The 69,460-nt window shown below is 39.2% G+C and overlaps 1 long non-coding RNA gene across 1 annotated transcript; it reads right to left on the bottom strand.

The window, feature by feature from the left end:
* Positions 1-13,883: 13,883 nt before the first annotated feature.
* Positions 13,884-60,734, bottom strand: LOC130541444 (uncharacterized). Its single transcript, XR_008955500.1, has 8 exons — positions 60,078-60,734; positions 59,361-59,421; positions 58,134-58,165; positions 56,841-56,965; positions 31,606-31,741; positions 21,083-21,224; positions 14,835-14,965; positions 13,884-14,165 (listed from the first exon to the last, which is right to left on the bottom strand). It is a non-coding gene; the product is annotated as an uncharacterized LOC130541444 (long non-coding RNA).
* Between the last annotated feature and the right edge of the window lie 8,726 nt (positions 60,735-69,460).

Below are 69,460 nucleotides of genomic sequence, written 5' to 3' on the forward strand. Positions count from 1 at the left end.
ATAAGAGCTATCTATGACAAACCCACAGCCAATATCATCCTGAATGGGCAAAAACTGGAAGCATTCCCTTTGAAAACTGGCACAAGACAGGGATGCCCTCTCTCACCACTCCTATTCAACATAGTGTTGGAAGTTCTGGCCAGGGCAATTAGGCAGGAGAAGGAAATAAAGGGTATTCAAGTAGGAAAAGAGGAAATCAAATTGTCCCTGTTTGCAGATGACATGATTGTATATCTAGAAAACCCCATTGTCTCAGCCCAAAATCTCCTTAAGCTGATAAGCAACTTTAGCAAAGTCTCAGGATACAAAATCAATGTACAAAAATCACAAGCATTCTTATACACCAATAACAGACAAACAGAGCGCCAAATCATGAGTGAATTCCCATTCACAATTGCTTCAAAGAGAATAAAATACCTAGGAATCCAATTTACAAGGGATGTGAAGGACCTCTTCAAGGAGAACTACAAACCACCGCTCAATGAAATAAAAGAGGATACAAACAAATGGAGGAACATTCCATGCTCATAGGTAGGAAGAATCAATATCGTGAAAATGGCCATACTGCCCAAGGTAATTTATAGATTCAATGCCATCCCCATCAAGCTACCAATGACTTTCTTCACAGAATTGGAAAAAACTACTTTAAAGTTCATATGGAACCAAAAAAGAGCCCGCATCGCCAAGTCAATCCTAAGCCAAAAGAGCAAAGCTGGAGGCATCACGCTACCTGACTTCAAACTATACTACAAGGCTACAGTAACCAAAACAGCATGGTACTGGTACCAAAACAGAGATATAGATCAATGGAACAGAACAGAGCCCTCAGAAATAACACCACATATCTACAACCATCTGATCTTTGACAAACCTGAGAAAAACAAGCAATGGGGAAATGATTCCCTATTCAATAAATGGTGCTGGGAAAACTGGCTAGCCATATGTAGAAAGTTGAAACTGGATCCCTTCCTTACACCTTATACAAAAATTAATTCAAGATGGATTAAAGACTTAAATGTTAGACCTAAAACCATAAAAACCCTAGAAGAAAACCTAGGCATTACCATTCAGGACATAGGCATGGGCAAGGACTTCATGTCTAAAACACCGAAAGCAATGGCAACAAAAGCCAAAATTGACAAATGGAATCTCATTAAACTAAAGAGCTTCTGCACAGCAAAAGTAACTACTATCAGAATGAACAGACAACCTACAAAATGGGAGAAAATTTTCGCAACCTACTCATCTGACAAACGGCTAATATCCAGAATCTACAACGAACCCAAACAAATTTACAAGAAAAAAACAAACAACCCCATCAAAAAGTGGGTGAAGGACATGAACAGACACTTCTCAAAAGAAGACATTTATGCAGCCAAAAAACACATGAAAAAATGCTCACCATCACTGGCCATCAGAGAAATGCAAATCAAAACCACAATGAGATACCATGTCACACCAGTTAGAATGGCAATCATTAAAAAGTCAGGAAACACAGGTGCTGGAAAGGATGTGGAGAAATAGGAACACTTTTACACTGTTGGTGGGACTGTAAACTAGTTCAACCATTGTGGAAGTCAGTGTGGCATTTCCTCAGGGATCTAGAACTAGAAATACCATTTGACCCAGCCATCCCCTTACTGGGTATATACCCAAAGGATTATAAATCATGCTGCTATAAAGACACATGCACACGTATGTTTATTGCGGCACTATTCACAATAGCAAAGACTTGGAACCAACCCAAATGTCCAACAATGATAGACTGGATTAAGAAAATGTGGCACATATACACCATGGAATACTATGCAGCCATAAAAAACGATGAGTTCATGTCCTTTGTAGGGACATGGATGAAATTGGAAATCATCATTCTCAGTAAACTATCGCAAGAACAAAAAACCAAACACCGCATATTCTCAATCATAGGTGGGAATTGAACAATGAGAACACATGGACACAGGAAGGGGAATATCACACTCTGGGGAGTGTTGTGGGGTGGGGGGAGGGGGAGGGATAGCATTAGAAGATATACCTAATGCTAAATGATGAGTTAATGGGTGCAGCACACCAACATGGCACATGTATACATATGTAACTAACCTGCACAATGTGCCCATGTACCCTAAAACTTAAAGTATAATAATAATAAAATAAAACTTAAAAAAAAGTGGGAGAAACACTATACAGTCTTGTAAAATAAACTATAGAGTTTATTTCAAAATGATTCAATTTTATGTCCATTCTTACTAATGGGATTTTAAAGATACCATCTATTACCCATCCAGAAGGAAAGAAATGAATCTCTAGGAAGGAGAACCCAAACCCCCATATAGTGCTATAATTAGGAAAAGGAAAAAAATGTCTATTTTAATTATATGGAAAGGTAATTGCATCATCTCAATTAAGTTGTATGGCCTGCTAGTGAGAGGAAGAATATATTGCTACTCTTTAGCTCCTACACATGAAAGGTGGCAGTGAATGCTTATGATAAAGGTAGATAAGATCAAAAGAGATCTCTTTCAGTTTTCTTAATAATAAGATATATATTAAGGTTTTCAAACTGAAAATATTGAGATTTAATAAGCTTAAGGATAAATATGTGAGATACATGTAGGTATTTGTTTGGTAATATCACATACCCTCTGTACCTAGATGACTAGTACTCCATAGCAGTTTGTCACTTAAAGGACTTGCCCCTTGCCAATGGCCATATCACAACATGCAAAGGTTCCTGTAGTTTCTAAAATCTCCTCTCAAGGGAAACTAGGATTCTGTTTCCAGGCTGGCATAAACTGCTAATGATTTATGAGATACTTTTCCTATGCAAGGGCAATGGAAACAACTAGCTTTGCCACAAGACTACTGTCTCATTTTTCTGAGAATTATAACATCTGGAGAAAGAACAGTAAACCTAATATAAGACTTATTGTTTTTATCAGAATTTTTTTTGAAGGAAGCAGCTGGCTAGGATAGCCAGCAATGTCATAGCAAATGAAAAACTTGTTCCTGCTTTATTTTTTTAAGTCAATAACAAAATCATCAAGTAACTATTATTGAAATAAAACCAAAATTCCAGAAATTTTGGCACATCCTTTTTGTTGTTTACTTAAGTCTTCCATGCAGGAAGAAATGAGAGGGATTGACTACCAAGTAGAAGTTGGTAACTATGGCACTTAGCTTTAACACAGCAGTTTCACGGGTTTTCTTTTATACTGAGTACAACCCTAGATCCCCCACATATAGATTTCCAAGAATTGTTTGTTTTGTAACCCACAGGAGAGAAAGGCTCTTGTACTCACATGTAAACAAACTTCAGAAGATTGATAATACATGTTTGAAAACTGATGAAGTATATATTTTGAAAGCAAGAAGAGTCACAGTATATGAGGGAAAATACACATCTGAACATAGATTCAGATATACATATGAAAAAACATACAGGATTTGCAGTATTTATTTAGAAGATATTGAAAATATCTAAAGGATTCAAGAAATTTGTTCATGGAAGTATAATATATATTATAGATTCCTTTGGTTATTAAAATCTACTTTTTAAGAATACCTCTAGTAATTTCCTATGGTTGCTGTAACAAAGTACCACAGACTGAGTGGTTTAAAACCAAAGAAGTTCATTCTCCCACTGTTCTGGAGGCTTGATCAAAATCAGCATGTTGGCAGAACCAAGCTTCTTCTAAATGCTCTAAGGAAGGAGTCTTCCCTGACTCTCATCTTCTGATAGCTTCAGGTATTTCTTTCCTTGCAGCAGCAGAGCCCCACTCTCAGCCTCCATCTTCACATGGCCATCTTCCCTCTGTGTCTCTGTCCTCACATGGTGTTCTTCTCCTTCCAGTGTGTCTGTAATCTCTTTTGGTTTTTGTTTTGTTTTGTTTTGTTTTGTTTTTTGAAACAGGGTCTTGCTCTGTCACCCAGGCTGGAGTTCAGTGGCATGATCTCAGCTCACTGCAACCTCCACCTCCCGGTTCAAGCTATTCTTCTGCCTCAGCCTCCCACCAAGTAGCTGGGATTACAGGTGCCTACTACCACACCCAGCTACATTTTGTATTCTTAGTAGAGACGGGGTTTCACTGTGCCGGCCAGGCTGGTCTCAAACTCCTGACCTCAAGTGATTCACCTGTCTCAACCTCCCAAAGTACTGGGATTACAGGAGTGAGCCAGGGTGCCCAGCCTGTTTTCTTTTTGTAATAAGCACCCCAGTTATACTGGATTAGGGCCCACCCTAATTGAGGATGGCCTCATCTTAACTCACTTACATCTCAAAGATGCTATTTCCAAACAAAGTCACGGTCACAGAGAAAACATGTTAGGACATCAACATGTCTTTTTAGAGGACAAAATCCAACCCTCAACAATACTTGACATAATTCTTTTGATTATGAAGAGGTTATTTTTTTCTTCATTATTGCATATCAGCATTCAATGCAGTGCATTCCCTGAGTTACTGTGCCCATAGTTTTATTTTCTTCATAAGCAGATAGTCAAGAACAAACTTGATTGGAAAAATTGAGGGACGATTCAATGGAATCAGCATTAATATTTCAGATACAAATCTATAACACAATGATAAATGATCCCACTGGATTTGGCCTCCATTTTTTAAAATTTATAAGGAAAACACAAATGTCCCATTGGAGTAAATGAGGAATGTGAATATTTGGATAACCTTCTAAGAAATAAATTATAACCACTAAGGCAGCGGGCATTAAGGCAGTCTGGAAGGCAATTCCTAGAGTTGCAGGAAGGGCACTGATGACTGAAAATGGTCACTACATGTATATAAAACACAGGCCAAAAGTGAACAAAACAAATCAAGGCGACTGGCTGAAATAATTAAAGCCAGAAGTTACCTGTTGAAAAAAGCTCCCTCTCCATTCCTTAGTCCAGTGCATAGGTATCACAGCTAGATGAAGAGAAAGAATTCTGGGACAGAATCCAAGGCTTTATTCCTGACCTTCTTTGAAACTGACTCAGAGAGTAAGGACCAGACAACCCAGCAACCAGGGATATCCTGACCCATTCACATCTCTGAAACACTCTATTACCACCTTTGTAAAGGCTGAGCCACCCAGAGGGAAGAAAGGGAATCCTACCTCTAAAACAGGAGGAAATATTCACCTGTCAGAAGAGGAGAAGGAATTAATGTGGGTGACTCAGATGTTAAAAGTTCCCTTTATTCATGCTCTGATCACATGTGTCTGGAGTTCTAGGTACTAAGTGCAGGTACAGGAACCGTGAAGCCTCAGAAGAGATGGTAAATCATATGTGGGAGTCACTGCCCTTTGACAAAGTATCACGGCACACACATGCCCTGTTACCCCGCCATGCAGCCCCAAACTCTGAAGATGAATTCTTTGACTATAATGGACACTTCTGCAGGAGTCCACAAAAATTCAAATAGAAAAGTAGGAGGTGCACAATGGACCTTTTACCAGATTAACTGACACCGGGGATTATTAGTTAAAATAGTGCTTTTCAACCTCCATCCCCAAAACCTACTTAAATCAATTGATGTGTCTAGGAGGTTATTTCATTTTTGGTTGTTGTTGTTGTTGTTGTTGTTGTTGTTAATAGAAACACAGAGTTTGATATTGGAGCAGAGCCCAGGGAACAGATGAGGAGACAAAAAGGAAGGGGTGAGTCTGTCTCCTACTGAGACTCAAAGGCTAGGTGTTTTTGCCCTTTGTAGAGAGAGCTTCCAGAAAGAAATTATCAAAATTTGCTTTAAAAGATTTAGAATACAATGAAAGCTACTTTAAGGCAAAAAGAAATATATTCTATCTGACTCTTTTTCCAACAGAAGGACAGTTTTTAACAATTGTAACAGTAAGTGTTCACAGGAATGTAAGGAAACAAACTCTCTCATGCAATGTTGGGAAGATGGTAAATGAATGTTTTTGGGAAGACCATTCAGCAGAATATTCTAAAACATTTAAGGTACTTACCATCTGACCGAACAATTCCTCTTAGGAGCCTCTATCTGAAGACTGTCATACCCACACACAAAGATGTATACATAAGTATTTTCATTGTGTTAATGCCTAAAGTAGCAAAAACTGAGAAAGTCACTGTTATAGATTAATGTATGTCCCCCAAAAAAGATGTGTCAAAACCCTAACCCATAGTACTTCAAAATAGGTCCTTGGTTGGAAATAGGCTCATTGCAGAGTAGTTCAGATAAGGTCATACTAGAGTAGGATGGGTCCTTAATCCAATATGGCTGGTATCCTTATAAAACAGAATACCTTGTAAACACAGGCATGCACAGAGGGATAACAATGTGAAGATACACACTGAGAAGATGGTCATGTGACTAGAGTGATGCATCTACAACCCAAGGAAAACAAAGGATTACTGGCAAACACCAGAAGCTAGAAGAGACAGGAAGAATTCTCCCCTAGACCTGTCAGAGAGAGCATGATCCATTGGGCACCAGGATTTCAGGCTTCTAGCAGCCAGAGTATGTGACAAATTTCTTTGTTTGAAGTGACTCAGTGTATGGTATTTTGTTACAACAACCCTAGAAAATGAATACAGTCACTTACTGTGTAAGGAAACAAGTAAATACACAATGGTACAATTATACCAAAAAATAACACCCTTAAATGTAGACCAACATGCAGGCACAGCAATCATAGCAATGAATTATTTTCAAAAAAGGCAAGCCACTGAAAAACGCATATAAATAAGACAAATATATATACACTACTTGCATATATCTGTGTGTGCATGTGTGTGTATATATATACCTATTCATATATATGGATTATACACAAACATGCACACACATGCATACACACACACATACACACACATATATATATTTGTAAGTGGATTAGAAGGATCTAAACCAAATTTTTAACTGTGTTTCATGCTATCATCTACATTGTTTCAAATTTTAACAATAATAATGTAGTTGAGCTGGGTGCGGTGGCTCACACCTGTAATCCCAGCAGTTTGGGAGACCAAGGTGGGCAGATTACTGAGAGTCAGGATTTTGAGACATGTACAATTTTTTTTATAAATCTAAAAGTATTCTAAAAGTTTTATTTGTAAAATAATTTATTATTTATAAAATATTTTATTATTTGTTAAATAATTTATTATTAATGCTTTTTCTGTCAACAAATAGATATTGCTATTTCTTTTAACAACTACAAAATGCACTATTGTATGTATGCACTATTTACACAATTTTTTATTGATGGATATTGGGTGTTTGCCAATGTTGTGCTCTTTAAACTGCTTCAGTGAACATCCTTGTACATACACCTTTTCTAACAAGTGTAATTATCTTTTCAGAAGTCAGTGCTTGAAGTAGGATTACTAAATCAAAGGATATGCTCATTTTAAATGTTGATTTATACTACCAAACTGCAGTATAAATTACTATTATCAGTTTATATCCCACCAACAGTTCATAAGAGAGATTGCCCTTCTCTCCATGTAAGTTTCATCTTTTTCATCCTTGCTAATTTGATAGGCTAAAATTTGATATCTCTTTCTTGCTTTAACCTTCTTCATTTAAAATCAACTAAAACCTTAAAGTTGAGCATTACATCCTCAGATCATCATATGAACTTAAAGCTTTAACTTTTTCCATTTTCTCCAGTAGAAATGTTTCCAGAGACTAGCTCTTGATCTAGCATAAAGTTATAATTTTATAGAAATCACAATGAGGTTTCTTTGCTACATGCCTTAGAAAGCAACTGTGATTAACTTTAGCAGAAGATAACATATTGAAAGCATATCATAAGGGTCACAGAAGTGACAGACAGCTGGAGAATTAGTTTTCTTAAAATGAGGGGCAAGGACTCCTAAGAGTAAAGCCACAAGAACCCTTAAGCAAGGAGAATGTGACCAGCATATTGCCACAGATGTAATGAATAAACTTCTGCAATCCTTTGTATCTTTCACTCAATTTTCAAAAGTCCTGAGAGAAAGTCTGTAATTGGTCAGGTTTAAATCACATGGCTATCCCTTGACTGCACCAAAGAGAGGGAAAACTGACCCCTTCAGTTTCCACGGTGTCATTGGTGTAAGTACATTATTAAACTAACTTATTTGATGGGCAAAATAAATAACCAACAAATCTATTTAAATATACTAATAGGCTGGGCACGGTGGCTCATGCCTGTAATCCCAGCACTTTGGGAGGCCGAAGTGGGCGGATCACCTGAGCTCAGGAGTTTGAGACAAGCCTGGCCAACATGGTGAAACCCTGTCTCTACTAAAAATACAAAAATTAGCCAGGCGTGGTGGCACATGCCTGTGATCCCAGCTACTCGAGAGGCTGAGACAGGAGAATTGCTTGAACTCGGGAAGCAGAGGTTGCAGTGAGCCAAGATCACCCCACCGCACTCCAGCCTGGGTGACAGAGCAAGACTCTGTCTCAAAAAAAAAAAAAAAAAACCTAATAAAAAATTAATTATATTTGACTTTATCAATAATCATGAAATATAAATTAAAATATTTCTAATTGGCAAAGTATATTTTAACTCTGAATAAGTAATTCAAAATAGGTGAATATGTGCCTGTTATATATAACTCAAAAAGAATAAATTCAATGTGAATCTCTCCAAATCATTTATGTAGTATTATTATCAAAAATAATTAACCTGAATTTAATTATGAGATAATCAGAAAAAATCCAGATTGTGTAACTTTACATAAGACAATTGACTGGACTCTTCATAAACACAAAGATCATGATAAAACAATAAATAGTGGGAGCAGGAATATTCTAGACTAGAGGAGACCAAGTAGTGTCCTTTAATCTAACTATATACAATGCACTATCCTTGATTGGACCTTGGATAGGAAGGAAGGAAGGAAAGAAGGAAGGGAGGAAGGGAGGGAGGCAAGGAGGGGAAGGAAGGAAGGAAGGAAAGGACGGAGAAAGGGAGGGGAGAGGAAAAAGGGAGAAGGAAAGGAGGAAAGAAAGGATGGAAAAGAGGGAAGGGGGGGAAGAAAGAAAAAGGGAAGAAAGGAAGTTATAGCTACATAAAGGGCATTTGGGGGACAACTGAAGAAATTTGAATATGGACTATATATCTATAAACTATTATTATGTTACTGTTGAATTCTTTTAAAAATAGTATTAAGATTTTGTAGAAGAGTTTCTTTGCTTTTAGGAGACACGGGCCAAAATAGTTAAGAATGAAATATCATGATATCTGCAACTTACTTTCAAAAGATTCAGCAGCAAAAGCAACCACATGAGATTCCAATATAAGGCATTAATCACATTAATACTTATAATACAAAAATAATGGTTATAGTCCAAATGTCCTTAGTGGAAATGTCTACACAATGAGATTATAGACATTAAAATAGTTTTATGATTTTGGTTATTTTGCCTCCAAAGAAAATGTATTATTTAAGGGGTTCTTTTACAAAATGTTGCTTTTTTAAAAGGAAATATTTTTAAAGTGATTTCTTTGAAATACAATAAGCACAAAAGAATCACCAAGCCTAATGCAAAGAACAATACATTTTGGAAGTAGCATTCCAATATTTTATTTATCAATTCTTTCAGATTTAAGGATTGCATACAAACAAATCCATTGGCAAGAATGTGATTTTCAAAACTTATATGGTTTCTTCTAACTTTGGTTTCTGTAGTGCAAACAAGAACTAAGTAGGAAAGACAGAAATAAGAGAGTGAACAGCCAGTTATGTACTATGCAGGTTATGATGGCTGAAATCATAGATGTAAACACCCTTTAAGATATTTTGGAATAGGTCAGACACTAACCATTTATCAGCTAACATTTTACTTCTAAAAGGCAAGAAATATTCAAGAAGGGAAAACATATGGAAGGAAAAAATTAAGTCCTGAGGCATAAAAAGTCATAAAGATAAACTTTACCTACCACACTTTTTTCCTAGGTTCAGTCCTGGCATTTACATAAAACCCTCCCAAAACTCCTTTCCACTGTACACTTAACAATGATCTCATGTCATCTTTGGTATATGTACATAGGTTACTGATTTGTTCTATCTCCCTGTTGCCAGACAATAGGAAGAGCAGAGAGAGTTGAGTTGCTATGTCTTAGGTCTACAAATGGGACCATTTGGAAAGGCATTTTTCCTGTGGAACCTGTCTTCTCTGACTGAAACCTATTCAGTAAGACTGTTCATTCCTGACCTCCTGGCCCCTTGACACTGATCGGTCCTAAAGAGGATGGCAATATATTGCCTGTCAAATTTATATTAGAAAGCCATAGCATAAGGTTGTTATTTTCATATTGCACACAATGCTTTATGTCAAAGTTTGATAAACATGAAATCACATTTTCAAAGGCTAAAAAACAAGTGTCAGTCTGTCAAAAATAGTTGACCACTGTGAGTGTCTCACTGGTTGACCTTGAACTCCTCCATGACTCGGAGGTCAATAATATGCCATTAAAGAAGAAATCTCTTATAGGTTTGTGATAAGCTCATTTCTTAGACTAAGATCTTGACATTAGAAACAATTTTAAGTTGTCCATCTTTAAACACCTACCTAGTAAATTAAAACATAAACCTATAAAGGGATCAAACTTCCTTTCAATTGTGTAATGAACTAACAATTTTCATGCAATGAAATTGATGTTAGTAGGAGTTAAACATGCATATCTACTACACAAAGAACACTAAGATTTCAATAGAAGTTCAGACCCAATAAGAGAGGCAATAAAGTAGAAGAAAAATAAAGAATGTCCGACATTTCACTTCTATTTTATTTATGCATGATAGAAGAAAATTAGCAGGTAGTATTATGCAAGCATCTTCAAAAGTCTGAAAGAATTGTGAAGTTTACCATTTATTATGTCTATTATATACCATTTAAATATTGTTCTTAGGTTTATAATATATCACACAAATAATTAATGCTATTCAAAGATTTTCAGTGTCAGTTTTTAATATCAGATATTACAGAATTAAATGTAACCCAAGACAGGCTTACTCTATTTAGATAGTAGAAAACATCATGTACAATCCTTAATTACTTTCAAAATGCACTTCTTTCCTAGAAATAATGAGTTTTGTTTGCTAGTTTTTTGTTTATTTGCTTGTTTGGTTTTGCCTTTCTGAAAAAAAAAAAAAAACAGAGCGACAAAAGGAATTAATTTGTATTTCCCTTTCTTCAGTTTCTCCAAATATCAAAGTCATGAGCAGAGAGATTTTAAATGAATAACACAGATCTGTTACAGACATTTACAGATTATTATAATGACCATCCTTTTGTGTTTTTCATCCTCTGAAGGCTAAAAGTTAGCTTACCATCCTCCCAGGTATGTTCAATGGACACAAAATATATCTTATAATTTCTCAACTATGATTTTTTAAAAAGTTATATCCACCTGAATATTCTGCAGAAGGACAAGGGCATGGATATAGGTTACTGTCCCTAAATATTTGTCGAGTATGTTTTGCAAATGTTTTCAGCCATGTGATAATCTGTACTGTGTCTTCCATATCAGATGAACTGTGACTGAAAATGCTGGGCAGCTTTATGATTATTTAGCAATCAGAATTCTTTATCCCACTTGAGTTTCCAATTCAGATAATCAAGTTCACTACACTTTAGTGTCTATGTACGTTTCCTTACTCCCATTTGTTCAGACTTAAGTAAAGACAGTCACTGAGGGGAAAACAGCCCTTAAACCTTATACTCAGTAACTTTAGACTCACATCCACTTGCAGGAGAAATACATGACAGATCTATTGTTCTGTATTAGCAGGACATTGTCCCAGTATATGAACACATGCAAACTACTCAGGAAGGCCTTTGAATATTTAAGGCAAGACACTAGTGGCTCATCCCAGTGGGAACCACAGAAAAGGGGAACCTGATTAAATTTAATGTCATTGTCACTTTTTTTTCATTGGGAAGAATTATATAGGTAGCCATAGCTACCACACTGTTCAGACAGCATGACCACAATATTCCCCCTCAGAGGTTGGCGTCAAGGACTGAATTATTCACTCAAAGAATGTGATTCATTGCTGGATCTGGTTCTTACAAGATTAAAAGAGTCATCAGTACATAAAATGCATATACATCCTCTAGGAGCAGAAGTAAAACAAACCATCGCAACCTTTTGATCACTGATTAGGCTTTTAAAGAATAATATGTTAAAAATTATAAATAGTTATTTGTATAATTTAGACTGTGAGCTCAAGTATTTCCTTTCTCCCATTAAAAATCAATTTAAAGTTAAAAAGTTTTCATACAAACTATTGGAGGAGTTTAGAATGAGATCCTCTTCTTATTCTAGTCCTTCTAAAAGGAAAGTTATTGACTCGATATTTAATTATGCTCTTCTATGGTACCCAGTATCTCTGGGTAAAACCTAATTCACAAAATTGTTCAGCAACACCAAGAAGCATTATAATAATAGTGTTTATCATATACATTATCCTTTATTGAAATGTAATTTCTCTTATGTCCCTAAATTTACAATTTTCCTTTGCTTGGATATGTATTTCTAAATGTGCAGTCATTTCTAAACATTAACATTTCACCTGGATAAACCAAATAAATAAGTTTTTTAAAGTAAAACTGTTAAAAATTAAAACTTCAGAGAGTTTTTACTTATTCATCGTATCTAATCAAATAGTATTATCTCTTACAGAAGAAAACATGCTATTATTTAGCCGTCTATGTTAAATTTCTTAGGTGTCATGCCAAATTTCATATTATTTTTTATAAACATCAGGCCCTGCTCTTTAAAAGGTAATATAAAAGTGAATGCTAGCTGCTGCATAAGGTAGTCCACCAAGGAAGTAATTGATGGCTTTTGATAAATTCAAGGGACTAATAAGAAGCCTTCTCTTGCAGAATGTCAGTTCATCAGTTTAAACCCAGTCCATGTGGGCCTGAGTGAAAGCTACACCACCTGAGTGTCACTCGCTGGAGTTTATAATGTGAACTGGAGGCAGACCCAGTCTGATTAATCACGGACACAAGTCTACGACCCAGCACCCACCATCATAATTGGCTCCCTCGTTTGAAGTCTCAGGAGACTGAATGTGCTATGGAATTTGAACTACCAACTCATTCTGGTCTCACTAGGGATAGACGAAGGCTCCCTGGTGGGAATACTTGGAGAAGCTAGTAATGCTGCTATTGTGCCTTAAACCTGTCCTATAGATAGAGAGCTTCCTCTGTACAAGTACACACTTAAGCACCTTTAAAATACCAAATAATTCACTCTGCATACATAGGCTTAAAGCAATATTATTTTATGGTTGCCTAAATAAAAATGTATGTGAGCTCCTTTATTTTTTTTAATCTGCTTGGTAACAATTTTTTAAGATATTAATTATATAATGAAGACCTTAATTTGTACTCTAAAACATAATCACAGTATCATCCAGTAAAATTTTATTTCCTGAGATTGACCTCACATCTAGAATTTTTTAATACAATCTTATTCCACAGTATAAAAATATGCTAATGTCAAATTCAGAGACTATAATTATTATTTAAATTAGATGCCTATAGAGAAATCACCTTATGGAGAGTAGGTTGTTTACAATGGAATTTATGAGAAGACAACTGTAAACAGAGAAAGCTTTGGAGATGCAACTTTGCCCCTGAAATACCAAATGATATTTTCCTCGGTGAAATGTTAAACAATGTGCCTTCAACAATAAACTGACAATGCCTTTCCTGAGGCTTGTGGTGTGGTCACGGTGTTGATCTTGCCTTTTCTTCTTAATGTGCTCCCATACCAGAGACATTACAATGGTCATTCACAAAAACTACAGTACGGAGAAGTTTAAGATGCTTTTTCTGTAATGTTTTTTTCTTCCAACTGCAGCTGGGGGTTTACAGCTGGTGTCTTTTTTTTTTTTTTTTTTTTTTTTTTTTGGTTACCTGAATGGATTTCCGCTTAACTGTACCAGCTTGCCATTCATTGCAGCAATAGGTCCAATCAGAATATTTTAGTATCTTCTGGCTTCTGAGTTACCTTTTACTCTTCAAACAGTTTTAAGGCTAGTTTTGCTAATGTGAATATTTTGTTCTTTAATGTCTTAGTAATATTCCTTTATAATTATCTGAAACCCATATAATAACTAATACTTGCAAACAAAAATGATTGAGTAAATTTTAACTAGGGTCTATTTGTAGGAAATTTTTCTTTTCAAATTGGCTATAAACAGAAAAGAGATCATTAAAAATAGAATTAACCACAGATAGCTTCCTAATATTGCAGCTGTAAATGTTTATGATAGTTACAGAAATTGGGGAAAAAAATGAGGCATAAAATAACTAAAATTAGGCTCTCTGCTTCTTAGTCTATATTCTATCTGGGACTAGTGATGCAAATGACAGTCCAAGGCCACTACTAGGATTGTCCAAAACCAAATACTAAAACAGCATAAACAAGTGTTTTAATGACTCTGTAACATGCATTTTTATAAAAACAATTGCTACCATTTATGAAGTTTTTCCTATGTGCCAGGCATTATATATAATACTTTATATTGTATTAAATTGTATTAAATTAATTCACACATTATAAAGCCTATTGGTGTATATATAAATAGGCCCATTTCACACTGAGGAAACTAGTGATTAGGCAGGCTGGGTAAATTATCTAAGATCTGAAATGATCAAGTAGAATTTGAATTCACATCTTCCTAACTTCAAAACCCTTGCTTTTGTATGCTGTATTATACAGCTTCTCCATATGTACATAATTGGATAGTCATCACCTGTGGATTTTTTATATACTACTATCCAAATATTTTCCCTTGGAAGATTTCTCCTGGCATTTGTTAACATTGGCTTTGATTTACTTGACAAACTTCATACTTACCTGATAAGTGACCTTGGGTATCATTTTATCTCTGAATTTCAACATCTCTCTGATCTCCAAAACAAGGTAAATGAACTGGATAGGTCTCTAAAAGTCTGTATCAGTTAGCTTCTACATCATAACAAACTATGCTAGAAAAAAAAAAAAACTTATGTATGTATTCACTCATGATTTGGGGGTAAGAAAACTGGGTTGAACTCAGACAATGGCTCTTGTGCTAGCCTTGGCTGGGCTCAATCATGTATCTGGGGTAATCGACCATCTCAGTTTTCCTGCCAAATGAAGATGAGTTGGACACCCTACATGTGTCTCTGATCAGCTGGTATTCAAAGTTTTACTCTCATGTAGGGAGACCAGTTGATTGTCTACTGAAGCAACATGGTAAGTGAGCCATGAACCTGATCATCCTGCCAGGCTTGCCAGGCTTATTGATATTGTAGTAGATATAGGATTGACAAGACCAGCAAGAGAGGCAAGCCCCCAAAAGCCAAGTCCCTATCTCTATTACATTTGCTACTCTCCTACAGTTCAAAGCAAGTCACATGGCCCAGATTCAAGTCATGAAGAAATAGATTCCACTCTTTGTGGGAGGAAATGCAACGTTACACTCTAAAAAAAGTGGGGAGGGAGAGTATAAAATAAAAGGGGGGGAGAGTATATAAATGGATGGAAAGAAATTGTAGCCATTTTTATAATCTACTACAAGATCATTTCCTGCCCTAAAATCAGAATTTCTATGTTCATCTACAAGCTCTATGTCAAAACACCCATGTGAGTAACGGAATTCAAATAACAGCAATTATAGTTTACTTCAGCCAGTTCCAGCTGCTATAATAGAATACCACAGATTGGCTAGTTCAGACAACAGAAATTAATTTATCACAGTTCTGGAGGCTGGAAAGTCCAAGATCATGGTGCCAGTATGGTCAGATTCTGGCGGAGGTCCCTTTTCTGATTTGCAAATGGCCTTCTTTTTGTTGTATTCTCACACAGTGGGGAACAGAGAGAGGGGGGAAGCTCTCCTGTTTCTTCTTGTGACAGCACTAATCCCATTCATAAGGCTTCCATCCTCGTGATGTACTCACCTTCCAAAGGCCCCACCTCCTAATTCCATCACATTGTGGGTGATTTCCACATATTTCAACATACGAGTTTAAGAGAAACACAAACATTCAGTCCATAACATAATCTGTCTGTGGCTATACTGCTCTAAATAATAAGTAAACAATGTAGCTAGTTTAACTTGTCCCAAAACTGGTTATTCCATTGGATGAGTTTGTTTGGACCCCTTATGTGGGAAGTGGACAAGGGTTAAGTTTGCAATTATGATCTTAACATCATCTTTCTTCTTTTAACTTCTGTTAAGATTAAGTATGAAAATACATTCAAAACCAGGATATCTACACTGAGTAGCATTTTTTATGTAGTTTACAGTGTGATCTAAAGGGGCCCCAAAAGGCTCAGGGACCCCAGGCTCATAACTGAGGGCAACCCAACAATAATTGCTTCCCCAATTAGAAAGTTCTTTGCAACATGAAAGGAAAAAAATGCTAAAAAGGGAGTTTTTCATAAAGTGAAATGGATTGGATTATATTTATAACTAATGTATAAGTATACAAGTACCATATATCTACACATACAAAAATTTATGTATATTGCATATATAACATATTTTTTATATAGTACTTATAATTTATCTCATTTGTTATACAGCAGTCAGGCAGATAATGCAAATGGGTGAAATGAGAGAAGTATCTTGGTGCAATTTTTAAAAACAGCCTAAGGGGATATAGCAAAATGGAAGCAGAAGTTTCATTTAAAGGAAGAAACTAAGTTCTTGGTCTAGGTAATTATTTCCAAATAGAATCAAGGCTCACTGTTCCTTTTTGTTTTTAAAGAGAAGCCAGAGCCAGGCGCAGTGACTCACACCTGTAATCCCAGCACTTTGGGAGGCCGAAGCGGGTGGATCACTTGTGTTGGGAGTTGGAGACCACCTGACCAACTTGGAGAAACCCCATCTCTACTAAAAATACAAAATTAGCTGGGTGTGGTGGTGCGCACCTGTAATCCCAGCTACTTGGGAGGCTGAGGCAGGAAAATCACTTGAACCTGGGAGGCAGAGGTTGCAATGAGATGAGATCCCGCCATCGCACTCCAGCCTGGGCAACAAGAGCGAAACTCCGTCTCAAAAAAAAAAAAAAGAAGAGAAACCAGACGTAGACATTTTTTGTGCCAGGAATAATTTCTCAATTTTAAGATACTGAAAACTGAATTTTTTAAACATGTTTTTAACAGTGCAAGCTAAACAGTATACATCTAGTGCTGAATTCAGGCCACGGGCACCAGTTTTCAACTTCTATAATAGTTGTTACTGTGGATTATTTCCTTACTTGTCAATGTAGAAAGTTGGGACAAATATTTTGAGGAGATTTATTGGTCTGTGTAGGTTTTCCAAGCACAGTATATTTGTTATCTCTTGCTGTGTTATGTATTACTACAAATTTAACAGCTTAAAACACCCATTTTTCTTACCTGAATCCGTAGTTTAGAAGTCCGGCATGGTACTGCTGGTTCTCTGTTCAGTGTCCTACAAGGCTAAAGTCAAGGCATTAATGGGACTGCAATCTTACCTAAGTTTCAGGCTCCTTTACTAAGCTCACTGGTTACTAGCAGAATTCAGTTCCTTGCAGTTGTAAGCCTGAAGTCCTCCTTTCTTGGAGGCTGCCAAGTGGTGGCCCTTCTCAGTTGTCACTCAGGCTGGAGTGCAGCAGCACGATCTTGGCTCACTGCAACCTCCGTCTCTGAGGTTCAAGTGATTCTCCTGCCTTAGCCTCCCAAATAGCTGGGATTACAGGTGCCTACCACCACACCTGGCTAATTTTTGTATTTCTAGTAGAGACGGGGTTTCACCATCTTGGCCAGGCTGGTCTTGAACTCCTGACCTCGTGATCCACCCGCCTCGGCCTCCCAAAGTGCTGGGATTACAGGCATCAGCCACCACGCCCGGCTCCTTCTCAGCTTTCAGAGGCATCCCACAGTTGCGTGTCACATGGCCCTCTCCACAACATGACAGCATGCTCCTGTAAGGCCAGGAGAAAAATCTCTCCACCTTATTTAAGCACTTAACTTGATTAGGTCAGGCCTACCCTCAATCAACTGAGTAGGGACCTTGATTACATCTGCAAAATCCCTTTTGCCAGGTAATGAAACATAATCAAGGAGTGACGTCCCATTATATCCACAAGTCCCAGCCTCATGCAAGCAGAAGGGATTATTCAGAACGTGTGCACCAGAGGATGGGAATCTTGAAGGACATCTTAGAATCCTGCCTACCACATATGGCAAACACTAGTTTATAATTCTCTTGTATAAGAATTTCTATTCTTCTGTTTTGTCATTAGCTTTTAGTGAAAAATGATCTAAGATACAGTCTAAAAAAGATACAGTCTTTTTTTTCCCCCTTGAGATGGAGTTTCACTCTTGTCGCCCAGGCTGGAGTGCAATGGCACAGTCTCTGCTAACTGCAACCTCCCTGGTTCAAGCAATTCTCCTGCCTCAGCCTCCCGAGTAGCTGGGATACAGGCACGTGCCACCACATCTGGCTAATTTTTGTATTTTTAATAGAGATGAGGTCTCACCATGTTGGTCAGGCTGGTCTCGAACTCCTGACCTCAGGTGATCCACCTACCTTGGCCTCCCAAAGTGCTGGGATTACAGGCATGAGCCACCATGCCTGGCCTAATCTAAGATACAGTCTTTTAAAAAACTGTTTCTTGGGACAGGCGCAGTGGCTTATGCCTGTAATCTCAGCACTTTGGGAGGCCGAAGCAGGCGGATCACGAGGTCAGGAGATCGAGACCATCCTGGCTAACATGGTTAAACCCCATCTCTACTAAAAATACAAAAAAATTAGCCAAGTGTGGTGGCACGTGCCTGTAGTCCCAGCTACTCGGGAGGCTGACGCAGGAAATTGTTTGAACCCGGGAGGCAAGGGTTGCAGTGAGCTGAGATGGTGCCACTGCACTCCAGCCTGGCAGAGTAAGACTCCATTTTAAATAAATAAATAAAATAAAACTGTTTCTTTATGTTTTGCTGCAATAAGAAAAAGATTGCCCAAACTATATTCTGTTGTCCCTTTATGGAGTTCTATGTGAGAAATTTCTTGTAAAGCTTACTAGGAGATGTCTTGCTTTTCCTGAAAAAATAAGATTTTTTTTCTCTTTTACACTAGAAATATATAATGGACTTTATCTCTTTTCCCTTTGGCTGCCTTGAAGCTCAAAGCCAATCTAAATGGACCTTTTTTGTCTGTATACAGTGGAGGAAAATTCCTCTCTATTCTTAAATTCTTATTCATATTTTTATAGTGCTGGCTTTAGTTCTTGATTTTATATATATGTTTTCTCTGTGCTCATCTCAAATAAAAAAGAAGAAACATGACAAATATATAGATTAGATAGATAAAAGAGGGATAGAAAAATAATAAATTAAAGATAAATGAAATAAGTAGTGATAAGAGAAAGAGACAAAGTAATGATCATGTATTCTTCCCATTTTATAGGCTACCTATTCAATTCCATAAATGTGTATACCTGTCCTTGTACCAATATCCCACCATTTTATTTTAATAGCACTATAAGACTTTATTGTCTAGCAGGGCCTTGTTTTCACATTGCAAAATTTCTTTCGCAAAAAAAAAAATCAGTGATAAAATCAACAATAATCGATGACTTTAAATATTAATTTTAGCATTTAATATTCACTAATAAATTCTCTTCACTTTGAGCTCTTAATCAATTTTGTACTCTTTTGGAATATATTGGGTCTGATGCCTTATAGATGTGACTTGGCCAAAATTTTGGAGGTATGATCCTTTCCTTGCTACATTCATATCTCTCTACATGCATTAGGCCAGTTTTAAATCCACAGAGCTTATATCTTTTTCAGACTATTTCTACCTTGCACTTATATAACCATATTCATTTGGCATTAGACTCCATCCTTTTATTATATGTGAACTGTTCACCTCATATAAGGTCTCAGAAGAATTTAAGCATTAGACCTGGGATGGAGAGAGACAGAAAGGACTTGAAGGAATTAATGGTGATCCCATAAGGAAAGTGGAACATTTCATACAAAATTTGGGTTCACCTATACACTTCTTGGAGAACCCGGTGAGAATGCCAACTCACAACAAGACATTGTTTGGGACAAATATGTTCTGGGAAACAACTAAGCTCAAACTTGTTTGCCATCAGTTTAGTGATGATCTTGGAAGGAAGAGTAATATTTCCTTTAGGGTAATTTTGAGGACCGGCCAAATCTTAAACCTAAGAGGTAACCTGCTAAAGATTTAACTTCTATTTTCTCACCATTTTTATAGATAGTTGGTTGAGTCTGCTGACTGTTGGGCAGGGTAGTGGCGAGGGACAATAGGCACAGAAGAGCAAATACAGATAATGATATTTACTGACCCAGGGAAACCAAGAAGGCAATTTGAGTGCCCAAGATCTAGGCCCTTCTTGTCTTCGAGAAAGATATAAAGAACTTTATGACTTTCTAAGTCCTCCTTTTGTACTCAAAGACCTGGAGGGAATGTGTATACATAGTAAGGAGGTAATGAATATTATTATTATAAAAAATATAATTATTCAAATCACTCTTCTATAATATACACATACCTATAGAAAAAGTATCAACACTAACTTACTGTACTCCAACTTGAGACCTTACTTAAATATCCTATTAATACTTCTGTATTGTTAGAAGAGTTGAACAGTGAAGTGTTCTACTATTAGGGTTTTCAATTTTTTTTTTTTTTTTTTTTTTTTTTTTTTTTTTTTTTTTTTTTTTTTGAGACGGAGTTTTGCTCTGTAGCCCAGGCTGGAGTGCAGTGGCGCCATCTCGGCTCACTGCAACCTCCACCTCCCGGGTTCAAGCAATTCTCTGCCTCAGCCTCCCGAGTAGCTGGGATTACAGGCACCCACCACCACGCCCAGCTGATCTTAAACTCCTGACCTCATGATCCATCCGCCTCGGCCTCCCAAAGTGCTGGGATTACAGGCGTGAGCCACCGCGCCCGGCTAGGGTTTTAAATTTTTAAGATATTACTGATTGCTTAAGGAGAGCATCCCCCCCACCCCAAGACATACACCAGGCTGCTGCCCTGCACCCTTGACCTAATTTTTTAGCAGGATCCAGATCTAAACACATTCTAACTTTCATCAACGTGCAGCCGTGTATCTTACCTCTAACTTTTAAAAAGAATTCTGAGGACTTCATTTATTATTCTCCTCAATGCCTAGATGATGCAAACCATATTCTTGCTGCTCAGTTACATTGACTGCCAGCAATTTTTTTTCTGGATGATTTCTGATACAGATACATTTCCTAGAAAATGAGAGGGTTAAAGGTAAAGTGTATCATTAAGGCAGAATCCACTTAACTCTTAGAATTCAATGGAAATAAGTTACAGGACAAATTATAGTATCTCTACCATACTTTCATCTTTCAGATGAGGAGAAAAAGTGTTTTTTGAGGACTCCAAGTCCCCAAGATTTCTTCATTTCTAAATAGCCCTTTGGGCTTTTTAATGTATACTATTAAATAGTTAATAGTGTATACTATTAAAGATACTCATAGAGACACTAGAATTTACAGACAAAATCTGTTCTTAGATCAGCTTTTAGGAGGTGTCAGAATTATCTCGCTTTGTTTACTTGAGCCCTTTAAACAGAGCCATGTTTGGATTAATTTATTTCTTCAAGTTTCCTTGGGAAAATGACCACAAATTGTTTAAGTTTCCCACTTAATGAAGTATTTAACAACAGATGCTATGTTTGTGGGAAAAAATTACTAGGAATGAAAAAACGGTAATTTATTTTGATAACCTCCTATTGTATATATACAGATTATCTAGATTTTCCAAACAAAGCAATTGCATTGATTTGTTTGCTTTTTGTTTGCTGTTGTCGTTGTTGTTTTAGATTGAAGATCTGTTTGGTATTTTCCTCCTCTCTAGAATTGATTGGCCAATAGTTTAGTTTAGTTTATGTCAGTTACAGAGAGAAACAGGGGTGAAGAAGAGAGAGAGTCTTCCATACAGGTTACAAAGAAAGGGACTGATCTGAAAATTAATTTTCAAAACACATTAATTTAGAAAAAAATACACACTAAGCGGTAAAATTCACTAGCTACTTCAACAACTGAAGTCAGATTAGGTGCAGTTTTTTAAATTCACTGCAGATTTCTTAGTGATTAGATATAGTGATGAAATCCTCAAAAGATTTTGGAAGTAGGGAAAACACAGTGCCATAAAGTTATAATTGCTCTAGGGAAAAATTGCTTAGGTGACTGGTAATCTGGAGGAAGACAGAAGACTGGCCTCACACTATCACATGATTAAGATACATTATTTATTTTATATCATCAAATGCTAATCTCAGATTCAATTTCCATGGAGATGTCATAAATGACAATTCACAGCTACATCAAATACTTGTGGTTCAAGTTCAGTGTAAATATTCTCAATACTTAGTAGTCCTGTTAGCCTTGTTTCATAACATGGAGTGGGAGCTTGTGGGATAATGCCTTGTACTTCTCCTATTTACTGATTTCTATTCATTTTATTATTGAATTCAAACTACGAAAAATGTCAAAGAAAACGGAAAGACTGTTATTTTTTTCCATTTTAATGATCTCTGAAAACAAAATAAATGTGCCTCTAAAGACAATTTAGTCAGTTTCATTCAACGTAGTTTTCCAAAAAGTTAAGTTACTTCTCCTTATTATATTTTTTAAAAATTGGCCTTTCTATGTTTTTCTTGAGGGAGGAAATAGAGAATATGTATACAAAATGAAAAAAATAACATGTAAATTTAAAAATCAAATGGTCGGAAGAAAAAAGTCTTTAGCTGTCATCACAACACACACACACACACACAGTGCTCCAAAATGAGGGATGTTAACTCTGACTTGATCTTTAAAGTCAGCAAATGTAATTCTCTGTACTTGTGCCTAAGAATCTCAGCAGAACTTTATAACGTACCACTACTAAGCAAATTTTGGATGATTAGGTATATCATAGTAGGAGCGAAAGAATGTAAGGGAAAAGACAATTGAGTTGGGGTCCTGTTACTGTTACCAAATACAGTAGCATCTGCATAAAGCTTGTCAGGAGTCAAAGTACTGCTTAACTCAGCAAAGGAAGTGTGGCATCTAGTGGACATTTAGTTTCTGCAATATTTTTCTGTATTTTGCAGAGAAATAGATCTGATACATGATAGATCTTTGTGGTTTAATGGTTTTGTCGTGATTGTTTTTGTTGTTTTAAACAAGTCATGTTTTTATTTTCCACATTGTCTGATTTTTTTAAATGAATTTGGCAGTAAAATTCAAGCTGCTCATATAAAAATAAATTGTTTAGGACCTATAGTTCTACACAGTGATACTTTTCTGTGTGCTCACTTTTTATTTTGAAAATTATTGCAACCTAAGTTTCTTAAATTATACTTACATGACATAAAATATTTTTATTTTTCTTAGAATATTTTCACAAAATATGAAAATGCTTTCACATTTGTTAGAACATTTTGTGAACTATGCAAAATATACTGCTTCATATCATGAAAATCTTACAAATCAGAGATTTCAAGTAATAACAGAGATAGTGAACTTAAAATTCACAGAGTCCTAAGATACACATGAACTTTATTTTGGAAAACAATATTTTCAAACCATGGCATTTTAAATTACAGAAATACAAAAATGTTGTAGGCTTTATTAATTTTAAGTTATTCACTGATAAAATTGTCCCAATAAACAACATTGTTCCAACAAAATCTTCTGTATATTTATCATGACCCCAAATACATTCACATACTACATTATGGAGTCATATTTCAAAATTCACCTTCATCTTCTTGTCAAATAAGTCAAGGTTTTTAAAAAATGTATAAATGTGGTATTTATTAAAAGTTGAGCAATTTCAAAATAGTTTATTGTTTTTCTAAGAATTGATAAATTTTCAAGTTATCAAAGACTCTTGGCAAGCTTTAGCTTTACTCTAAAATATTATATGTCTAATATTGACTCCCCAATATTTTCATACATTTGCTTGTATATCCTGATAGAGTTAGCCTTTTAGAAATAGGAAACACTGAAGACTAATTTGTGATTTCAAGTGGGCCATCTGAAATGGCTTGGGTTTTTCACCACCTGGAGAAATAATAGAAGCATATATTCTGTTCGTGGTTTGGTCCCCCCTAGTGGACATCAAGTAACACTGTAAATTAAAATTCTTACGTAATAATCCAGTGGTCAAAGTAATAGAGACTAGTTGTAGGTTAAACTGAGGAACTAAAATGGTCATGTTCCTGTGATACGTGTGAATTTTACAGTTCACACATAACTTAGTATCTTTCCATCTATTGTTCAAAATGTGGAGGAAAGACCCTTAAATAATCTGTAAATCCATGAAGAAAATTATATACTCCCAAAGTTAATGTCTTAATGACTTGAGAAAATTTGAAATAAGACACTTATTTATTTGGAAACCCTCTTGTTCATTTCCGAGGTAGATAAATAATCATCTATTGCTCCACTGCACTCCAGCCTGGGTGACAGAGCAAGACTTCATCTCAAAAAAAAAAAAAAATTAAATTTAGCAAACATTCTAGCTAATTTTCACAACTCCTTACCAAAAAAAAAGCAGAAATAAGGTTTAATGATTTCAAACTTTCTGAATATTCAATTTACCTTAGAAAAGACAATAAAAATAGTCAAAAAGTTTATAGTGGTAAGCCTGCACATTAGGATCTTGGAAAGGTCATCTTCATAGAGCAAAAGAATTCCTAGAAACAAGACTTTAGGACAATTAAAATGAGCAAAATTTAGTTATAATGACTATAATGTTAGCAAAGGTATACTTTGGAAAAAGGTGACGGTCTCAAGCTATGAAAATATTCATACACTTTTTCTTAAGAATTGTTGTCTTGGAAATTTGTCCCAACAGAAAGAAAATTAGAGAGAATGCTGTAAACATCAAAATATTGCTCACAGCATTATAAAGTAAGAAATTAGAAACAACCTAAACAACAAAAGAAGAATGATTATGTGATTATGAAACTAGGTGAAATTTACTAAAATACCTATTATTATGAAAACTTAATAGCATTATAAATAAACACATTAAAAATAAAATTAGGCAATTTCTTGGGAATTAATTTTAGAATTTTTTTTTCATTTCTTTCAGCTTCAAAAAGAAAAAGTTAAAAAAAAAAAAAGCAGGAAAAAAAGACTACAAAATACTTAGGTTAAGTAGGGTTTTTGTAGGTAGAAGGAAAAAAGTGATGAACTGCCAGAGCTTGTGTTTTCTTCAGCATCCAAGAAACATCCTCTGCACCAGAAAGTCAATGTTTCTGTAGCTGATGGAGTGATAATGAAAATGAGTACACAGGGCCAGGTGCAGTGGCTCATGCCTGTAATCCCAGCACTTTGGGAGGCCGAGGCAGGCAGATTACTTGAGGTCAGGAGTTTGAGACCAGCCCAGCCAACATGGTGAAATCCCGTCTCTACCAAAAAATAACAAAAATTAGCCGTGCATGGTGATGCATGCCTGTAGTCTCAGCTACTAGGGAGGCTGAGGCAGGAGAATCCCTTGAACCCGGGAGGCAGAGGTTACAGTGAGCCCAGATGGCACTACTGCACTCCAGCCTGGGTGACAGAGTGAGACAATGTCTCAAAAAAAAAAAAAAAGAAAGAAAGAAAGAAAGAAAAGAAAAGAAAAGTGAGCACACAGCACATGGTGGTCATATAGCTAGACTATGCTCATGAGTTCAAGGCCTGCATACCCTTAGTTCACGATGAGACCCCCAAGTATACAAGATGTTGAAGGATGAAAAGAGAAGGAAAGAAGGAAAAAGGAAGGGAGGGCGGGGAGGAGTGAATGGAGTTGCTCTGTGACATTGGGAATGGGAGGGATTGCTCTACTTTGGCCATTTCAGCACTCTCCTATGCAAGCAGCCATGGCAAAATGCTGTAACGTAACACAAATGCATTTTATACACATAGCTACAAATTATTTTAGTATTTAGTATTAGTTGGGGCTCAGAAAATACTACCCCAACAACTTTGAGCTGAAAGAGATTGGGAGAGCCTCAGAAGCAAGATGATCACCCTGACCTTCCCCTACCTTTCTGTGTGAGAGCTGGCCATAAAGAAAAGAAAAGAAAAGAAATTCTCTGACCTACCTTCTGTGAAAGTAGGTCATAAGACCCTCATTCCAGGGAGGTCCTGCCCCATACTTTTTTTTTTTTTTTAAAAAAAAAGGTCTAGGGTCTCACTCTAGAGTGCAATGGCACCATCACAGCTCACTGCAGCCTTGACCTGCCCGCCCCATACTTTAGGGAAAGGAATCCTGCACAGAGAGGCCAAGAAGAATCTGAATAGACTGGCCTTCCTGGGTTTCCCCTGCTCAATCTATTACCATTAGATCATACCCTTTTATCCAATCATATTTCTACACTGCTGTTTATTTTTCATCAAACCTAACCATAGAAATAAACAGTTTTCCCTGGGTCTTTGGGTCTTCATTTCTGAAGGCTCCTGTGTCACATAAAACTTTGATAAAGTAAATGTGTTATGCTTTTCCCTTGTTAACCTGTCTTTTGTTATAGGAGTTTCAGCTGTTACCCTGATGGTGAATTAGGAAAGGTGTCCCACATTGGGACCCCTATACCACAGGATTTCTTTAGGTCTCAGGTATGAGAGCCTTATGTAATGTCTAAAGCACTACACAAACATGGTAGCAGTATTAGTAGAGCAGTACCCCCTTCTTCATGGAGGATATGTTCCAAGACTCCCGGTGGATGCCTGAAACCATAGATAGTACTGAATCCTATATAGACCATGTTTTTCCTATACATACATACCTATGAAAAAGTTTAATTTCTAAATTAGACATAGTAAGAGATTAACAATAACTAATAATAAAATACAATAAAATAAAAAACAATTCTAATAATATTCCAGCATCACTTCTCCTGCACTGCAGGGCCATTATTAAGCAAAATAAGAGTTGCTTGAATACAACAACTGTGATGCTGTGTCAATCAATCTGCTAACTGAGAGGGTTAAAGCAAATAACAGGCAGGCAGCCGGTTGCATCTGCAGTGTGGATATGCTGGGGAAAGGGATGATTCACGTCCTGGGAGGGAGACAGCAGGATAGCAAAAGATTTTATCACACTATTCAGAACAGTGTGCAATTGAAGACCAAACAATTTATTATTTCTACAATTTTTCATTTAATATTTTCAGACTGCAGTTGATCACAGGTAACAGCAGAAAGCAAAACCGCACAGAGGGGGAACTACTGTACTGCTGTTTTTGCAGCAGCAATAATAGCTGGGACTTAGAGAGTGCTTACAAAAAAATATAGATAGAGTTTTAAGTGGTATACATACCTAAATTAGTTCATTTAATCCTTACAACAACCTTACAATGTGGGTTCTATTTTATCCTTATTTTACATATAGGAAAATGAGGCACAGAGAGAGGTTAACTGCCCAAAGCCACACAATTAGGAAAAGGTAAAGTTTTAGCCAGTAATCCTAACTCATAAATCTGTGTGCTTCACCTCTGAGTCTCTTGAAAATAATATTAGTAATACAGGAATAGTAATAAGAATCTGATATGGAAATGCAGTCACGGGCTACAGAATGACATTTCAGTCAATGATGAACTGCATATACGACAGTGGTCTCATAAGATTATAACGGAGCCGAAAAATTCCTATCACCTAGTGACGTCTAGCTGTCATAAAGTTGTAGCACAGTTACTATTTTTACAAATTTAGTGTAGCTTAGGTGTACAGTGTTTCTAAAGTCTATGCTAATGTACAGTGATGTCCTGGGCCCTTACATTCACACACCACTCACTCACTGACTCACCCAGTGATATAGTCTGGATGTTTCCCCTCTAAATCTCATGTTGAATTGTAATCCCCAGTGTTGGAGGTGAGGCCTGGTGGGAAGTGATTGGATCTTGGAGGCAGATCTCTCATGATGTGGTGCTGTCCTCACAATTGTGAGAGAGTTTTCATGAGATCTGGTTGTTGAAAAGTGTGTGGCTGCAAGGAGCTGTGGCTGACGCCTGTAATTGCAACACTTTGGGAGGCTGAGTTGGGCAGATGGCTTGAGCTCAGGAGTTTGATACCAGCCTGGGCAACATGGCAATACCTTGTCTCTACAAAAATAAAACAAAATAGCCGGTCTTGGTGCTGCACACCTGTAGTCCCAGCTACTCAGGAGGCTGAGGTGGGAGGATTATTTGAGCCTGGAAGTTCATGACTTCAGTGAGCCAAGATCATCCCACTGCACTCCAGCCTGGGCAACCAAGCAAGACCCTGTCTCAAAATAAATAAATAAATAAAATGTAAAAAACATAAAAAGTGTGGGGCACATTTTCCCCCCACCCCCCACCACTGTCTCTTGCTCCCACTCTTGCCATATAATACACTGCCTCCCTCTTTGCCTTCCACCATGATTGTAAGCTTCCTGAGGCCTCACCCAAGGCCAAGCAGATGCCCGGCACCATGCTTCCTGTATAGCCTGCAGAACTGAGAGCCAATTAAACCTCTTTTCTTTATAAATTACCCAGTCTCAGATTTTGGGTTTGTTTTGTTTTGTTTTGTTTTGTTTTGTTTGAGATGGAGTTTCCCTCTGTCGCCCAGGCTGGAGTGCAGTGGCTTGATCTCAGCTCACTGCAACCTCAGCCTTCCAGGTTCCGGCAATTCTCCTGCCTCAGCCTCCCAAGTAGCTGGGATTACAGACACATGCCACCATGTCCAGTTAACTCTTTGCTTTTTTGATTTATTTTTGTTGGTGGGGGATGGAGTCTTGTTCTGTTGCCCAGGCTGGAGTGCAGTGGCGCGATCTCGGCTCACTGCAAGCTCTGCCTCCCAGGTTCACGCCATTCTCCTACCTCAGCCTCCCGAGTAGCTGGGATTACAGGTGCCCTCCACCACACCCAGCTAATTTTTTTGTATTTTTAGTAGAGACGGGGTTTCACCGTGTTAGCCAGGATGGTCTCAATCTCCCGACCTCGTGATCCGCCTGCCTCGGCCTCCCAAAGTGCTGGGATTACAGGCGTGAGCCATGGCACCCAGCCAATTTTTTGTATTTTTAGTAGAGACAGGGTTTCACCATGTTGGCCAAGCTGGTCTCGAATTCCCGACGTCAGGTGATCCACCTGCCTCGGCCTCCCAAAGTGCTGAGATTACAGCCATGAGCCACTGCGCCCTGCCTCAGGTATTTCTTTATGGCAATGCAATAATGGCCTAACACACCCAGCAACTTCCAGTCTAGTAAGCTCCATTTATGGTAAGTGCCCTATACAGTTCTACCATCTTTAAACTTTTATATCATATTTTTACTGTACCCTTTCTGTGTTTAGATACACAAATACTTACCATTATGTTATAATTGCCTATAGTATTCAGTTCAGTGACATACTGTACAGATTTGTAGCCTAGGAGCAATAGGCTATGCCATATAGCCTAGGTGTGTAATGGACTATGCCATCTAAGTTCGTGTAAGTACACCTTATGATTGATGTCCACATGACAAAATCACCTAACAACACAATTCTCAGGATGTATCCCTGTCATTCAGCAACACATGACTGCTTATTAAGTGTATATAGTAGAACTAATTATTATAACCCAATTTTGGATAAACTCTACTTTAAAATAACAAATATCACTAACATACATTGTAGACACTGATATTATGTTTTAGATTCATTTTTACATTTGAGAAACCAACCAGCAAAAAAATGCCCTCTTGCAGAATCACTGTTTCTATACGTTAATATTTAAAATGAAACAAAAAATATGAAAAGGCTCTGCACCAACTTGTAACAAGAAAATAATGTATTTAATCCAAGATCTTCATTTATTTATTTTTTAAACTGGTTTTTTTAAGTAGTGAACCCCTTATAACCTTTCAAAGACATTGGATTAAAGGGAGATTTATCTTTTTCTTTAAAAACAGCTTGCATGTAAAAGTCTGGAAATTCCCCAGCTCTGGGTGATAAAAGTTCAAGTTTATACAAATGTATCATCCTTTGAATGTGAATTAATTATATCAAACATTAAATAATAAGAATTTCAGCGTATTTTCAAAGTAAAAGTATCAAATCTGCATATTAACACCATTGACACAATTTAGCACCAATCTTTGTTGTATTTGCTATCATTATTTTCCCTTCAATTAAAACATTTTCCTATTTTATGATTAATTGATTTAGATTTATCTACTATAAGAACATTAATTTTAGTTATATGATCTTATATAGAGCTCAAGTTACATGAATGTCTTATACCAGAAAGGATAAAAATTGATCTTTTACAAATTTTATCTTTTGCAATTGGTGTGTTTCTAATTTCTTTATACACAGGCTTATTTGTTTTTAATAAACCTCAAAAATATCAATATAAACGTTAGAGCCAACACCAAAACTATGACAACAGAGTATGTTTTTCAAAGAATGAATGACTTTTGAGTAATAGAATAGAAGCAACAGAATAGAATCAACAATTATGAGGTACCTAGAACTGCATTAGATATTTTAATGTATCATCTTATTTCCATGATTCTCAAAGTGTGGCTACTAGTGCACTTACATAATCAGCAGGGTACTTGCTAGAAATGAAAATTCTCAGACTTACTCAATCTGAAATGCTGGAGGTGAAGCCCAGCAATCACTGTTTTAACAAGCCTTCTAACAATCCAATTTAATCTTAACAATTCGAAATTAATAATTTCTGCACTTTACAAACAAAAGTTAACCAACATTCCAATGGTACAAAATGACAGAGAGAGAGAGAGATCCAATTGTATGCTGCCTATAAGGGACACATTTTAGATTTAAAGACACAAACAGGTTAAAAGGATGGACCTGGCACAGTGGCTCATGCCTGTAATTCCAGCACTTTGGGTGGCCTAGGCGGGTGGATCACCTGAGGCCAGGAATTTGAGACCAGTCTGGCCAACCTGGTGAAACCCCATCTCTATTAAAAATACCAAAAAAAAAAAAAATTAGTTGGGTGTGGTGGCGCATAGTGGTAATCCCAGCTACTCGGGAGGCTGAGGCAGGAGAACTGATTTAACCCAGGAGGTGGAGGTTGCAGAGAGTGGAGATTGTGCCGCTGCACTCCAGCCTGGACAACAGAGTCAAACTCCATATCAAAAAAAGAAAAAAAGTAAAAGGATGAAAAAAATGCTATACATGCTATACAATTAATAGCCACAAGAGAAGTGGAGTGGGTATGCTAATACCACACAGAACAGAATTTAAGACAAAAGGTATTACTAAAGACAAAGAGTAGCATTTTATAATGATAAAAGCATAAATTCATCAGAAAGATATAACAGTTATAAACATACATATCTAACAACTGAGCCCCAAAGTATATGAATTTAAAGAATTAAAGGGAGAAAGAGACACTTCAAAAGTAATAATGGAGGACTCAAAATCCCTTTCAAAAATGGATAGAGCAACTAGATAGAAAAATCAACACGGATATAGAAGATCAGGATAATACTGCCAACAATCTTGACCTGACATTTACAGCAAACTCCAGCCAACAACAACAGAATGATGCTCAAGTGCACATGGAACATTTCCCAGGACAGACCATATGTTAGTTCACAAAGCAAGTCTCAGTTAATTTAAAAGAACTGATATCAGCCAGGCACAGTGGCACACACCTGTAGTCCCAGCTACTCAAGAGACTGATGTGGGAGGATCATTTGAGACCAGAAGTTCCAGGCTGTAGTGCACTATGATGATCGTACGTATGAACAGCCATTGCACTCCAGCCTGGGCAATTCAGCAAGACATCATCTGTAAAAATAAAAATAAGAATAGAAAAAATTGATATCATACAAAATATATTATCTGATCATAAGGGAATTAAATAAGTCATAAACAGGAGAAAATATGGGAAATCTGCAGATATTTAGAAATTTTAAAATGTACATCTGAATAACCTATGAATCAAAGAAGAAATCACAAGAGAAATTAGAAAATATTTTGAGCTGAATAAAAATGAAAACCTGGGCAGGCATGGTGGCTCTTGCCTGTAATCCCAGCACTTTGAGAGGCTGAGGTGGGAGGATCACTAGAGCCCAGGAGTTTGAGACCAGCCCTGGCAACATAGTGAGACTCCAACTCCACAAAAAATTAAAAAATTAGCCAGGCATGGTGGCTCATACCTGTAGTCCCAGCAACTCAGGAGGCTGAGGTGGGAAGATTGTTTGAGCCTGGGAAGGTGAGGCTGCAGTGAGCCATGATCACATGACTGCACTCTAGCATGAGCAACAGAGCAAGAAGAAAGAAAGAAAGAAAGAAATCAAAAGAAAAAAAAGGAAAGAAAGAGAGAAAGAAAGGAAAGAGAGAAAGAGAGAAAGAAAGGAAGAAAGGAAGGAGGGAGGAAGGGAAGGAGGGGGAGGGGAGGGAGGAGGGAGGGAGGGAGGAAAGGGAAAGAAGGAAAGAAAGGAAGGAGGGAAGGAAAGCAAGCATTATATATCACAATTTATGAGATCATAATTTAATTTATCACAGCTTAAATCAGGAATAACTAAAATGTGTAGAAAAGCTAAATAAACCTAACAAGTGAGGAAATTGAACTAGTAATTAAAAATCTTTACACAATGAAAAGCCCAGGTCCAAGAGGCCTCACTGATAAATTCTACCAAACGTTTAAAATACGACATTAATTCTTAACAAAATTCTTCTAGAAAATAAAAAAGGAGGTCAAACAGTTCAATCTGTGAGGTACTATCTTCATATTCGAAGAGAAGAAAAAGTGACCAAGAAAAAGGAAGATACAAATGACCAAATCAGAAAGGAAAGAGGAGACATCACTAATGATGATAGGGAAATACTGTGAATGATTTTATGGCAATAAATTAACTTAGACCAGGTGCAGTGGCTAACACCTGTAATCCCAGCACTTTGGGAATTCAAGGTGGGCAGGTCATTTGAGGCCAGGAGTTCAAGACCAGGCTGGGCAACATGGTGAAACCCTGTCTCCACTAAAAATACAAAAATTAGCTGGGTGTGGTGGTGCGTGCCTGTAATCCCAGCTACTCGGGAGGCTGAGGCATGAGAATTGCTTGAGCCTGGGAGGTGGAGGTTGCAGTGAACTGAGATTGCACTACTGTACTCCAGACTAGGAGACAGAGTAACACGCTGTCTCAAAATAAAAATAAGAAAAAGAAAAAGGAAAAGGAAAGAAAAGAAAAGAAATAAATAACTTAGAGGAAAAAAAATTTTTGAAAAAAGAAAAATATTACTAAAATTGACTCAATAGAAAATATGAATATACCCACAGTAAAAAAGAAATTGAATTTGTAGTTTAAAACCTTCCCACAAAAATAAAGCTCAAGCATAGATAACCTCACCGGTGAATTCTACCAGACATTTAAAGAAGAAAGCATATCAATCCCTCATAAACTCTCTCAAGATAGAGGAGAAGCTTTCCAACATATTGTATGAAGTCAATATTACTCTGATAGCAAAGCCAGACAAAAATATCACAAGAACACTACAGACCAATATTCTTCATGACTATACATACAAAATCTTCAACAAAATATTAGTAAATCAAATCCAAGAACATATAAAAAAAGAGAATGTACCATGACCAAGTGGTATTTAAACCCAAATGCAAGATTGGTTTAACATCCAAATATTAATTCGTATGACACCTTACTAATTAGAATTAAAAATGCACTCACGCAATCCTCTTAATAAATGCATGAACATCACTTGGCAAAATCCAAGATCCATCCGTGATTTTAGAAGAAAACTATCAACAAATAAGAAATAAAAAGAAACTTCCTTGCTCGATAGAAGAAATCCACAAAAAACCTAAAGCTTTCCCCCTACTGTACTATAGGGAATAAGGCAAAGATGTCTGCTCTCATCACTCCTATTTATCATTGTACTGGAAATTCTAGCCAGGGTAATCTGGCAAGAAAAAAATAAATAAATGAATGAATGAATGAATAAAATACATAAAGATTGGGTTAAATCTTTATTTAACAAAACCAGTAAGTTCAGCAAAGTTGCAGGACAAAATTTCAATATACAAAAATTAATTGTACTTCTAAATATTAGTTATAAACCCAAAAATAAATTTTTTTAAAAAATTCCATTCACAGTGACATTAAAAAAAAATACTTAAGAATACATTTGGCCAGGCATGGTGGCTCATGCCTGTAATCCCAGCACTTTGGGAGGCCAAAGCAGGAGGCCAGGAGTTCGAAGCCAGCCTGACCAACATGGTGAAACCCCGTCCCTACTAAAAATACAAAAATTAGCCGGGCGTGGTGGTGCCCACCTGGAATCCCAGCAACTCAGGAGGCTGAGGCGGGAGAATTGCTTGAACTCAAGAGGCAGAGGTTGCAGTGAGCTGAGATTGTGGCAGTGAGCTGAGATTGTGCTACTGCACTACAGCCTGGGTGACAGAGTGAGGCTCTGTCTCAAAAACAAACAAAAAAAGAATACATTTAACAAAAGATATGCAAGACTTGTACACACAAAATGTTAAAACATTGCTGAGAAAAATTAAATATCTACATAAATGGAGAGATATGCCATGTTTGTCAATTGGAAGACAAGATTATCAACATGGCTATTCTCCTCAAATTGATTTAAATATTCAACACAATCCCTATCAAAATTCCAGCAAGCTATTTTACAGATGCTGACAAGCTGATCCCAAAATGTATGCAAAAATGCAAAGGATTCAGTATAGCAAAATAATCTTGAAAACAAAGCAAAGCTCATACTACCCCATTCCAAAACTCTCTATGAAGCTACTGTAATCCAGGCAGTGTAGTTGGCATGCAGAGAGACATTTAGGTCAATTAAACTAAGTTGAGAGTCCAACCATAAATATTTTTGGTCTATTGGTTAAAACTAAGACAAAGGTGCCAAGACAATTCAACAGGGAAAGGATAATCTTTTTAACAATTGAAATGTACATACAAAACAGTGAACTTAGACTGTTAACTCACACAATAACACAAAAATTAACTCAAAACTTAGCTCTCAACACAAGACTAATTAAACATAAACTAAAAATTCTTGGAATAAAATATTTTAAGAAAATTTGCATGGCTTTGGGCTATTCAAACTTTTAAAGCTACATCAAGAGCATGATCTGTAAGAAAAAAAAAACTGGAGACAGGTTCAAGATGACTGACTAGAAATATTATTTGCCAGTTCTCCTCAGAAATAAGAACCAAAATTATAAACAGATTATCGTAACTCGAATAGAATATCAAGGAGACAGTACTAGAACCCAATGGAGAGCTCATGGGGAAAAATAAACTGAGGCACAAAAAAAGAAGGAAGGAAGGGGCCAAGTTGGGCCATCAGACGTTGTCTGGAATCCCTGAGGGACCTGGCATTGGGTGGAAAGGGTAAGTGGGAGGGTTTGGGCTCCCCTCACCTCCATGGCAGACTGCTGGTATATAAACAGTAGGAGAGCTCTCTGCACTCATGATCCCAGACACTAGTCAGGGCGGTGATTTGGGGACTTCTTGAGGTCATTACACTAGACAGTGATCTTTTGCAGGGGCACTTGCCTTTTCCCCAGACTCGAGTGTCTGCAGCGAGGCACCATTGTAGGGGCGCAGCTGTTGGGGGACTGAATTCTGCCCAAAGAACCTCAGCCCTTGTGTTTCCATGTCCTGGAAGCTCCCATAGACGTTCGCTAGCACTCGCTAGGAGGGTGGTAATGGCACAGTAGTGTCTGGACCCAAGGGAGCTTCAGGGTTCCCAGTCATCTAACCCTCCGTGAAGCGCTGCTCCTAATGGAAGGGAAAGTACACCACACCAACGGGACAGCTCTTGGGACAAAGGAAACCAAAGTGTATGTTTCCCAGTACCCAAAAGCTCCCTGCTTGGGGCTGTGATTGGCAGCCCTCCTTCCAACAGACACACTCTATGCTGGGCTCTGCAAGTGAGGAATGAAATCCCATTTCACCAGCTGAGCAGCCTCAGTACTTGAGCCTGACATAGAGAAGGAGATTTCTCCTCTCTCTCTGCTCACAACTGCTGACGCGACTGTCGCTGCCAACAAGAAGTTAGCACAAGCAAGCAGAGGGGGCAGCCTGCCTGGGCCTGTGAGGGGAGACTGCATCCCCACGGGCAATGTGACCTCTGGGCCCAGATTAGCAAGAAAGGCCGAACCCCTTCCTCTCTCTGCACAGAACTGTGAAGGACAACAGGAGGGCCAAGGAGCTGTGTGTTTGGGACTGTGGGGGAAGACTGCACTGCAGCCATTTCCAGACAGCACAGAGGCTTAGTGTTGAGCCACAAGGTAGGCATCTCCTACAGTTCTGGGCTACATTGCAGCCTAGTAATAAACAGCTGTGTCTGACCAAACTGAATATTCAGAGCATCTGGATGGAAACATGACAGGGAAATAAATCACATTAATGTATGCTGAGGCCATGGTACTGGGACACCCCCTATCTGCCCTGCAGAGAGCTCAGTGTGTTTCACCAGGGGTCCAATGACTCCTCTGCCACCTTTGTCAGGGCTGGTGCTTGCACCCACCATTGGAGGACCAGAGGGCAGGCCTGCCTGGTCCAGCTCTACCCAGCTTCACCGTCACCTCCCTGAGGATGAGCATGGAGCCCAGGCCACTGTGCTTTCACAGACCAGTCCATTGCCAGAAGCATCAGAGAGCTTCTCCCAGTAAACAAAGATCTCCCCGTTAACAAAGCATAATTCCTACTGCTACTGCTGCAGCTAGCTGTTACCTACAAGTATCAGTAACTGACCTGGAGGTTGAACTACACAATCCAATACAAAATATGCTGACACAAGTACACAGTGCTTGTGAATGAGATAAGCTTCTCAAGACCTCTGCAACTCCAGTTCTTCAGGAGGTCATAAGCCTGCTCACATGCCCAGTACACAACTACTACAACCAACATTTGATAACCTCACCACACTGAGGCTATCTATAAAGAAGGAATTTATACAGCATTTTTGCCACTGAAAGCACCCAGAAGCAAAGCCGAACAACCCTGTTCAATGTACATTGCAGTCACATACTCAAGGGGAATAAAAACAAGTCATGTCCAAACGACAATAAATTCAAAAATAACAAGAAATGAATTTCTTCAGATGAGAAGGAGCCAGCATAACAATTCTGGAAGTATGAAAAAACAGGATGTTACAGCACCCACTAAGTATCACAGTAACTCTCCAATAGTATATTCTAACCAAAATGAAAATTTTTTGTTTTGTTTTATACTTTTTCATTTTTTATTTTTCCAAATGAAATTTTGGATATACAAAATAAAGACTTCAAAATATTTATTTTAAAGATGCTCAGTGAGATCCAAGAGAAATCTGAAAACCAATACAAAAAAAAATCAGAAAATCAATTCAGGATATGAATGAGAAATTTACTGAAGTGATAGATTAAAAAAAAAAAGAACGTCTGGAAATGAAAAATTCATAGAAGGAATAACAAAATATAGTTTAAACCTTCAACAATAGGCCAGGTGCAGTGGCTCACGCCAATAATCCCAACTCTTTGGGAGGCTGAGGCCAGGAGTTCAAGACCAGCCTGGCCAACACGGCGAAACCCCATCTCTACTAAAAATACAAAAATAAGTCAAGCACGGTGGCACATGCCTGTAGTCCCAGCTACTTGGGAGGCTGAGGCAGGAGAATCACTTGAAAGGAGAAAGGAGTTGCAGCAAGCCAAGATCGTGTCACTGCACTCCAGCGTGGGTGACAGAGCAAGACTCCATCTCAAAACAAAACACAAAAACCTTCAACAGTAGACTAGACCAAGCAGAAGAAAGAATTTCAGAACTTGAAAACAGATCTTTCAAATTAATTCAGTCAGACAAAAATAAAGCAAAAGAGGATTTTTAAAAATGAAGGCTTCCAGGAACAATGAGACTATGTAAAACATCTGAACCTACAAATCATAGGTATTCCTGAGAGAGAAGAAAAAGGCAAAAGTTTGGAAAATGTATTTGAGGATATAATTGTGGAAAACTTCCCTAGTCTAGCAAGAGATCTAGACATGGAGCTGTAAAAGCCTCAGAAAACTCCAGGAAAATACATTGCAAGAAGGACTTCACCATGACATTTAGTCATCAGACTGTCTAAGTTCAATGTGAAGGAAAAATTTTTCATATCAGCAAAAGAAAAGCATGTAATCACCTATAAAGGAAACCCTATCAGACTAATAGCAGATTTCCCAGCAGAAACCCTACAAGCCAGAAAAGATTGAGATTCTATTTTCAAAATACTTAAAGAAAAAAACTGTCAAGCAGAAATTTTATATCCTGCTAGAATAAGCTTCATTAAGAGACGGAGAAATAGTCTTTTCCAAACAAGCAAATACTGAGGGAATTTGTCACCACTACACCAGTCCTACAAGAAAGGTTCAAAATGTTCTAAACATGGAAACAAAAGGTCAATAATCACCATCATAAAAACACATGAAAGTATAAAACTCATATGTCTTATAGAGCAATTACACAAATGAAGAAAAGAAAGAAATCAAATGGCAACATGACAGAACACCAGACCACAAAGACAAAACAAACAGAGGAAAAGTAAATAAAGAATCTGCAAAGCAACTAGATAACAACTAACATTATGACAGGGACAAAACTTCACATACCAATATTAACCTTGAATTTAAATGGATTAACCGCTCTATTTAAAACATTCAGTTTGGCAGAATGGATATAACAACATGAATCAACTATAGATGGCTTGTAAGAAACTCACCTTACTCATAAAGACACTTATAGACTGAAGGTAATGGAATGGGAAAAGATATTCCACACAAATGGAAACCAAAAGTAAGCGGGAGTAGCTATACTTATATTAGATAAAACAGATTTTAAATCAGAAACAGTAAAAAAAAAAAAAAGATAAAGAAGGTCATTATATAATGATAACGGGATTAATTCAACAAGAAGACATAACAATCCTAAGTATATATTTAGCCAACACTGGAGCACCCAGATTCATAAAACAAATATTACTGGACTATTGTACTTTAGACCAAATGGACACAACAGACATTTACAGAGCATTCTATCTAACAACTGCAGAACATAAATTCTTCTCATCAGTACACTAAACATTCTCCAAGAAGACTATATATGTTAGGCCACAAAAAAGCCTCAATAAATTTTTAAAAATCAAAATCACATCAAGTATCTTCTCAGATAATAGTGAAAAAAAACTAGAAACCAATTGCAAGAGGAACTCTCACAACTATATATACACATAGCAACTAGATTACCTGCTCCTGTACAATCTTTGGGTCAATGACAAAATTAAGACAAATTTAAAAAATTTTTGAAACAAATGAAAATGGAGACACAATATACCAGAAAAATCTGGGGTACAGCCAAAGCAGTGCTAAAAGGAAAGTTTATAGATAGCCTTCAATGCCTGCATTAGAAAATAGATCACAAATTAACAACCTAGTGACACACTTCAAGCAACTAGAAAAACAAGAACAAACCAAACCCAAAGCTAGCAGAAGAAAAGACATAACAAAGATCAGAGCAAAACTAAACAAAATGGAGACCAAAAAAAAAAAAATACAAAAGAACAGTAAAATGAAAAAATGGTTCTTTGAAAATATAAAACAAATTGATAGATTGTTAGCTAGACTAACCAAGAAAAGAGAAGATTCAAATAAATACAATCAGAAATGAAAAAGGAGATATTACAACTGACACAGAAATTTAAAAGATCATCAGAGACTGCTATGAACAACTCTGTGCTCACAAACTAGAAAACCTAGAGGAAATGGATAAATGCCTGGAAACATACAACCTCCCAAGGTTGAACTAGGAAGAAATAGAAAGCCTGAACAGACCAATAATGTGTAGGGAGATTGACTCAGTACTAAAAATTCTACCCGCACCCCCGCCCCCAATAAAAAGAAAAAACAGGAGCAGATAGATTCACAGCCAAATTCCACCAAACATACAAGTCCTGAGACTTTGCTGAAATTGCTTATCAGCTTAAGGAGTTTTTGGGCTGAGACAATGGGGTTTTCTAAATATACAATCATGTCATCTGCAAACAGGGACAATTTGACTTCCTCTTTTCCTAATTGAATACCCTTTATTTCTTTCTCTTGCCTGATTGCCCTGGTCAGAACTTCCAACACTATGTTGAATAGGAGTGGTGACAGAGGGCATCCTTCTCTTGTGCGGGTTTTCAAAGGGAATGCTTCCAGTTTTTGCCCATTCAGTATGATATTGGCTGTGGGTTTGTCATAAACAGCTCTTAATATTTTGAGATGCGTTCCATGAATACCTAGTTTATTGAGAGTTTTCAGCATGAAGTGCTGTTGACTTTCGTCGAAGGCCTTTTCTGCATCTATTGAGGTAATCATGTGGTTTTTGTCGTTGGTTCTGTTTATGTGATGGATTACATTCATTGATTTGCAAATGTTGAACCAGCCTTGCATCCCAGGGATGAAGCCAACTTGATCGTGGTGGATAATCTTTTTGATGTACTGCTGTATTCAGTTTGCCAGTATTTTATTGAGGATTTTCGCATCGATATTCATCAGGGATATTGGTCTAAAATTCTCTTTTTTGTGTGTGTGTCTCTGCCAGGCTTTGGTATCAGGATGATGCTGGCCTCATAAAATCAGTTAGTGAGGAGTCCCTCTTTTTCTATTGATTGGAATAGTTTCAGAAGCAATAGTACCCAGCTCCTCTTTGTACCTCTGGTAGAATTCAGCTGTGAATTCGTCTGATACTGGAATTTTTTTGGTTGGTAGGCTATTAACTATTGCCTCAATTTCAGGGCCTGTTATTGGTGTATTCAGAGATTCAACTTGTTCCTGGTATAGTCTTGGGAGGGTGTATGTGTCCAGCAATTTATCCATTTCTTCTAGATTTTCTAGTTTATTTGTGGAGAGGTGTTTATAGTATCCACTGATGGTAGTTTGTATTTCTGTGGGATCTGTGGTTATATCCCCTTTATCATTTTTTATTGTGTCTATTTGATTCTTCTCTCTTTTCTTCATTATTAGTCTTGCTAGCAGTCTATCAATTTTGTTGATCTTTTCAAAACACCAGCTCCTGGATTCAGTGATTTTTTGAAGGGTTTTTTGTGTCTCTATCTCCTTCAGTTCTGCTCTGATCTTAGTTGTTTCTTGCCTTCTGCTGGCTTTTGAATGTGTTTGCTCTTGCATCTCTAGTTCTTTTAATTGTGATGTTAGGGTGTCAATTTTAGATCTTTCCTGCTTTCTCTTGTGGGCATTTAGTGCTATAAATTTCCCTGTACACACTGCTTTAAATGTGTCCCAGAGATTCTGGTACGTTGTGTCTTTGTTCTCATTGGTTTCAAAGAACATCTTTATTTCTGCTCTCATTTCATTATTTACCCAGTAGTCATTCAGGAGCAGGTTGTTCAGTTTCCATGTAGTTGTGTAGTTTTGAGTGAGTTTCTTAATCCTGAGTTCTAATTTGATTGCACTGTGGTCTGAGAGACAGTTTGTTGTGATTTCTGTTCTTTTACATTTGCTGAAGAGTGCTTTACTTCCAACTATGTGGTCAATTTTGGAATAAGTATGATGTGGTGCTAAGAAGAATGTATATTCTGTTATTTGGGGTGGAGAGTTCTGTAGATGTCTATTAGGTCCACTTGGTGCAGAGCTGAGTTCAATTCCTGGGTATCGTTGTTAACCTTCTGTGTCATTGATCTTTCTAATATTGACAGTGGAGTGTTAAAGTCTCCCATTATTATTGTGTGGGAGTCTAAGTCTCTTTGTAGGTCTCTAAGGACTTGTTTTATGAATTGGGTGCTCCTGTATTGGGTACATATATATTTAGGATAGTTAGCTCTTCTTGTTGAATTGATCCCTTTACCATTATATAATGGCCTTCTTTGTCTCTTTTGACTTTTTTTTGGTTTAAAGTCTGTTTTATCAGAGACTAGAATGGCAACCCCTGCTTTTTTTTTTTTTTTTTTTTTTTTGGCTTTTCATTTGCTTGGTAGATCTTCCCCCATCCCTTTATTTTGAGCCTATGTGTGTCTCTGCACATGAGATGGGTCACCTGAATACAGCACAGTGATGGGTCTTGACTCTTTATCCAATTTGCCAGTCTGTGTCTTTTAATTGGAGCATTTAGCCCATTTACATTTAAGGTTAATATTGTTATGTGTGAATTTGATCTTGTCATTATGATGTTAGCTGGTTATTTTGCCAGTTAATTGATGCAGTTTTTTCCTAGCATCAATGGTCTTTAACTTTGGCATGTTTTTGCTGTGGCTGGTACCAGTTGTTTCTTTCCATGTTTAGTGCTTCCTTCAGGAGCTCTTGTAAGGCAGGCCTGATGGTGATAAAATCTCTCAGCATTTGCTTGTCTATAAAGGATTTTATTTCTCCTTCACTTATGAAGCTTAGTTTGACTGGATATGAAATTCTGGGTTGAAAATTCTTTTCTTTAAGAATGTTGAATATTAGCCCCCACTCTCTTCTGGCTTGTAGGGTTTCTGCAGAGAGATCCGCTGTTAGTCTGATGGGCTTCCCCTTGTGGGTAACCTGACCTTTCTCTCTAGCTGCCCTTAACATTTTTTCCTTTATTTCAACCTTGGTGAATCTGACAATTATGTGTCTTGGGGTTGTGTTACTCTTCTCGAGGAGGGCCTTTGTGGTGTTCTCTGTATTTCCTGATTTTGAGTATTGGCCTGCCTTGCTAGGTTGGGGAAGTTCTCCTGGATAATATCCTGCAGAGTGTTTTCCAACTTGGTTCCACTCTCCCCATCACTTTCAGGTACACCAATCAAATGTAGATTTGGTCTTTTCACATAGTCCCATATTTCTTGGGGGCTTGGTTTGTTTTTTGTTGTTTTTTTTTTTTAATCTTTTTTCTCTAACCTTCTCTTCTTGCTTTATTTCATTAATTTGATCTTCAATCACTGAAACCCTTTCTTCTACTTGATCGAATCCGCTATTGAAGCTTCTGCATGCGTCACGAAGTTCTCATGCCATAGTTTTCAGCTCTATCAGGTCATTTAAGGTCTTCTCTACACTGTTTATTCTAGTTAGCCATTCATCTAACTTTTTTCAAGGTTTTTAGCTTCCTTGCAATGGGTTTGAACATCCATTTTTAGCTCGGAGAAGTTTGTTATTACTGACCTTCTGAAGCCTACGTCTGTCAACTCATCAAAGTCATTCTCTGTCCAGCTTTGTTCAGTTGCTGGCAAGGAACTGCAATCCTTTGAAGAAGAGGCACTCTGGTTTTTAGAATTTTCAGCTTTTCTGCTCTGTTTTCTCCCCATCTTTGTGTTTTTATCTATCTTTGGTCTTTGATGTTGGTGACCTACAGATAGGGTTTTGGTGTAGATGTCCTTTTTGTTGATGTTGATGCTATTTCTTTCTGTTTGTTAGTTTTCCTTCTAACAGTCAGGTCCCTCAGCTGCAGGTCTGTCGGAGTTTGCTGGAGGTCCACTCCAGACCTTGTTTGCCTGGGTATCACCAGCAGAGGCTGCAGAATAGCAAATATTGCAGAACAGCAAATATTGCTGCCTGATTCTTCCTTTGGAAGTTTTGTCCCAGAGGGGCACCCGCTTATATGAGGTGTCTGTCGGCCCTTACTGGGAGGTATCTCCCAGTTAGCCTACATAGGGGTCAGGCACCCACTTGAGGAGGCAGTCTGTCCGTTCTCAGGGCTCAAACGTCATGCTGGGAGAACCACTGCTCTCTTCAGAGCTGTCAGACAGGGACGTTTAAGTCTGCAGAAGTTGTCTGCTGCCTTTTGTTCTGCTGTGCCCTGCCCCCAGAGGTGGAGTCTATAGAGGCAGTAGGCCTTGCTGAGCTGCAGTGGGCTCCGCCCAGTTCAAGCTTCCTGGCCACTTTGTTTACCTACTCAAGCCTCAGCAACAGTGGACGCCCCTCCCCCAGCCAGGCTGCCACCTAGCAGTTCGATCTCAGACTGCTGCGCTAGCAGTGAGCAAGGCTCTGTGGGCGTGGGACCCACTGAGCCTGGCACGGGAGAGGATTTCCTTGTCTGCTGGTTGCTAAGACCTTGGGAAAAGTGAAGTATTTGGACGGAAGTGTCCCGTTTTTTCCAGGTACAGTCTGTCACGGCTTCCTTTGGCTAGGAAAGGGAAATCCCCTGACCCCTTGTACTTCCCAGGTGAGGTGATGCCCCACCCTGCTTCAGCTCACCCTCCATGGGCTGCACCCACTGTCCAACCAGGCCCAGTGAGATGAACCAGGTACCTCAGTTGGAAATGCAGAAATCACCTGTCTTCTGCATTGATCATGCTGGGAGCTGCAGACCGGAGCTGTTCCTATTAGGCCATCTTGGAATGGACTCCATGAATAATATATCGTGTAAAAGATTTCTAATCAATAATTTTTTAAAAAGCACTCTTGAAATCCAAAGGCAAAAAGACAAATTACTCAATCTAAAAATAGGCAAAATACTTAGACATTTCGCCAAAGAAAATATATAAGTAGCCAACATGATAGGAAATATTAGGTGTCAACTTGATTGGACTAAGGGCTGCCTAAATAGGTAGTAAAGTATTGTTTCTGGATGTATCTGTGAGGGTATTGCTAGAGGAGACTGACATTTGTGTCAGTGGGCTGGGAGAAGAAGACCCACCTTCAATATGGGTGGGCACACTAGCCACTGCCAGAGTGGCAAGAATAGAGCAGGTGGATGATGGTGGGATAAGTTTGCTTGCTGAGTCTTCTGGTTCTCTTTCTTCTTCTTATGCCAAATTATTGCTTTTGTTCCTCCTGTCTTTGGACATTAAACTCCAGGTTCTTCAGCCTCCGTACTCTGGGACATGCACCAGCAGCTTTCCAGGGGTTATCAGGTCCTCAGGCACAGGCTGAAGCACTGTCGGTTTCTCTGGATTTGAGGCTTGTGAACTTGGATTGAGCCACTACCAGCTTCTCTCTTTCCTTGGCTTGCGGATGGCCTATCATGGGACTTCACCTTGTGATCATGTGAGCCAATTCTCGCTAATAAACTCTTTCTTATATATACATATATCCCATTTGTTCTGTCCCTCTGGAGAACTCTGACTAAAAGAGATGTTGGTACCAGGGGTGGTTCTAGAGGAACAGAATTTTAAGGATGAATTTCCTTAATTGGTTTTGTCATTTCTGGAGTTAGCTCTCTAATCTGATTAGACCTAAAAATGCTAAGGACTTTACTTTGTTTTTTCTTCTCATTTTACTTTAAGTTCTGGGATACATGTGCAGAATGTGAAGGTTTGTTACATAAGTATGCATGTGCCATGGTGGTTTGCTATACCTATCAACCCGTCATCTAGGTTTTAAGCCCCACATGCATTAGGTTTTTGTCCTAATGCTCTCCTTCCCCTTGCACCCCATCCCCTGACAGGCCCCTGTGTGTGATGTTCCCCTCCCTGTGTCCGCGTGTTCTCATTTTTCAACTCCCACTTATGAGTAAGAACATGCAGTGCTTGGTTTTCTGATCCTGTGTTACTTTGCTGAGAATAATGGCTTCCAATTTCATCCACATTCATGCAAAGGGCATGAACACATTCTTTTTTATGGCTGCATAGTATTCCATGGTGTATATGTGCCACGTTTTCTTTATCCAGTCTATCATTGGTGGGCATTTAGGTTGGTTTCAAGTCTTTGCTATTGTAAATAGTGCTGCAATAAATATACGTGTGCATGTGTCTTTATACTACAATGATTCATAATTCTTCGGGTATGCATCCAGTAATGGGATTGCCGGGTCAAATGGTATTTCTGGTTCTAGATCCTTGAGGAATTACCACACTCTATTCCACAATGGTTAACTAATTTACACTCCCACCAACAGCGTAAAAGCGTTCCTATTTCTCCACAGTCTTGCCGGCATTGGTTGTTTCCTGACTTTGTAATAATCACCATTCTAACTGGCATGACATGGTTTCTTATTGTGGTTTTGATTTGCATGTCTCTAATGACCACGGATGATGAGCTTTTCTTCATATGTTTGTTGGTTGCATAAATGTCTTCTTTTGAGAAGTATCTATTCATATTCTTCTCTCGGTTTTTGATGGGGTTGTTTTTTTCTCATAAATTTGTTTAGGTTCCTTGTAGATTCTGGAAATTAGACCTTCATCAGATGGGTAGATTGCAAAAATGTTCTCTCATTCTGTAGGCTGCCTGTTCACTCTGATGATAGTTCTTTAGTTTAATTAGATCCCATTTGTCAATTTTAGCTTCTGTTGCAATTGTTTTTGGCGTTTTTGTCATGAAATCGTTACCCATGCCTATGGCCTGAATGGTATTGCACAGGTTTTCTTCTAGGTTTTTTTTGGTTTTGAGTTTTACATTTAAGTCTTTAATCCACTTTGAGTTAATTTTCGTATAAGGTGTAATTTTGTATAATTTTATATAAGGTATAAATTTTGTATAAGGTGTAAGGAAGGGGTCCATTTTCCGTTTTCTGCATATGGTTAACCAGTTTTACCAGCACCATTTATTAAATAGGGAATCCTTTCCCCAGTGCTTGTTTTTGTCAGGTTTGTTGAAAATCAGATGGTTGTAGATGTGTAGTGTTATTTCTGAGGTCTCTGTTCTGTTCCATTGGTCTATATATCTGTTTTGGTACCATTATCATTCTGTTTTGGTTATGTACCCTTGTAATATAGTTTGAAGTCAGGTAGCATGATGCCTCCAGCTTTGTTCTTTTTGCTTAGGATTGTCTTGGCTATACCGGCTCTTTTTTCGTTCCATATGAAATTTAAAGTAATTTTTTCTAATTCTGCGAAGAAAGTCACTGGTAGCTTGATGGGAATTGCATTGAATCTATATATTACTTTGGGAATTATGTCCATTTTCAAGATATTGATTCTTCCTATCCATGAGCATGAAATTTTTTATGAGGCCAGCATCATCCTGATACCAAAACATGGCAGAGACACAATAAAGAAAAGAAAATTTCAGGTCAATATCCCTGATGAACACAGATGCGAAAATCCTCAATAAAATATTGGCAAACCTAATCCAGCAGCACATCAAAAAGCTTATCCACCATGATCAAGTTGGCTTCATCCCTGGGATGCAAGGCTGGTTCAACATTCGCAAATCAATAAACATAATCCATCACATAAACAGAAACAATGACAAAAAACAAATGATTATCTCAATAGATGCAGAAAAGGCCTTCAATAAAATTCAACATCCCTTCATGTTAAAAACTCTCAATAAACTAGGTATTGATGGAACATATCTCAAAATAGTAAGAGTTGTTTATGACAAACCCATAGCCAATATCATACTGAATGGGCAAAAGCTGGAAGCATTCCCTTTGAAAACCGGCACAAGACAAAGATGCCCTCTCTCACCACTCCCATTCAACATAGTATTGGAGGTTCTGGCCAGGGCAATCAGGCAAGAGAAAGAAATGGAGGGTATTCAAATAGAAGAGAAGAAGTCAAATTGTCTCTCTTTGCAGATGACATGATTGTATATTTAGAAGACCCCATTGTCTCAGCCCAAAAACTCCTTAAGCTGATCAGCAACTTCAGCAAGCTCTCAGGATACAAAATCAATGTGCAAAAATCACAAGCATTCCTATACACCAACAACAGATAAGCAGAGAGCCAAATCATGAGTGAATCCCCATTTGCAACTGCTACAAAGAGAATAAAATACCTAGGAATCCAACTTGCAAGGGATGTGAAGGACCTCTTCAAGAAGAACTACAAACCACTGCTCAAGAAAATAAGAGAGGACACAAACAAATGGAAAAAAACGACTCTACTTCTAAGAGTACATAGAGCACTGGTAGTCCTTGGCATGCATTGTTTAGAGAGTTATGCAAAATAAATGCATTTGATACTCCTGATTCACCACTACTGAGAGGCAAGGAGTTTAGTGACTCTATACATGATACCTTTGAATGTTTACAGAGAACCAAGGAACATAGTGAAGTTGGTTGGCTGCTCCTAAGTTTGCTGGACAAAGTGATGAAATAAAAAGATGAGCTCAGAGATTATATATCTCAGCTCCAGAAGTGCATACTTAACCTCAATCTTCTAAGATTGCCCTGGGTTTTTTTCAGGTTTGTTTGTCTTGTCTTCTGCAGACAAAGGGCTGAAATTGCTGAAAATAAGACCAAGCTCTTATCATGTGAGTGGCTGACATACAATGAAAGGCACATACTCAGCCTCACCAGGTGTCTACTGATAAAGTGAGACCATTGACTAGGAAATAATGGAACTCTACAACTTCAGATGGGGATGTGTGGAAGGACCCTGATGAAGCTGGGGACACTAAGTTCCTGAATTCCCATGAGTTTATTTTCCAGAGGAAATGGCCTTCACCTCCCTCACAACCCACTCCCCTGTGAGGGCAACATCCCCTCCCTCACCCAAGCTGCTATCAGCCTCTCCACCTTTGTCTGAGATTAACCCTGCACAGGCTGAGCAACAGTGATGGCCTCCCCTGAGGCAGTTGCCAGGCAAGACAATGCTGATTCTCCTCAGGACCCACCCCTAATACCTCTCTTTGCTTCTAGACCTGTAACTAGACTCAAGTCCCAGCAGACCCCTAAACGTGAGGTACAAAGTGTGACCCATGAGGGGGTGCACTATACTCCAAAAGAACTACTTGAGTTTTCTAATTTATATAAGCAGAAGCCTGGAGAATAGGTATGAGAATGGATATTAAGGGTGTGAAATAATGGTGGTAGGAACATAAAGTTGGATCAGGCTAAATTTTTTGATATGGACCCACTAGGCAGAGATTCTGCATTTAATGTTGCAGCTCAGGGAGTTGTGCTTTTGTTTTTGTTTTTGAGATGGTGTCTCACTCTGATGCCCAGGCTAAAGTGCAGTGGTGTGATCTCGGCTGATTGCAACCTCCACCTCCCAGAATCAGGCAATTCTCCTGCTTTAGCCTCCTAAGTAGCTGGGGTTACAGGTGCCCGCCACAACGCCAAGCTACTTTTTTTTAAATTTTTTAGTAGAGATGGGGTTTCACCATGTTGGCCAGGCTGGTCTCAAACTCCTGACCTCAAATGATCCACTCACCTCAGCCTCCAAAGTGCTGGGATTACAGGCTTGAGCCACTAAGCCCAGCCAGCTAAGGGAGTTTTAAAAGGTTCTAATAATTTATTTCTTAGTTAGTTGAAACATGGATCAAAAGATGGCCCACTGTGAGTGAGCTGTAAATGCCTGATCTCCCTTGGTTTAATGTAGAGGAAGAGATACAAAGGCTTTGGGAGACTGGAATGCTAGAGTGGATTTTTTCACGTTAGACCTACTCACCCCAAACGGGAGGGTTCAGAGGGCATACCCTTCACCAATACCCTGTGAAATAGATTTGTGAGGGGAGCACCAGCATCTTTAAAGAGTTCTGTGATTGCTCTTCTCTGTGTGCTAGATCTTACAGTAGAAACCACAGTCACTCAACTGGAAAACTTAAACACAATGGGAATAATCGGATTCCAAGTGGTAGGAGCCAAGTGGTAGCACTCAATTTTCAAGGCAACGTGGGAGTAGTTACCATAATGGACAGCACAGGCAAAGCCACAATCAGAATATTCTGACCCATGTAGAGCTCTGGTATTGGCTAATTAATCACGGCATTCCTAGAAGTGAAATTGATAGGAAGCCTACTATGTTTTTACCTGATCTATAAAAAGAAAACTTCCAGGTCAAGTAGAGAAAAGTCTAATTTCAGTTATAAAAGCAGATAATCATAGCCTTCAATCAGTTTCCACACTTGAGCCAGTTTACACACCCAGAACCCCTTGAATGAAGAGGAGGCCAGGTCCCTTTGAGGAAGGACCCCACTATACTACTAAAAATTTATACTGTTAATCTTTCTTCCATCCTTTCCCAAAGAGACCTCTGGCCTTTCACCAGGGTAACTGTGCACTGGGAAAAGGGGAATAATCAGACCTTTGGGAATTACTAGACACTGGCTCTGAACTGACATTGATTCCAGGGGATCCTTGGCCTTCCAGTTACAGTAGGGGCTTATGGAGGTCAGGTAATTAATGGCATTTTGGCTCAGATCTGACTTACAGTGGGTCCAGGACCTGTCCTGTGGTCATTTACCCAGTGCCAGAATTCATAAATAAATAGACATCCTTACCAGCTGGCAGAATTCCCACATTGGTTCCCTGACCTGTGGAGTGAGGGCTATTATGGTGAGAAAGGCCAAAGGGAAACCATTATAGCTGCCTCTACCTAGAAAAATAGTAAATAAAAAAACAATATTGCATCCCTGAAAGGATTGCAGAGACTAGTGCCACCATCAAGGACCTGAAAGGTGCAGGGGTGATGATCCCTACCACATCCCCAGTCAACTCTCCTATTTGGCCTGTTCAGAAGACAGATGGATCTTGGAGAATGGTAGTGGATTATTGTAAGCTTAACCAAGTGGTGACTACAATTGCAACTGCTGTACCAGATGTGGTTTCATTGCTTGAGCAAATTAACACATCTCCTGGTACCTGGTATGTAGCTATTGATTTGGCAAATGCCTTTTTCTCCATTCCTGGCCAGGCGCGGTGGCTCACGCCTGTAATCCCAGCACTTTGGGAGGCCGAGGCGGGCGGATCACGAGGTCAGGAGATCAAGACTATCCTGGCTAACACAGTGAAACCCCGTCTCTACTAAACAAAATACACAAAAAATTAGCCAGGCATGGTGGCGGGTGCCTGTAGTCCCACCTACTCAGGAGGCTGAGGCAGGAGAATGGCATGAACCTGGGAGGCAGAGCTTGCAGTGAGTCAAGAACACACCACTGCACTCCAGCCTGGGTGACAGAGCAAGACTCCATCTCAAAAAAAAAAAAAAAAAAAAAGTAGCAACTGGGGAGACATTTGCATGTCAGGGGATGAGAAATAAATCTAAAATTCAGGGGCCTTTTACCTCTGTGAAATTTCCAGAGTTCCAGTGATGTGAGGCATGTTGAGATAGTCCTTCCAAGGTGAAGGATAAGTTGTTGTATCTGGCCCTTCCTACAACCAAGAAAGAGGCACAATGCCTAGTGGGCCCATTAGGATTTTGGAGGCAACACATTCCTCATTTGTGTGTGTTACTCCATTCCATTTATCAAGTGACCTGAAAGGCTGCTAGTTTTGAGTGGGGTCCAAAACAGGAGAAGCCTCTGCAACAGATCCAGGCTACTGTGCAAGCTGCTCTGCCACTTGGGCCATATGACTCAGCAGATCCAATGGTGCTTGAGGTGTCAGTGGCAGATAAGGATGCTGTTTGCAGTGTTTGGCAGGCCTAGGTGAATCACAGTGGAGGCCTCTAGGATGTTGGAGCAAGGCCCTGTCATCTTCTGCAGATAACTACTCTCCTTTTGAGAGACAGCTTTTGGCCTGTTACTGGGCTTTAGTGGAAACTGAACATTTGACTATGGGTCATCAAGTCACCATGCGACCTTAACTGTCTATCACAGCAGCATTCCGTCATCAAATGGAAGTGGTATACACGTGATTGGGTTCAAGCAGATCCTGAAGGCATAAGTAAGTTACATGAAGAAGTGGCTCAAATGCCCATGGTCCCCACTCCTGCCACCCTGCCTTCTCTCTGCCAGCCTGTGCTGATGGCCTTATGGGGAATTCCCTATGGCCAGTTGACAGAGGAAGAGAAAACTAGGGCCTGGTTTACAGATGGTTCGGCATGATATGCAGGCACCACCCGAAAGTGGACAGCTGCAGCACTACAGCCCCTTTCTGAGATGTCCCTAAAAGACAGTGATGAAGGGAACTCTTCCCAGTGGACAGAACTTTGAGCAGTACACCTGGTTGTGCACTTTTCTTGGAAGGAGAAATGGCCAGACATGCATTTATATGAACTCATGTGCTGTAGCCAATGGTTTGGCTGAATGATCAGGAACCTGGAAGGAACATGATTGGAAATTGATGACAAAGAAATTTGGGGAAGAGGTATGTAAATAGACCTCTCTGAATGGTCAAAAACTTTGAAGACATTTGTGTCCCATGTCAATGCTCACCAAAGGGTGACCTCAGCAAAGGAGGATTTTAACAATCAGGAGGATAGGATGACCTGCTCTGTGAACACCACTCAGCCTCTTTCCCCAGCCATCCCTATCATTGCCCAATGCGCTCATGAACAAAGTGGCCATGGAGGCATGGATGGAGGTTATGCATGAGTGACAAACATGGACTTCCACTCACCAAGGCTGACCTGGCTATGGCCATGATTGAGTGCCCAATCTGCTAGCAACAGGGACCAGCACTGAGCCCTTGATGCAGCACCATTCCTCGGGGTGATGAGCCAGCTACCTGGTGGCAGTTTGATTACATTGGACCTCTTCCATCATGGAAGGGGCAGCAGTTTGTCCTTACTGGAATAGACACATACTCCAGATATGGATTTGCCTTTCCTGCACCCAATGCTTCTGCCAAGACTAAAATTCACGGGCTCATTGAATGCCTTATCCACCTCCATGGTATTCCACACAGCATTGCCTCTGACCAAGGCACTTCACAGCCAAAGAAATATGGCAGTGGACTCATGCTCATGGAATTCACTGGTCTTACTATGTTCCCCATTATCCTGAAGCAGCTGGCTTGATATAGAACGGTGGAATGGCCTTTTGGCATTTCAGTTACAATACCAACTTGGTGACAATACTTTGCAGGGCTGGGGCAAAGCTCTCCCAAAGGCTGTGTATATACGAAAGGGAGTTTATTAGGGAGAATTGGTTCACACAATCACAAGGCAAAGTCCCACGACAGGCCACCTGCATGCTGGGGAAGAAAGAAGCCAGTGGTGGCTCAGTCTGAGTCCAAAAGCCTCAAAACCAGGGAAGCTGACAGTGCAGCCTTTAGTCTGTGGCTGAAGGCCCAAGACCCCCTGGCAAACCACTGGTGTAAGTCCAAGAGTTCAAAGGCCAAAGAACCTGGAGTCTGATGTCCAAGGGCAGGAGGAGCAGGAAGAAGCATCCAGCAGGTAAAGTTATCCCACCTTCTTCCTCCTGCTTTGTCTTTGCTGTGCTGGCAGCTGATTGCATGGTGTCCACCCACACTGAGGACGGGTCTTCCTCTCCCAGCCCACTGACTCAAATGTCAATCTCCTCTGGCAACACCCACACAGACACACCCAAGAACAATACTTTACTAGCCATCTGGGCACCCCTTCATCCAATCAAGTTGACAAATAATATTAACCATCACAGTACTGTTTCTTTCAGAGCCAGTATTCACGCGTCCAGGAATCAAGCAGTGGAAGTGGAAGTGGCACCACTCACAATTGCCCCTAGTGACCTGGCTAGCAAAATTTTTGCTTCCTGTTCCTGCCACATTATGTTCTGCTGGCCTAGAAGTCTTATTTCCAGAGGGAGGAATGCTGCCACCAGGGGACACAACAATGACTCTATGGAACTGGGAAGTTAAGATTGCCCCCTGGCCACGCTCCTCCTACCTGTAAGTATACAGATTAAGCAGGGAGGTACAGTGTTAATTGAGGTGATTGACCCAGACTATCAAGATGAAATCAGTCTACTACTCCACAGTGCAGATAAGGAATACAGAGTATGTCTGGAATACAGGCGATTACTTAGGGCATCTCTTGCTATTACCCTGCCCTGTAACTAAGGTCAATAGAAAACTACAACAACTCCATCCAGGCAGGACTACAAACAGCCCAGACCCTTCAGGAATGAAAGTTTGGCTCACTCCATCAGGTAAAAAACCATGACCAGCAGAGACGCTTGCTGAAGGGAAAGGGAATACAGAATGGGTAGTAGAAGAAGGTAGTTATCAATCCCAACTATGGCCATGTAACCAGTTACAGACATGAGGACTGACTGTCGAGAGTATTTCCTCCTTATTTCATTAAAAATATGCTTGTGTATATATACCTGTACTAAGGAAATATCTAAGTACAGGTATATATACCTGTACTAAGAAAAAATCTTAATGATTTCACAGTAAGTGATTGGACCTGGCATTTAAATTCAGGCCCACCTGCCTTCAAATATGTGTTCTCCTTTATGATGACTTAATTGCCTAAAAATGGACCTTTTGGATTTGGAGGTAGCTGAAAGGTAAAATATTTTAGCAAAAGGTACCCTCCAATACAATTAGTTTGTGAGGCTTTTTTCACATTTTCTTGCCCAAATATTTTTCTTTAAAATTGTGATTAGTAAATGATTACTTTCAGGTTATTATCCTTTATTTGCTAACTTTACTAACAGAAAGTCATTAAAAAATTTTTAAATTCAAAACATAACACATTTTAAAGTGACAGGTTTTCTTTTATTCAACAAAAGTAACAGATTATATCAGCAGCCTAGTCATCCTGATTTCTACTCTCTACATTGTCTAGAACTTCTCGGAGCCAGAACATCACAGACTGAAAAGTGAGTCACCTTATCCAACACCTGCATATAACAGGATCACCTCAATACTAATTCCACTGAGATTTTTATCTAGCACATTTTTCTACACCTCTAATGATCCTGGCTTAATAACTAAACACAGTAATATATCAGAAAAACACAATTCCTTTACAAAAAAAAAAAGTTTCCTGTATTTCACAAAGCAGAGCAAAGCAAATTTCTAATCTCACAATTGTGACACTCATGGCCTTTCCCTCCTTTAAAAGCTTCCAAAAGTTCCTTGCAGAAAAGTCTTTCCAATGCTTCCCTCCTACACACAACCTTTGCCTAGCTAAGTCCTAGTCATCACCCTTCTGGCCTTAGTTTAAATGTTACTTTATTTATATACCCAGGTTTTTTTGGCGGGGGGGGGGGTTGTTTTGTTTTGTTTTTAAGTATAAGTACCACATGCATACTAGAGGCAAGGCACTGCGTTGTGCTGGATTTTGAGGGGTGAAAGAACAAGCATGGATATAATGTTACTTTATTTATATATTCGGGTTTTTGGGGTTTTTGTTTTTGTTTTAAGTACCATGTGCATACTAAAGGCAAGGCACTGCGTTGTGCTGGATTTTGAGGGGTGAGAGAACAAGCATGGATATCTATCCTTTGAAAGCTTCTGGGAAGTTGGGGGTAGGGACAGAGAAACATTACAATTTAAAACCTATTTATAATGATATAATTATAATCACTAAAGGATAAGTGCTATGAAGGAAAGGTTCAGGTTACAAAGAGAAAGTAAAATTAGGGAATCTAATTTAAAATGAGATGTCTCTGAAGGCCTCTTGGTAAGTGACATTTAAACTGAAGCCTGAAGTATAAAGAATAATTATTGTGAAGGGTGAGGAGAAGTGTTGACTAAACCAATAAAGTGAGGAGACACTAAAGCTTGGGAGGGCCTGAAATTAGCCTAATGTGACTCTAGGACAGTGAGCAAAATGGAGAAAGGCATGCATGAAAGTGAAAAGATAGGCCAGGTGCTTGGTGGCTCACACCTGTAATCCCAACACTTTGTGAGGCTGAGTGGGGGGGGTGAATCACTTAAGGTCAGGAGTTCGAGACCAGCCTTATCAACATGGTGAAACCCCGTAACTGCTAAAAATACAAAAAAATTAGCCGGGCATGCTGCCGGGCACCTGTAATCCCAGCTACTCAGGAGGCTGAGGCAGGAGAATCACTTGAACCTGGGAGGTGGAAGCTGCAGTGAGTTGAGATCGCACCATTGCAGTCCAGCCTGGGTGACGGAACAAGACTCTTGTCTCAAAAAAAAAAAAAAAAAAAAAAGTGAAAAGATAGACCAGGCTTGTAGGCCTCCTTGAGAATATCTAAATTTTATATTTTATTTTAGTACAATGGTAAGCCTGTGACTGGTTTCAAACTGGTAAATAACAAAATCTGATTTACATTTCAAAAAGATCTCTACTGCTATTGTGTGAAAATTGGATTAGGCCAATTAAATTCAGAATGTTTAATCCCCAGATTCTTTTTTTTTTTTTCATTTTACTTTAAGTTCCAGAATACATGTGCAGAACATGTAGGTTTGTTACATAGGTATACATGTGCCATGGTGGTTTGCTGTACCTATTAACCCATCATCTAGGTTTTAAGCCCCACATGCATTAGGTTTTTGTCCTAATGCTCTCCCTTCCCTTGCCCCCGATCCCCGGACAGGTCCCATTGTGTGTTGTTCTCCTCCCTGTGTCCATGTGTTCTCATTGTTCAATTCCCACTTATGAGTGAGAACATATGGTGTTTGGTTTTCTGTTCCTGTGTTACTTTGCTGAGAATGATGGTTTCCAGCTTCATGCATGTCCCTGTAAAGGACATGAACTCATCCTTTTTTATGGCTGCAAAGTATTCCATGGTGTGTATGTGCCACATTTTCTTTATCCAGTCTAACATTGATGTGCATTTGGGTTGGTTCCAAGTCTTTGCTATTATGAACAGTGCTGCAATAAGCATACATGTGCATGTGTCTTTATAGTAGAATGATTTATAATCCTTTGGGTAAATACCCAGTAATGGGATCATTGGGTCAAATGGTATTTCTGATTCTACATCCTTGAGGAATCACCACACTGTCTTCCACAATGGTTGAACTAATTTACACTCCCACCAACAGTGTAAAAGCATTCCTATTTCTCCACAGCCTCGTGAGAAATGAGAGAATCACTTGAGCTCAGGAATTCGAGACCAGCCTGGTCAACATAGTGAGACCCCATCTCTATTAAAAAAACGGGCAGTCTGGATCGGGACGCTTTTCCGTCAACATCTTTCTGTTGAACCACTGAAGGGACAATATTAACTTTGGGTAGGTGCTGGGGTCTGGTAACATCTTTCTTTCTTCCAAATTTCTGGTGCCCTCTACTATCTCCCACTTGATGGAAAAACAAGTAATCTCTGGATCACTTCCCTCGGGATGGGATGACCTGTGATGGCTGTCATGCTAACAAACGTTTTGTTTGTTTGTTATTATGGATCATGGTTTTGTTACTCGTGGACCCCAGATGGTTTTATGAGCATGGAGCAGTATCAACAAGCTAGCAGGATGCATACCTCACCACAGCATCCTCAGGGCACTGTCCTTCAGTAGGAGTTCTGTCACCAAAACCAGGGGGCTGCTCCTCAATGATGCATCTCATCCTAGAGTGGGAGCTTATTTCTCATTCAATAAACAGTTTCTGCATTAACGAGAACAGCAGCATAAATAAAGAGCCACATCAGAAACTAGTATGTGTTGAAAGCCAGTGATTACTAATACTTCAAAATAATTCTGGGAGTAAAAGTAAAATGTGTTCAACCTTTCATGTCTTCCCTGAAGTCTTACAGGAAGCTTTTAGTGTTCTGTTTTTTATTTTCTCACATTTAGAGATAAGAATGGGAGAAGAGCAAACATCATCATATTTATATATTGTTAGAAGAAAGCAGAATTAGAATAATTGAAGATATAAAATATCTACTTTGCATGGGAAAATGTCTAATATCTGCTTTAAAATAATTCAACAAGAAGGAATAAAAATAAAGTTGATGATTATTGAAATGGGATGTTGGGTTTATGGGAGCTCATTAGACTATTTCCTATTTTTGCTGTATTTAAAATTTGTCGTAACAATAAAAAGCGAAAAAGAATTCATATGGGGGCTGGGCGCGGTGGCTCACACCTGTAATCCCAGCACTTTGGGAGGCTGAGGCTGGTGGATCACCTGAGGTCAGGAGTTTGAGACCAGCCTCAACATGGGGAAACCCCATCTCTACTAAAAATACAAAATTAGCCGGGCGTAGTGGTGCATGCCTGTAATCTCAGCTACTCGGGAGGCTGAGGCAGGAGAACTGCTTGAACCTAGGAGGCGGAGGTTGTGGTGAGCCGAGATCGAGCCATTGCCCTCCAGCCTGGGCAACAAGAGCGAAACTCCATCTCAAAAAAAAAAAAAGAATTCATATGGATTGAAGAAGACATTCTCTGACATATTACTGACAGCACAAATTAGTACAACCTTTTTTCTTTTTTGAGACAGTGTCTTACTTTGTCACCCAGGCTGGAGTGCAGTGGGGCAATCTCGGCTCACTGCAAACTCGACCTCCCCGGTTCAAGCAATGCTCCCGCCTCAGCCTCTCAAGTAGCTGGGAAAACAGTCATGTAACACCACAACCTGCTAATTTTTGTATATTTTTTAGAGACAGGGTTTCACCATGTTGCCCAGGCTGGTCTCAAACTCATGAACTCAAGCAATCTGCGTGCCTCAGCCTCCTGAAGTGCTAGGATTACAGGCGTGAGCCACTATGCCCGGCCTTGCACAATCTTTTAAAAAGTAATGTGGAAGTATCTATTAGAATTTAAAATGTGCATACCTTTTGATTCATCATCCCAGTTGAAATTTAACCTACAGAAATAATAACATTAATATTTATGTGCAAGGACATTCACTTTACTATCATAATAGCAAAATAATAGACACACAAATGTTTATTAAATAGACCAATAGTTAATAAGACAAAAAAATACTATATCCATCTTAGTACATACAAGTGTCAGAGGCGTTTGAACTAGAGCAACTCCATCTTGAATAGGGGCTTGGTAAAATGAGGCTGAGACCTCCTGGGCTGCATTCCCAGATGGTTAAGGCATTCTAAGTCACAGGATGAGATAGGAGGTCGGCAAAAGATACGGGTCAAAAAGACACTGCTGATTAAACAGATTGCAGTAAATAAGCTGGCTAAAACCCACCAAAACCAAGGTTGCGATGAGAGTGACTCTGTTCATCCTCACTGCTACACTCCCACCAAAGTCAAGTGACACTTTACAAATGCCATGGCAACGTCAAGAAGTTACCCTATATGGTCTAAAAAGGGGAAGCTTGAATAACCCACCCCTCGTTTAGCATATGATAAAGAAATAACCATAAAAATAGACAACCAGCAGCCTTCAGGGCTTCTCTGCCGATGGAGTAGCCATTCTTTATTCCTTTACTTTCCCAATGAACTTGCTTTCACTTTAGGGACTCTTCCTGAATTCTTTCTTGCATGAGATCCAAGAACCCTCTCTTGGAGTCTGGATTGGGACCCCTATCCAGTAACACAAGATGATTAGTACATACAAGATGAATATGTATGTACTACATGGCTCATTTTAGATCACTGAATGATGTTTTTAATTCCAAACCAGTATTATTGGCATTATGCATCTGTCCATTATATACTGATGTGTATAACTTTTGGGGAAAAGTTGAGAAGGATACATATTACATGTAGAATGGTTAATGGAGTATGGGTTTGCTTTCATACTTTACTGTAAATACTTTGTATTTTTTTAAGTAGTAAGATTACAGGTGGTTTTGTTTGTTTACCCAAGTGGCAAAGCTGAGCGATAAACCCAGGCAGCCTGGCTCCAGATGCCTGGCTTTTAACAACTCACTAAATTGCCTTTAACTGGAGCAGTATATAAAGTGTGAACTTAATATTCTTAGAATTTATTTTTATTTAGTTCTTCATATCATATCTTCATCTCTCCTATCATACTCAGAGTGACTATATGTTTCTGATTCCAAACATCCCTTACCATCCTTGCATCAAGAGTACCTTCTGTTTCATGAAGTATTGACCCATAATATTGCAGGCCCTGGGTACGTCCCTTAGAGATCTGTTTACAAGAAAGAAAAAAAGAAAGAACAAAGAACTACTTAACAGAACTTTAACATAAATCCCTGTTAATTGTGGTGCCCTTGAAATTATAACTTAGTTTGATAGTGTAGTTAAGCCAATTATTTTGAAAATGCTACCGAAATGTTCGGTAAGCAACAACCCCTCTGGCCCCCTTTGCCTGGTTTCTTTGTCATTGTTTGGAGCTTCTGCTTTGAAGTACAATAGCCTCTTTGTTGCGGAGCCATAGGTAAAAAGTACTCATGCTCAAAGGTGACAGATTCCTTTCATCATTAATCCCAGGATGACCCCACCCCACCCTCCAGAAGTTCTTAGTCTATAAAGGTTCTCATGTATATGCCTGTTAAAACCAAGTTCTTTTAGCCTTGTTCTTGCCTTTCTTGCTACCTCCTTTGCAATTGCTTTTTCCTTAAGGCATTTTATTTAAGTGGAGACACTAAGTTATATAAGAGAGGCAAGGAACATTTTCTTGCCTAGCCAACTAAAGGAATCTTCTTGAAGTAAATTGAGATAAGATTAGTGAAAAAAGGCAAATTTTCTGCCAAAAAAATCAAAAAATTATTGTTAATATATTACCCAGAATTAATTAGATGGGCAGTTTAGCAACAGCATTACATTACTAATTTTTTTCCTTACCTCCAGCAGCTTTTAGAAGACTGATTTACCAAGCGTATTTTCTGTCCAAGCTTTCTTTCATGGAAAAATTTGCTTTACCTAGACAAAGCACATTAAAGCAAATTAAATCACATGTAAGATTAAGGAGGCTCTTGTTTGCTTTCAAAGCATATTCTTTTTTTTTTTTTTGAGACAGAGTCTCGCTCTGTCGCCCAGGCTGGAGTGCAGTGGCGCGATCTTGGCTCACTGCAAGCTCCGCCTCCCGGGTTCACGCCATTCTCCCGCCTCAGCCTCCCCAGTAGCTGTGACTACAGGCCCCCGCCACCACGCCCGGCTAATTTTTCTGTATTTTTAGTACAGACGGGGTTTCACCGTGTTAGCCAGGATGGTCTCAATCCCCCGACCTCGTGATCCGCCTGCCTCTGCCTCCCAAAGTGCTGGGATTACAGTCATGGGCCGCACCTGGCCACACCCGGCCTCAGAGCATATTCTTAAATTATCCTGGTCTTTTCTATTCAGAAGCTTCGTGCACCAGGTATGTTTACTAACATGAATATGAAAATATTTCTGCTCGTAAACTTCAGTGTAAAACTCCAGAGCAAATATAATGAACTTTTTAAGACTGATATTGGTCTTATTTGTAATTTGTAGAATTTAACTCTGCAGCAATAGATAAGCCCATGCACATCAGTATGCAAATGAAAATGGTGGCTATCTTAAAATCTTCCCTAAAAGAAATATGCCCTGAGTTAGCACATACAGTGTTGATACCATGATGCCCAATAATACTTACCAGGTTCTTTCATCCACTAAAATTATTTAGAATATTTCCACCAGGGCAAAATGAATAAACAAACTTTTATCTGATCTTCATATTAAATAGTTGAGAAAAACTGCCTACCATGGCCACTCCCAATAAGGACTGTGATGATAATTTGACCTCAAAAGAGTACCCCATCAACCCCACTTGTTCCCCACTTGTTCCCCACCTTTTCCCTGAAATGGTCACTTTCATGCGCGTCCGTGTGAAGAGACCACCAAACAGGCTTTGTGTGAGCGATAAAGTTTTTAATCACCTGGGTGCAGGCGGGCTGAGTCCGAAAAGAGAGTCAGCGAAGGGAGATAGGGGTGGGGCCATTTTATAAGATTTGGGTAGGTAAAGGAAAATTACAGTCAAAGGGGGCTTGTTCTCTGGCGGGCAGGAGTGGGGGTCGCAAGGTGCTCAGTGGGGGAGATTTTTGAGCCAGGATGAGCCAGGAAAACGACTTTCACAAGGTAATGTCATCAGTTAAGGCAAGGACCGGCCATTTACACTTCTTTTGTGGTGGAATGTCATCAGTTAAGGTGGGGCAGGGCATTTTCACTTCTTTTGTGATTCTTCAGTTACTTCAGGCCATCTGGGCGTCTATGTGCAAGTCACAGGGGATGCGATGGCTTGGCTTGGGCTCAGAGGCCTGACAGTCACCAAGGAAAACTTTCCACCTGTAACATTGAACAATTCTTCCTGTTTTGAAATGATGCCAACTGCTTGCCCCTTTATGGCCTACCAGCTATTGCCAGATGAACTCAATGACCACTCAATAAAATTCTCCCTTGCTTCTAAAATTCCTACCTTAATAAATGCTTGCCAATCAGAGGCTTAGTATTTTCTTTACACACTATAAACTCATACTTGTCCAATACCATTGAAGACCTGCTGAAATAAAACATTGCCAAGGGCTTTCTTGCTACAAGTTTATGAATAAATAGACTTTGTTAATTTTGCCTCATGCTTAGTTTTGTCTTTAACCATAATTGTATATGATATGTTAAACTATCTCCTAAATATCTCTGAATCCATCTTTTTCTCCCCATCCCCACTAATATTCTTTTTTTTTTTTTTTTTTTTTTGAGACGGAGTTTCACTCTTGCTGCCCAGACTGGAGTGCAATTGCACTATCTCAGCTCACTGCAACCTCTGCCTCTTGGGTTCAAGCGATTCTCCTGCCTCAGCCTCCCAAGTAGCTGGGATTACAGGCATGTGCCACCATGCCGGACTAATTTTGTATTTTTTAGTAGAGAGGGCGTTTCACCATGTTGGTCAGGCTGGTCTCGCACCCCTGACCTCAAGTGACCCACCTGCCTCGGCCTCCCAAAGTGCTGGGATTACAGGCGTGAGCCACCGTGCCCAGCCAGTACTAATATTCTTATTATGCATCATCTAGAATGAGAATTAGTCCAGGAAGTGATCTCTTTGCCTCCAATGTCCTCGGATTCATCCCTGTCTTGCTGACAAAGTATTATTGGTAGAAGGCAAATGCATTCACACCCTTCTCTTATTTTAATGGCATCCCCAAAGCTAACTAACGTAATAATACCCAAATGCTTTCCAAAAGACTTGCAATAATAGTAATAGTAGTAGAATATTCTAATGAAAATAAATTAATATGTGTTAATTTATAATAAGAGTTTCCATTAACGTTGACAAATAATCTGAAGGGTAGAAAGGCTTTGTTATCCTAGCTGAGAAATCTAAGATTCAAGGAAGCTAAATGAAATTGCTCAAGGTAACTTAGCTAGTAAGTAGCGGATCCAGAATCTAAAACTGTGTTTATCAGATTCCAAAGCCCATGCTTTCCTGAATGCCCTCCCCAACAGCCATACTGAATTCTTTCCATCCTTTCAGTATGCTGTGCTGGCTCATACGTCCTTCCCTCTGTACATGCTTCTGTCACTCTCATCTTCTGTGAAACTTTCCCACACCTTCACTCTCCCCAGGCAGAGATGACTGTTTCCTCTCCCTACTGCTGCTTTAGCTGAAACTTGCCTCTTTCATAGTCTTCATCACACTTTAATATTATATAAATAATTCCTTACATTGGCATTTCACAAAATTGTAAGCTCTTTGAGAACAAGGCATTCTACTCCATTTTCCAGTTTTAAAAAAATTGTTAGGCCAGGAGCAGTGGCTCACGCCTGTAATCCCAGCATTTTGGGAGGCCGAGGCGGGCGGATCACAAGGTCAGGAGATTGAGACCACGGTGAAACCCCGTCTCTACTAAAAAAAAATACAAAAAATTAGCCGGGGGTGGTGGCGGGCACCTGTAGTCCCAGCTACTCTGGAGACTGAGGCAGGAAAATGGCGTGAACCCGGGGGGTGGAGCTTGCAGTGAGCCGAGATGGCGCCACTGCACTCCAGCCTGGGCGACAGAGCGAGACTCCATCTCAAAAAAAAAAATTTAAAAAAGAAGTGTTATTCTGACATACCAAATGACAGAATTTTCAGAGAATGAAAAAAAAACCTTTTTTTATTGCTCATTAAGGCTCTTCAACAAAGAAAGGAAACGGAGATGATAATTAGTTATTTCCTCAGTGAGTTAGTTTGAATACTAAATCAGTGGTTCTAAAACCTGACTGTAAACTGAAATTCCCTTAGGAGAGTGGGATAATGTGAATCTCCAGATCTTATGCCATATCTTGTGATTCATAAATTGTATATGATTCATGATTCTATGTGCATGTGGATATCCAGGGGGATCTACTAAGCAACTAGATTTGGCTACCACAGAATTTAATGTTATAAGCTATTTAAACACTCATTAAACACAATGCCCAGCCCATGGTAAATGCTCAATAAATGTTAAATGATAACACCTTACAAATGTCATACCACTTCACAATTTACAAAGTATTCACACAATAATTATTCCACTTGATCTTCAGAACAATACAAGTGATATGGTTTGGATCTGTGTCCTCACCCAAATCTCATGTGGAATTGTAGCCCCCAAAGTTGGAGATGGAGCCCAGTGGGAGGTGATTGGATCATGGGGGCAGATTTTTCCCCTTGGTACTATTGAGAGGTGACAGCCTGCTGGCAGCCCTTGCAACCCTCGCTCACTCCCGGCGCCTCCTCTGCCTGGGCACCCACTCTGGCGGTGGTTGAGGAGCCCTTCAGCCCGCCGCTGCACTGTGGGAGCCCCTTCCTGGGATAGTGGAGGCCGGAGCCAGCTCCCTCAGCTTGCGTGCAGGGAGGTGTGGAGGGAGAGGCGCGAGCGGGAACCAGGGCTGCGTGAGGCGCTCGCGGGCCAGCTGGAGTTCTGGGTGGGCGTGGGCTTGGTGGGCCCCGCACTCGGAGCCGCCGGCCGGCCCCGCCAGCCCCGGGCAGTGAGGGGCTTAGCACCCGGGCCAGCAGCTGTGGAGGGTGCACCAGGTCCCCCAGCAGTGCCGGCCCACCTGCGCTGCGCTTGATTTCTCGCAGCCCTTAGCTGCCTCCCCACGGGGCAGGACTCGGGACCTGCAGCCCGCCATGCCTGAGCCTCCCCACCCCCGCCGTGGGCTCCTGCACAGCCCGAGCCTCCCAGACGAGCGCCGCCCCCTGCTCAACGGCGCCCCGTCCCATCGACAGCCCAGGGGCTGAGGAGTGCTGGCGCACCACTGCTACTGGCAGGCAGCTCCACCTGTGGCCCCAGTAGGGGATCCACTAGGTGAAGCCAGCTGGGCTCCTGAGTCTAGTGGGGACTTGGAGAAACTTTATGTCTAGCTAACTTTGTCTAGCAATCAGCACTCTGTGTCTAGCTCAAGGTTTGTAAATGCACCAATCAGCACTCTGTGTCTAGCTCAGGATTTGTAAATGTGCCAATCAGCACCCTATGTCTAGCTCAGGGCTTGTGAATGCACGAATCAGTGCTCTGTGTCTAGCTAATCTAGGGGAGACTTGGAGAACTTTTGTGTCTAGCTCAGGGATTGTAAATGCACCAATCAGCACCCTGTCAAAATGGACCAATCAGCTCTTTGTAAAACAGACCAATCAGCTCTCTGTAAAATGGACCAATCAGCAGGATGTGGGTGGGGCCAGATAAGGGAATAAAAGCAGGCTGCCCAAGCCAGCGGTGGCAAACCACCTGGCTCCCCATCTGTACTGTGGGAGCTTTGTTCTTTTGCTCTTTGCAATAAATGTTGCTGCTGCTGACTGTTTGGGTCCACGCTGCCTTTTTGAGCTGTAACACTCACTGCAAAGGTCTGCAGCTTCACTCCTGAAGCCAGCGAGACCATGAACCCACCAGAAAGAAGAAACTCCAAACACATCCGAACATCAGAAGGAACAAACTCCGGACATGCTGCCTTTGAGAACTGTAGCACTCACCACAAGGGTCCGCAGCTTCATTCTTGAAGTCAGTGAGACCAAGAACCCAACAATTCCAGATACACTATGTAGGGACAGTGAGCAAATTCACATGAGATCTAGTTGTTTAAAGGTGTGTGGCTTTTTAAACACTTTTTGGTTAAAGTGTTAAACCACCCCACCTTCCTGCTACTCCAGCCACGTGAAGATGCCTGTTTCCCCTTCACCTTCCACGGTGATTATAAGATTCCTGAGGCCTCCCCAGAAGCAGAAGCTGCTATGCCTCCTATACAGCCTGCAGAACTGTGAGCAAATTAAACCTCTTTTCTTTGTAAATGACACAGTCTCACATATTATTTTATAGCAATTTTTAAATTCTTTTATTTTATAGCAATTTGAGAACGGACTAACACAAAGATCAACATTAATCTCCCTCATCCCAAACTATTCAGCAGAATGTAATCACTTAAATGCTGTCTCCTTCTATTGGAATGAAATAAAGAGATGAAGACCCCTTAAAAATAAAACTTTCTTTAGCCTGAAAAAACTCATCTGCTCTTCCAATGGTAGATTGAATATGATGACTCCCAGCTTTGGGTAATCAGATCTCTAGCTTGTTTAAATGGCATTTAGATCCACTGGTCATTAGGAGGAGAAAATAAAGAGTACTGGTTGGGCAATCAACACTGTTGTAAGAGTTATCTTTAGGCAAGATACAAATCTATATTTAGCCAAAAGAGTACTAAACCTTTATTTTGCAAGAAGGAAGAGCACCAAAAGAATGAGAAAAGATGCTGTTGTAAACGTGATGCCAAATTGTGCAATTCGTACTCGCTCATGCAACTTCAGAAAGCTGAAGTTGAGCAAATTTTTCCAAATTTTTGCTTCCGGAAGTCCCAGCAGGGCACCCTAGTGGCAATACTAAGAATTACATCTAATATATTGAGTAATCTCTGTCAATAAATGAACATAGAAAGTCATAAAAAAGATATACAATAGGTTTCATGTCAAATTAGGTAGGTCAGGAGTTCACGGCCAGCCTGGCTAACATGGTGAAACCCCATCTCTACTAAAAATACAAAAAATTAGCTGGGAGTGGTGGCGGGCACCTGTAATCCCAGCTACTTGGGAGGCTGAGGAAGGAGAATTGCTTGAACCTGGAAAGTGGAGGTTGCAGTGAGCTGAAATTGCACCATTGCACTCTAGCCTGGGCAATAACAGCGAAAATCTGTCTCAAAAAAAAAAAAAAGTCACACTACAGTAAAAACGAATTTTAATCAGGGGCTTGAGGGAAAAATCCTATAAGTAGTGTCAATATCCTTTTTGAAACTGTATTTGTATAAAGTTCCTAAGTTCTAACCAGTTACATCAGAGATGAGAATGAGTGGGCAGGCAATATTTCTTCTGTGCTAATCCAACAAATTTAATGATTTAATTTGTGATTTATTATGACATTTTTAAATAAATACATCTAAATACATCTAAATAAATTTAAATGCTGTTGGACTCACGAATTTGATTTGAAACGTATAAATAAGTCTGACTGATATTAGACTTGTAACTTTAATTCAAAAATTGTGAAATTATTTGTTCATGAACATTATTTCAAATTTTAAAATAATTCAATATTAAACCCTCAAGTTTAAATTTATCAGATATGTAAGTAATAGTCAAATGCTTGAATAGACTTGTTGGATTTGCAAGCCTTCCTTGATTTGTTGTATTCTTCCCTCAGACATTGGAAAACTCCAGTTGAGCTTTCTCTTCACACATGCCCTCTTTGCCTTTGACCTTCTCTGTCAACGTTTTGACTTAGCACAGAAGCTCTCACCAGAAGCCTAGCAGATGACAGCACCTTGCTTCTTGTACAACCTGTAGAACCATGAACTAAATAAACCTCTTTTCCTTGTAAATTACCCAGCCTCAGGTATTCCTCTTTTAGCAACACAAAATGGAAAAAAAAATCTTCAATTGAGTATCTTCTAAATAGATGGTAAGAATATGTAAGAGATAGAAAAAAGAGAGACAATACTGTGTATTGGTTTTGTTAATGTGTCTACTAATTTCCTCTGTTTGGAATGACTGGCATTTCTTAATGTTTCTACTTCTATTAACATTGAGTGGAAGCTGGGCACAGTGGCTCACACCTGTAATCCCAGCACTTTCGGAGGCCAAGGCGGGTGGATCATGAGGTCAGGAGATCGAGACCAGCCTGGTCAACATGGTGAAACTCCATCGCTACTAAAAATACAAAAAAAAAAAAAAAAAAAAATAGCTGGGTGTGGTGACATGCACCTGTAGTCCCAGCTACTTGGGAGGCTGAGGCAGGAGAATTGCTTGAACCCGGGAGGCAGAGGTTGCAGTGAGCCGAGATTGCACCACTGCACTCCAGCCTGGGCCACAGAGCAAGACTCTGTCTCAAAAAAAAAAAAAAAAAAAATTGAGTGGAATACCTAAAATGTTTCTGATTTTTGTCAGATGATGTACAAATTTAATCAAAATTTACAATTAGGTGGACACAAATTCCATTCACAAAATTATTTTAATTTTATTCCTGATCACCTTATATTCCTTAAAAAGAAAAAAAAAGAGGAAGGAAGCAGGGAGGAAGGAGGGAGGGGAAGGATAAAAGAAGGAAAGAAGGAAGGGAGGGAGGGAGGAAAGGTTGGGAGGGAGGGAGGGAAAAAGGCAAAATTCCTACGTTTCAGAGTGCTATGATATGAATGTGTCCCCCCAGAGTTTTGTATTGAAACTTAATTAACACTGTGATAGTGTTAAGAGGTGAGGTCTTTAGGAGGTGAATAAGTCAAGAGGGCAGAGCTCTCATAAATGATCAGTGACTTATAAAAGAGCTGTAAGGGAGCTATTCATCCCTTCCACCCTTTTTTTTGTTTTAAACCCCTTCTCCATGTGAGAATGGAGCAACAAGTTGCCATCATGGAAGCAGAGAGCAGCCCTCACTAGGCACCAAACCTGCCAGCACCTTGATCTTGTGTTCCCCAGCTTCCAGAACTGTAAGAAATAAATTTCTATTGTATATAAATTACCATCTGGGGTATTTTGTTTGAGCAGCGCAAATAATCTAAGACACAGACGTATTCAAAATGTAATCCTTTTACTCTTTTCTCTTTTGGAAATATTCAGTCATTCACCAAATATTTTTCAGGTGCCCAAGTGCCACATCCTGTGTTGGATGCTAAAGATGCACTCCTGAGTAATACAGGCATGGCCCATACCTGTGTAGAATTTAAACAGAACTTCATCAGGTACAATAGAATAGACTAAAAAACTACAAAAGACAAGTAGATTTTAATTTTCTAATTAACTTGCAATATCTCTAAAGTATATTTTAATTCCTCACTTTATCAATATTTACTATACTAATAGATGTATTGAATTTAAAGGGTAGATGTGGAAAAAAAAGGTTCTATTACACCAAATGCCCTGTAGGTGGATTTTTAAGATAAATATTTTCATATTTCAGTCTTTCAAACTAGTTATTGTTATTAAGCAAAGGACAAATAGACTAATTATGCTGTTTGGGGCAATGGTTTTAAAAATGGTCACAATTGGCTGGGCACGGTGGCTCATGCCTGTAATCCCAGCACTTTGGGAGGCTGAGGCTGGTGGATCACCTGAGGTCAGGAGTTCAAGACCAGCCTGGCCAACATGGTGAAACCTTGTCTCTACTAAAAAATACAAAATTAGCTGGGTGTGGTGGCATGTACCTATAGTCCCAGCTACTTGGGAAGCTGAGAGGCAGGAGAATCGCTTGAACCCAGGAGGCGGAGGTTGCAGTGAGCCAAGATCACACCATTGCCCTCCAGCCTGGGTGACAGAGCTAGACTCTGTCTCAAAAAAAAAAAAAAAAACAAGTCACAATTAGTATAGTATATTAATTGTTTTATAAGCTTAGACAATACCATACAACAAAAATCTTTACTTCTAATCCATGGAAATTAAGTCTGAAATTATTTTTAGCCTATTAATACAATTTTGAAATGCCTTCTAAAGGAATTATATAACAGACAGGAATCATTGAAATTCAAGTTAATTAAGAAAATCTCTTTATAATTTAAAAAAACTCCTATAGTCTATAAGACTTTATAGGAAATAATTAAATGCAAATAAGAAAGCCATCTCAATATGAATTTTGCTGGCTCTTGAGAAAATATTTTAATTTTAAAAACCACTTGATATACTTGTTCTTTTCTAAGTGTTTCATCCATTTCCATGAACTGAAAAGTATAATTTAGATTTAGGTCTTCCCTGCAAGAATTGGTCAGAAGCATTCCTACAC

Source organism: Pan paniscus, chromosome 3 (genome assembly GCF_029289425.2).
Source record: "Pan paniscus chromosome 3, NHGRI_mPanPan1-v2.0_pri, whole genome shotgun sequence".
Classification (NCBI taxonomy): Eukaryota; Metazoa; Chordata; class Mammalia; order Primates; family Hominidae; genus Pan; species Pan paniscus.